General features: G+C 35.6%; 4 protein-coding genes, 3 long non-coding RNA genes and 1 pseudogene across 12 annotated transcripts in view; 5 read left to right on the forward strand and 3 right to left on the reverse strand.

Moving 5' to 3' along the window:
• Positions 1 to 3,797: 3,797 nt before the first annotated feature.
• Positions 3,798 to 7,696, reverse strand: LOC117207308 (annotated as a pseudogene).
• A 1,966-nt stretch (positions 7,697 to 9,662) lies between these two features.
• LOC117207307 lies at positions 9,663 to 10,185 on the forward strand. Its single transcript, XR_004487497.1, has 2 exons — positions 9,663 to 9,919; positions 10,116 to 10,185. It is a non-coding gene; the product is annotated as an uncharacterized LOC117207307 (long non-coding RNA).
• Positions 10,186 to 10,657: 472 nt separating this feature from the next.
• LOC117207278 (zinc finger CCCH domain-containing protein 5-like) lies at positions 10,658 to 18,035 on the forward strand. The gene is made up of 9 exons (XM_033447325.1): positions 10,658 to 11,291; positions 11,637 to 11,842; positions 14,222 to 14,332; positions 14,449 to 14,530; positions 17,128 to 17,175; positions 17,260 to 17,430; positions 17,502 to 17,646; positions 17,709 to 17,865; positions 17,937 to 18,035. The coding sequence occupies exons 1-9, from the start codon at positions 10,954 to 10,956 to the stop codon at positions 17,990 to 17,992; spliced, it is 1,314 nt and encodes a 437-aa protein (XP_033303216.1). The 5' UTR covers positions 10,658 to 10,953; the 3' UTR covers positions 17,993 to 18,035.
• LOC117207280 lies at positions 17,183 to 19,978 on the reverse strand. Its single transcript, XR_004487491.1, has 2 exons — positions 19,451 to 19,978; positions 17,183 to 17,347 (listed from the first exon to the last, which is right to left on the reverse strand). It is a non-coding gene; the product is annotated as an uncharacterized LOC117207280 (long non-coding RNA).
• A 4,862-nt stretch (positions 19,979 to 24,840) lies between these two features.
• On the forward strand, positions 24,841 to 26,888 carry LOC117207226 (CD2 antigen cytoplasmic tail-binding protein 2 homolog). The gene is made up of 6 exons (XM_033447206.1): positions 24,841 to 25,350; positions 25,412 to 25,575; positions 25,851 to 26,034; positions 26,100 to 26,281; positions 26,355 to 26,463; positions 26,536 to 26,888. Exons 1-6 carry the CDS (start codon positions 25,206 to 25,208, stop codon positions 26,763 to 26,765), a joined length of 1,014 nt encoding a protein of 337 aa, XP_033303097.1. The 5' UTR covers positions 24,841 to 25,205; the 3' UTR covers positions 26,766 to 26,888.
• A 7,582-nt stretch (positions 26,889 to 34,470) lies between these two features.
• LOC117207225 (carboxypeptidase N subunit 2-like) lies at positions 34,471 to 64,624 on the reverse strand. Its single transcript, XM_033447205.1, has 2 exons — positions 63,536 to 64,624; positions 34,471 to 37,613 (listed from the first exon to the last, which is right to left on the reverse strand). Exon 2 carries the CDS (start codon positions 37,579 to 37,581, stop codon positions 35,716 to 35,718), a length of 1,866 nt encoding a protein of 621 aa, XP_033303096.1. The 5' UTR covers positions 37,582 to 37,613; positions 63,536 to 64,624; the 3' UTR covers positions 34,471 to 35,715.
• A 3,096-nt stretch (positions 64,625 to 67,720) lies between these two features.
• LOC117207229 (protein artichoke-like) overlaps positions 67,721 to 72,089 on the forward strand; it is a 10,181-nt gene continuing 5,812 nt past the window's right edge. The window contains exons 1-2 of one of the 6 annotated variants that reach the window (XM_033447214.1): positions 67,876 to 68,019; positions 68,656 to 69,066. In XM_033447214.1, coding sequence (XP_033303105.1) covers positions 69,038 to 69,066 — 29 coding nt within the window. In that variant the 5' untranslated portion in view covers positions 67,876 to 68,019; positions 68,656 to 69,037. Of the gene's footprint in view, positions 67,740 to 67,875; positions 68,020 to 68,241; positions 69,067 to 70,697; positions 71,441 to 72,089 lie in introns of those variants that run through there. The other 5 variants (XM_033447216.1, XM_033447215.1, XM_033447219.1 and 2 more) reach the window with 5 other exon arrangements.
• Positions 71,447 to 71,888, forward strand: LOC117207236. Its single transcript, XR_004487482.1, has 2 exons — positions 71,447 to 71,670; positions 71,745 to 71,888. It is a non-coding gene; the product is annotated as an uncharacterized LOC117207236 (long non-coding RNA).

Consider the following 72,089-nt stretch of genomic DNA (forward strand, 5'->3'; position numbering starts at 1 on the left):
AATTTCTGATTTAGCTATGATTCGTACCGGTGATAAACAAGAAATATACACCTCTTATATTTTTTATTTCACTAATGTAAGATGATTTTAATTGGATCGATTAGATTCTTACGAACAAGGAATACTTATTATAAACAAATATGAAAATAACAAAATCGCGCAATAATTAAACTTAGTTGCTTAGTTGATTATATCATTTTTTTAGAGAAGAAAAGAAAATCTTTCCTTTCAAACGATAATGGATCAGTGGAATGATACAATAATTTTAATATATTCTCCATACACAATAGTTTTTAGATTTAACATTAAATTTACTTTTCTTGTAGCAATGCTTTTGTTATAATAAATCATAAACTTCATTTTAATCATAATTTTAGCAGTTGATAAGCTGCGAATATTTCTGACGCGATGTACCTATTTTACATGGTAAGAAAATATGACGTCCGGACGCCTGGGACGGCCGCCTGGCCTTCATCACCCTTGGCTGTGGAAAGAGCATGGAAAGCGTCAACACTATAAATTGCTGTTATAAATTATTCCCTTATCCGCATGATGTGTGGGCCAGCAGGTCTCTATGTTTTGTAATTGTGACATTGAAAACGTGAGAATTTGAATGCTCGTAGCGATTGCCTTCGTTCCGTCGTGCCTGTGTCTAAGAAGAGATTGGCGCTGCCAACTGCCTGATTGGGAAACCAGGTAACCTTGCACGGCAACCCCAAGAACGGGGTTAAGCCGCGCATCGAACTATAGCCCGTGGGGCTGGGACGGGAAAGGGTACCCACTCTCCTATTTAATTATTATTTACTGAGTAAGCAAATTTGCTCCAAATTATATCGTGTTTGGTGCCACTTTAATTAGAAACATGTAAGAAACATGTTGGTAAAAGTTTCATTGATCAGAAATTAAAAATAAGAAAGTATGAGTTTTGAGTTAAAAGTCTTAACTTGTCGCGAGCTTTCATATGTTGCTGAACGCTTCGATTCTCAGTTCTCTTTCTCTTTCATTCTCGTTTCTAAGTTTCTTTTTCTAAGATCGGCACGTTTAAAAACTCAGTTCCCAGAAATAATATCGTTTCCACATCTGCATAATTGCAAAATTTGCATCTCAAACTTCTTGTAATTATTACAAATTTCCGTATCTCGAAATTATTTTATACCATTTTATACCAACAAAACCACAAACATATGTGTCCTAACCGAATAGTATGAAAAAGTAAAGGATAAATATGTAAGTGAATTTTAAAAAAATATAATCTACATATTATAAATGCAGTTCGATTTATTCGAAATGCTACGTTTAACCAGAATAGTAGAATACACGTAAGATAGTCTGTTCCGTTCGCTCGTTTTAATGATACCACAAGGAATGTCCAGATACGCTAGTCATCACGGTCGCCAAACACCGGAATCAGCTAGTCCATAGTACCGTAAAAAAGAGAACATAATTTACGGTACCCTCAAGTGTTTTCCCCATCTCTTTTTAGAACTCGGGATGATGAAATCCAGGCAACTGTTCCAAGCGTTCGAAGATTCGTGTTTTCTTACAAATACATCATATTTTCAGTCAGAAAATATGTTTTTACGGTAGTTAGGTCGCAAGGAGATCACAGTCATATAAAAGTATTTACTATTAACTGAAACAAAATTTAATATACTTGGACTTATTTAGTATGTAAATGCCATGAACAAAAACATTTTGAAAACTAACTGGCAAATAATATTTCGTTTCTTTAACTCGTTGAATGCCACGCCAGTTTTACAAGGTTTGGCCGTGGCTCCACGATGAATTTTTTATTATGCACATCTTAACATCTCTTAAACATCTCTCAAGTCGAAACTTTTCTTAAGATTATTATTCATTAAGATCTATATTTATCACATAATAGACCACACAATAGATCTATATTTCATGTATAAATAAAACTATTTATATATGTATTTTTATATGTACTGCATTAATTATTATAAATATTGTTATAAAATTCGATTGTTGATTGTGCTTATGAATCTTATTTGTCGTGTCTTATGAATCATTGTATTTGTCGCTAAAGAATAACAAAACTGACAAAACATAGGCCGAGAGCCTAAGTCTTACACTCATTTAATGGGCAATATAAATAGATACGAACATAACATACCATAGCACAATAGCACATTGTCCTTTCTCCTTTTTTTTTCTCTCGTGCCATTACGCGTCATTATTTTTATTGTTAAGTATGTAAACAAAAAAGTCACTGGGTACGTCGGAAGGAGAAGTATCGTTCGTGAGCAATCTACAATGCACATCAGAAATATACCAACCCTACCACATTGAGATATTTTGTCAGTTTAGGAAAAAATTGTACCTATGTTCTGTTTTAAAGTAATATATAGGATAGTTTAAATAAGTTTTAAACAACAATCGATGTATATAATAGACTTAGAAAAAAAGTACTACAGAAGAGAAAGAATTAAATCTCGAGCATTTCATTAATATACTAATCTTTGCCGTTTTTATTGTCCATATTGCAGTCGTTTATTTGTTTGCTTGACATCTTTTTTGACATTTGGTGTTCGTTGCAACATTTATAAATTAGAATCCCTTATGAAAAACAACTTTCCGATAAAGGAAAGACAATGATAGATAGATATGGTTATATCGTAAACTTCCGAATCGATTGAAGAGTGTAATTGCAAATTATGTTACGAAAAGATGTAATCATGGAGAAAAGAAAAGGTCAGGCCAGCCGAAACAATTATCTCCATGAGATGAACGAGAAGTACTGAAAATAACATCTGATCATCAAAGTCACTGTTGGATATTAAAAATAAAAGTAATATAAATGCATCAAGAAACACCATTGGTCACACTTACTACAAAATTATCCAACATTGTGATCCTGAAAATGAAATCGGCATCAAAATTATAGATTATCGATAATGAAAAAAAATTTGCATTTGCAAAGGAAAATGTGAACAGATATTGGAAAACAATAAATATGATTTTTTTTCTTTCAAAATTATAATAAAATTCTCCTAAAATTGTAAAAAAATCCCTCAAAGTTTTGTAATAAAAATTTTTCTTGTATGTAAGTAGTATTCAGCGAAGAAAAAATATTTAGTCCAGATGGCCCGATGGCTATAATTATTATTGGCACGACCTCAGAAAAGAAAAGAAAAGTTGTGTTTTTCAAAACACAACTTTGTAGGAGATTCTGTTATGACTTTTGTGTGCTTTTCAGCTTCCGGCAAAAGCTCTGTTCAAATAGAATAAGTAGAATTAGCTATATAGATGTGCTACAAGATTAGTTATAATCCTTTAGAACTTATCAAAATTTAATTTTTATGCAAGACAATGCACCCATTCATAAGTCGGCTTGTACTGGTAGAGGACAGTTATCTGAGCTGTTATTTAAAAGACGAGATATTTTGCTTTTGAAACCCGTTAAATATATTTTAACGACGGTACGCGGAGCGGTGTGCTCACCGCATTTACTCGATCTTACTCGATCGACACACAGTCGGATCCGCTTGTACTCGTCATATCGATTGTAACAGGTTCACTTTGAAATCGCTTTTCGCACGTCGGGGTTACCAATTGTAGAGGATGGTTATCTGAGTTGTTATTTAAATGACGAGATATCTTGCTTTTGAAATCCGTCAAATATATTTTAAAATAATATATACATACTTTACACTAGTTTGTGAAAAGCAATATACCTCTTCTGGAACGGCCTGCACGTTCTCCCCACGTAAATCAGATTGGAAACACATGGAAAATACTAGTTTTTCAGATTTATTCGAAAAATCAAAAATATAATAAAGTTACAAAATTAAAAGATGTAATTATTGAAGCATGAAATACTATCTATACTACTATACTACTATCTACTACTATCAGTGAAAAAATAATATAAAATCTCGTTTTCAAGATATATCACGTCAGATATGTCATTCACAGCCTACTAACTGCTGAAATTATTATTAAAATAAAATTTAGGTTTAGCTATAAAAAAAACATTATCCTGAGAAAAGTAGGTTTAATGTTAAATCTAAAAAGCTATTGTCTACTGGGGATATATTAAAATTATTGCATTATCCCACGAATCCATTATTGTTTGAAAGGAAAGAGTTCCTTTATTTTACTAAAAAAAAAAATATATATATATATATATAATAAAGGATTGATTTCTCTTTCTGTGTCATCTAAGATTAATTCTCTTGTAACGTGGAACTATACAAGTATACCTCGTTTGTGGTGGAACTAAATTGTTTCTTTTGTCTGTAACGTGAAACCAAACATTGCAGATTCCTAACTTATAGATTCTTGCATATGATGGCGTGGATCATCTTCGACACTCCAGACTTATGTATACGACTGCAGTTCATGATCATTGTTCTAATTGTTCTCCTCGCACTCATCTTGTTCTTCGGTTGTATATTTTATGCTTTCACTTTCCAGCTGCGACTTAATAAGTGCTCTTGTGGCGCCATTTTTGCATTCATATCTGTCTAAAAATCCATCGACAGTTTCTGCTTTAAGTAACAGTGTACGGAATCGATCTCTGGATTTCTTGATTCTTATGAATTTTTGTCTGAGATATCTTATTTGTGCTCTCAAATTTTTATTTTTTTTCAACAGCTGAGCACATTCGTTGTCCAATTTCATTTCTTGGAAAGTTCTGCTTGTCGGATTCTCATGTTGTACTTCGCAAATCATCTGTGGTTCAACTGCTGCCCATTCCATTGAATCCTCATTGTCAAAGAATTTTAACGGCCCCTTTGTATAGTCCAGTGTTGGTTTATTAATAAATAATTCATTTTCTCCTTCTTCTTCTACCTCTTCTGCCTCTTGCTGTTGTTGATAGTAGTAGGGGTGATGTTGATATCGTTCTTCTTCCTCTTCCCCTTCTTTCAGCTGTTCTTCGATCACGAGCTGACTTGCTTGTACATCTTCTTCTTCTTTATTTATTAATAAATTTTCTGGTGGTTCGGGTATGGCATTTATCTTCAACCTTCTTATTTTATTCGTATTTTTTCTAGGATTTGATTTGAACATTTCGGGTGAAAAATGATCGGCACAAACGCCCATGTTTCTCAAAGTGGAGCTGGCATAATATCTTAGATTTGGATTTCCTGTTAAAAGAGTAGTACGTACAGATAGTAATAGAAAATAATATAGATGAAAAGAGTAAAACATATTGATGTCGGGAAACAAGGTATTTCGTTTTATATCAAAATTGTCTGGCTGGCGGGAAACAAGGTACATATCGCGTTTAGTGCTTCATTTGACATTTATTTCCGTTTGAGATATACACGTGTATATGTTACAGGCGCAATCAATAAGATATACAGAGTGCTTATAGGTATGCCATGCATTCAGCCTTAGACACCCGTGTAATGCAAGCCTAAATTTTATTTTTCCTCTCACATATATGTATAATACATAAACGAGAATTACATTGTTGTTATATGAATCTTATCAAGTTCTCATATCTATACATTGTATACTTATATCTGTGCATTGTAACATAAATTATGATTGATTCAAATAAATTTTATCAGTCTTCGTTTTCCGTTTACGAAGAAACCTACACTAGTTCGCTAATTTTAACCAATTATATCGTGTTTCGTGACGTTTTAATGAGAAAAATATTACGAACATGATGAAAATTTCATAAAAATAGGCCAGTAATATAGAAGTTTTATTTTTGGATTCATTATCGATATTCGATCTCGGATCGAGTAATATTGCTCGCCACTATCTCTGTGGTCGGTAGTGAACGTTCAATAAAGAAAATCTATGTAACACTTTTATTGTAAATCCTAAGATATCATCAATAAATTCCACTACCGTGAATATATTTTAATTGAAGAAATGACTGAACTTCGTCTCCAGGCACAACATTTTCCCAACTATTATTGCGCTTTTTTATAATATAGGAAACATTCGATAATTACATAAGAATCGGGATTTGAGTGTTGCAATTATGCAGATGTGGAAACGATACTATTTTTGGAAACTGACATATTAGATGTGCCGAACTTAAAAAAAGAAAACTTAAAAACTAGAGTGAAAGAGAAAGAGGAACGAAGAGTCAAAGTCGGCAACATATAAATACCTGCGATAAGTCAAACCTTTTAACTCAAGACTCAAATCTGCTTGTTTTCTATCTTTCAATATTTTCAATTTATGACTAATGAAACTTTTATCAATATGTTTCTTACATCTTTCTGATTAAAGTGGCACCAAACACGGTATAATTTGGAACATATTTAATTACTCAATTTAATCGAAAAAATCTCGCAAATACATTAGTAAAAGATTAATTTTTAAAAAGTCAAAGATAAGAAAAGTTTCACTTTTAAATTAACATTTAGATACATTATCTCAGCGATATCATGGTTATTTGATCTTGTTACACTACTCGATCGCAGCGAGCCGTTAAGCTTATCCGTGTGTCAGGGGAACCACCCCTCCGTAGAGGGAATGACGAGTGTGCAATTATTCAGAGGATCGTTTTGTGCAATTATCGCATGTTTCCTGTATTCGATAAATGGAGGCAAGATATAACGAGTTTGAGTCTCGAAATTACGGTTTGATTGTCCAAGAATCTATTGCATCGTTCCAGAAATGCATTGTTAAAGTTATTTCGTATGCCATTTTTGTTTTATGCATTGTTCGCCTTTGTTAATATTATGAGCGTAATTGGATACTGTCATATGGAGACAGAAAAATACAAGCAGTATTGTGGGAATTGTTTCGAAGTTTCGGGAGTGCGCAGGGACATGAAATCATCGAGTGTAAACGCGTGACTCGCTTTTTCAGCGGTCGTCTTCCCCTTATTGTGACAGCAAATTAAAGTCCTTCGGCTCCAACCAAACCGCTCTGTGTTCTAATTATAGCAACAGCTCATAGATGGCGAGCAATATTTAACCGCAATAGTAAGCATATACGTTACACTGTTGCCATTCTCATATTTTCTCGCGAGTTCCGAATTAAATGAATAACCCTGTATAAATTTTATTTAAATGTTATTTGACAAGTCGAGTCATATACATAATATTGATAATAGAGCGGTGTACTGTTATTCTGAACACAATATATGCTTAAATAAATAATACAATTTACCCTCTAAATGGTCATCACGTTAAAGTAAACCATACAGTAGGTTGAAAGTACCAAACTTTAAAAACGCAAAATATTTGAACCAATGGATTCCTAGATTAAAAACTGCTATATATCGCCTTTGTTCATCGATTACTATCAGATAACGGAAAGATAGTTTTTAAAGATGATGCCCAGAAATGAGATATAACCGAAAAAATACCCAGCATCAATGTGTTAATATAGCAAATTGACAAATACGAAACATATATATGCACAGTACGAACACCTTGTATTTACCAATTATTGAAATCCATTCTTTAAGAAGGGGATTGTTTTCTTTCGGGAAGTGATACAGATGATGTCCTTTATGTCGGCCGTTGTTGCAATTGACGTAAGCGCAAACATCTATTGATTTACTGTTCTGCAAATTCATAATGTAAAATACACGCTATAAAATACAACACACAAATCCGCGAAAACGTAGCTACAAGAATGAAATAAAGAAAACAAAATACAATGAAATGAATAAAAGAACGCAAATAAACAAACAAATAAGAAAACGGTTGCAGTCAAGAATAATTCTTTATATGTATATGCCATATGTTAGATTGAGTTGGCTGCGATAGACGATAACTGATAAATCTCCCTAAAATTTGTTTTTTCGGAGATTCGTTATAAACTTAGGGATAAGAGTGGGGTTTACGATCAGAATGTTTGCAAGTTCATTGGTAGAGACAGCATTAGTGGAAACAGAAGGTAAACGCTCTCGCCTATTGGTTATCCTAAGACAGCGATTGACCTATCCAATTAGCCTTCAAAATAGCTAACATTGGGAAAAAATTGAAAGTGGCAGTATTTTCGCACAAAAAATGGCTATAAAGTTATATTAAAAAAGTTAAAAATTGTATATTTTTTTATTTTAATACTAAGACTTATTTTATAACATTGTCTCCCGGAAGATAAGCATCGTCCCCACCATCATCACTGTTGTTACTATGATACAGAAATATTGGTGGTTGTAGAGTATACCATACACTCCGATTGTCGATTCCTCTAAATAACGTCGTCTGTCTACTGTGTTTCTTTGACGACAAAGGAACATGCTATGCGGCGAACGCCTCGGGAAACAGGCGCATGAGGGGTCCCTACACTGCACGTTGAACAGCAGACAGCCGTATAAAATGTGTCTATCTTCACCTTCGCTAGTAAACAATTCATGAACAGTTCGTAAATACATATAATCGCTAGATGACGTTTTTAACCAACTCCTAAAAGGAGCAGGTTATCAATTCAATGTTTATTCTTCTTATATATATCAAACGATTATTCTGCAATGGACAGATTTATCGAAATGAAACCTTTTATATTTTATAGGGATGTTCCGTCATTGGTGGCGTCTGAAAAAAGTTTCTTCACGGTACCGAAAATAAATCTTCAGTAAAAGTCGAATTTTTCACGAGCCTTGTAAAAACAAATTTTACGGAAATTTATCAGTCTGTTGTGTCCACACAACAATCAAATATGTATCTAACACAAATAAACACATCTCGACCAAAATCATCCTTCTTAGTTGAAAATTTCCCCGTAAAAATATCTTTAGCCAATTCCAATTTTTATTCATTTTTATTTAATTAACTACTTTACATTATTTGCTTATTAATTTGATTTTTATTTTTGTATATACGTTTTCACGGACATGTGCGTTGTTTTTTGTAGTTTATTTCAAGTTTTTATGTCATGCATTCGCAAAGGAAGGTTAAATCAGTGAATATATGTGCCTATGTCTAATGCAACAACGGTTAACGTCAAAGACATTATTTGTATCACTCTTCGAAAGAAAATGATCTTCGTAAAGAATAGATTTTAAAAGTTGGTACGTACAAGATGTTCGTACAATTCGTGTGTTTCGTATTTGTTAATTTGCTGTCACAGTATACCGCTTTATTATCAATATATAAACCGATTTGACAAATAATATGGTAATGTATGTTATAATAACATAACATAATAACATGGATAAGGGTTGGATAAGGGTTATATATGTGGCCCAAGCAATATTATTCGTCCTTTTTCATTCCTATAAGACAGAATTCAATTTTGCTCATACGAACTGACTGACATTGTCTGCATACATTATCCGCAGATTGTTGATTAAAGGTGTATGTAGACTGCCTGCAGACAATAGGAGACGTTCTTCCACTAAGAGTGTGAGAGGGTGCTGGGTATCCGATCTTGGATGAGCGTCGATGAGTTGAGAATATGCTGTAGATGGAACACATGTGTTGTAAGGTAACAATACGATTGTAGAACCACCGAGTCTTTAGAAATAATTTAAGGGAACGACAACTATTTATAATCAAGAATAATTCAGCGACGCGGAATTTTTTGGAATTAACATAGTCTTTTCCTTAAACTCTATGCTTTTTATTATTTTATTGCCTGCGAACCATTAATCGAACTCTCGGACGCCCTCACTTCAGGACCTCTTGCTACCTAATGTAATGTATGTGTATAGAGGTTGGACTTTCTCCTTCTTTGAAACCTGTATTCATCAATCATACTGAACCAAAAATGAGTAATAAAATTAATAAAGTCAAAGTATGTCCGCGAAATAATAAATTTTTCAGATGTAATATTATACATATGGTGTGACATGTAGTATATCATAGTTTCCATTCATCGAGTATTACCAGAAGATGCAAAACAAATTAAAAAAAATAGGTATTCGAAAACAAAGTTTAGTTTAAAAATTTAAATACCAAAGAACAAAATGAAACTGTGATACATATGTTTACTACTCCAATTCTTCGACTAAAGTACGTTGATTAAAGTGAGTTTTCACGATTCAGTAATGTTTGGTAATTAGATAAGCATCATGGAAGATAAGAAATTCAATATTTGGTTACGGCAACCAATTTCGTTTGCAGCAACCTAATAGCCAGTAGCTAGCGACTTTGGGCCATTTGATTCCTTAGGAACTGATGAATTTTTAACATTTTGCAGCAGTAAAATAACTTGATGTGCAGGTTATTGGATTCGTTTTAAGAAACGCCACTTACCTACCAAGGAAAAAAATATGTGGTTCCACGTGACGATGAAAAAATATTCATGCCTGTACAATAAACATGCTAATTGCCAAGGGTTAATGTTACATCTAAATGATATATGGAAAATACATTAAAATTATTGCATCATTCCACTGATCCATTATCGTTTGAATGGGAATATTCTCTCTTCTCCAAAAAATATAGTAAACAATTAATTTCTCTTTCTTAGACAACTTACAATTAGTTTAATTATTGCGTCATTTTGCTATTTTCATACTTGTTTATCTCGGATCGAAAAGTAGATATGAACTTTTCCGCAAAACCATACAATTAAATAGGTTCTCGTCTATGCTAGTGTGCAACTAAGGAAAGAAGGAATTTCTTCTCTGGCGCAACTAAACAGGGCAGATCCCTAACTTTATAGGATATTATATATACTAGTGTGGGTCACTTTCTACCATGGTCCGCGTGGTGCAGCACAAGTTCGAGAATAACCCAAATCATACATGTGAACCCTCTCATTTCTTCTATATTCTGTATATAGCATTTATTCGTCAAATTTTTGCGGTTTGTGAGATATTATATTAGTGTATGTGAAATTTATTTCTTCGCGTTTAACACGATAACTTTACTATTCACATAATTTTTATAATTTTATTTGCTGTACTTATCTTCTATTTTGGAAATTTTTCTATATAATAACTAGATATTTGTATATTGTTTGGATCTAACGTACATATTTGAATCTTAAGTTACCTTACCTTAAAAAAGACTGCAGACTAGTCTAATTGCATATGAAACTTTTCTTCTTTGGGAAATGAAACGAAACGTGTCGAATCATTCTTATCGTGATGAAAAATTGAGATCATCACACAGTGAAAATTATGAGACTGGTTTACGAAGAACAGAAGAAGAAAGATTACGGCGTAGGCGCCAATGGATTGTAGAACAACAAATGCTACGAGAACATGAAAGGTTGAAGGAGAAGAAGATCTTAGAATATGAAATACGTCGTGCTCTCGAGAAAGGTTTACCACTGCCCAAAGAAAGATTTTCACATCACAGTAGCAATACGAGTGAAAGTAAATCCCCGGAAAGTCAGCACAGAACTGTTGCTACATTAAGTACATCTAATAGATCTATATTATCTAAAAAGTAAGTATGGATAATACAAAGCATTTTATTTTAAACAGTTAAATGAAATTGTTTTATATATAAATAAAAATTAATTTCAAGGCAAATGTTTAGAGGATATATTATGACATATATATATATATATATATATATATATATATATATATATATATATATATATATATATATATATATTTTAAGTATTTAAATTAGATTTAAATTACTTCACAAATTGTGTAGCAGCTAGGTACATAATTATATGATACTGAAAGGTATAATTTGGTTCTTAATTTATGAAGAAGATTATAGCTTGATAAATTCAAGTATATTAAATTATGGAAGACGAAACGTTCATTTGCATTATAGATTAGAGCCATCAGATGGTACAACACCTTTATTTAAAGGACCAGAAGGCATACAAGTTACTGCTGCAGAACTACGAAGAATCAAAGTATATATTCACAGAAATTCATTCACAGAAGATATTCACAGAAATGTATCAGACGAAGCAACCGATGATCTACAACGAGATATTATCAATTTTGAAGATGTTTTGGTCAAAAGAAGAGAGGGTAAATAAATATTGTTTTTTTCTATAATTACCTAACAACTTTCAGTCATCCAATGAAGAAATACTAAAGGAGTATATAAATTCAACTCGGAAGATAATTCCTTTCGGAATTTTCCAACAACCGTAATTTATAAATTCATATTCCAGCATATTGTATGCTTTGTATTGTAAGGTTGATAATCATATGTTCTATTTTTTTTTTCTTTTTTTCTTTTTCCTATATGTTTGAAATTTAATTATGGATAGCAAAATCTTCACTTTACTTATTGCAACATCTGAAGAATGATGACATTATATAGAAATTTTTATGGACATGAAAATGATGGATTTGTGATCGTATTGTGTTCTATAATATTCAATGCAAGTTATGTGTAACTTTAAATTTAATGATATGTATTTGATTCACCAAGGATGAAGAAAATTTGGAATACAACGTTGGATTTGGATAACTGGATATTGAACATTTAATGTGCAATATGTAAGCACAATGTTTTTATATTTTCAGTGTCCTAAGAGTAATTTTATTCTTGTTTGCTGCTTTACATTTTCTTTTTTGTCATCGAGTTTGTACAAAAAAATTATGTTTTGGAATAATGGTATAATAGAACTAATGTTACATATAAAAAAATGATCTATTGCGAACTGTACTTCAAATTCTTACTCCATTTTGTGGATTCTCCATATGCTTTACTTTTGGAATGTCTGCATGTCTAGAAACGCAAAAGTTTAATTAGAAAATTTCATGTTTTATGGTGATATATTAAATATATATTTAATTTAACAATGGAGGAAGGATAAAGTTATGGAATCTTTTCATTGAAATTTCATTCCTAAGGCTCGTGATTCTACAACTGAAGAATGAAAATTATATTCAAAAGTAACTAATTAATCCCTTGCCTTACGATTGAAGTTACAATAGTACATGCCATAAGCAACAACATGCTCGGTTACACGTCAAGCCATTTGACGGTTTGGCTGGGCGTTCGAAGTTGTGCAAATCGCACATGTCTTTTGATGTATAAATGCATGTGTAAGGTACAACTAATTTTATTTTGCAAGATATTTGATAAATAATTACTATCAATTGATCATTGAACAAAAAAGACTTAGTATCTTGAAATAATAAGTCAATAACAGCCACGTACTACATCTCTCATACGTGTTGTCTATGTTTGGCTCGATCGACGTACCACGTCTCCAACGCGACGTTGCGGGTTAAGAGATTAAAATTACCACATCTAAGAATTCTATAATGAAACAGGAGCATTTTTCACTTAATCTATTTGAATTAATTGGCTTCTGTATAAATAGGTAGCTTTATTTTAGCCTGGTGGCATTGAAATAGAACTTGATTTGCAAATTTTATAAACTTTCAGTATTATACGTAACTCATTACTACAAATATCTCCAGGTTTCTACTTTCTTGTATATAAAGTTTTAAATAATATAACAAGAATGTTACAAAATATTATTCTGTAAACAATAGAAAATTGAAAAAGTAATTAATATTAAATTTTTACTTAAAGATACTTTTTTGATTGCAAAATGTAATGTGTTACAATATAATAGTTAGTTATAATGAAATATATTTGAAGAAAATAATAAACTATGCAGTTATACATATATCAACAAAATGGAAGATTTTCTAATCATCATAGAAGACATATAGCATATAAAACATCTCGACAATTCTTCAATTTACCAAAATTTTCTTGTAAGAAAACTGTTATTATTTTTTAGCTAAAATTTTAATAGAAGTTTGAGTTTCTTGAAATTCATAAAGTCTGAAAGAAATCGTTGGTTCTGAGTAATTATTACTAGTTAAAAATATATATCGTATATATAACAAAGTATATATATAAATAAGTAAAGTATATATATACAGAATAACATAAAGTAAAGATTGTATTTTCATAACTAATTTCTCTTATAATTATGGATTCACGTATATAAAATTGTTTTATGATTTATGGCGCCAAAAAAAATTGTATGCCGTATATGTTCATTTGTGCAATTAATCTAAAGAATTTATATATGTAGCAACCATAAATTAGCAATCATTTAATGTGATTTATATTTTTAATAGTAAATATATATCTTTTTTACATTATTGATATATACAATACTATTATAGAATCAGCAATTTAAAGTGAAAGATAATTATATTTCTATTTCTTTTATACCATTTTTACCGTTTCATTCACTTCATACATCTGTTATAAAATGTCCTGGCTTACAATTTTTTAGAAGCGGTCAGTTTATTTACATATCAACCTTAAGATTTCTAAGGTCTGTCACAGCTGCTAATACTGCTTCATTGCTTTCTTCATATACATGTACTTCACATTTTCTATTTATAAATAAATTTATTTAACCATAGGAGAGGGATCCAAATCTATATTTGAGAGAGAAGAAATAAAAAGTGAAACAGCTAAAACAGAAGAAATTGTGGAACATCGTACAGTTGTTGCTATAAATAATGAAAATTTGGGTTTGTTCATTATTAAAAATTTAAACCTGTTGTCGTTATTTTGTTTAAATTGATAAGATATTTTTTATGTGTATCAAAATTGTATTTCATTGTAAAAAATGACGTTTAATTTTTAGAAAACAAGCCGGAAGCAAATAAAAAATATACTACTTCTTCAAGAAGTCGAAGTCCTCCATATAGATCGTCCCATCATACCAGGTTTGATATATAAATGCATGTATTTATGTATTGGTTATTAAACGAACTGGATATAGTAATTTTACCATGGATATGATAAAAGTATTGCTACATAGTGCTTACAGAAGGTATCTTTTGTACACACTCTGTACGTCGTGTACATCATTGTGCTTATTATGAAATTTATGGATTAATTAATTAAATAAAAGTATATTATGTTTTATATCATTTGACAGTCCTTTTATATGACAAAAATCTAATACCATGACAATGAAATATAGACTATAATAAAAAAGATGCATCATAGGAAAATGGAGATTTGTACAGGGGGTAAAGAAAGTAAGTTTAAAGAAGATCGTTGCGCGATTCTATACCTTCGCATCGGTGAAAATTTGTAAACATAGTTCATGTATAACGACCTTGACCTCGAATTCACGGTCACATTTTTTATTGCAACGAATTCTACTTTTACAAGAAAGAAAAGCGTCAAATGAACTATGTCTTGTAAAAAGCTTGACTCCTGCCAGGAAAAGAATATTAAAACTTTAGTAATTCTTAAACCGGCTTTATCTACAATATCAACTTTTTTTTTTATAAATCTCCTTTGATTCGAAGGTGTAAAATCACGCTACGATCCTCTTTACACTTACTTTTTTTACATCTTGCACAAACACTTTAGTAATCACTACATGGTTACTTAGTACCGTTATTTGCATTTTAAGCTCATAGCCTATTACAAAAAAAAGGTTATTGATACTTATTACATATATCTTACATATATATGAACATTTACATATTTCACACATATATACCCAGTATACACACATACTGCAATATACTAACTTAATTTTTATTATGATTCGAGTAATATTAATTTGTTTATTGTCATGACTTCTTGCACAAAATGGAATATATATATATATATATATATTTATAAAAATAATGGATATAATTATTTACTTATATAAAATTTTTATATAATAATAATATTTTATTATTAATGGTAATATTTTCATTTAATATTATATATTTTGTTGAAATACTATACTTCACAAATTTAGATTAGTAAGTACGTAATAAATCATTATCATATATATATAACATATAGGAATACAGGAATAATGTATGTAACATTTATAAGTATTATTAGAACATTTATGATCATAATGAACATGTATTACTAAATTCGTACCTTATATTTAATTGTGCTATGTGACGTTTATTTTAGGTATATGCTTTGTGTTACTATAGTCTGTTTTGTTCTAGCTTATACTTGTTTCTTTTTTTTTTGGATGTATCAGAAGTGGAAACTGGGTGAAAAAGGTAACTCTAAGCTGCTAAAAGCCCGACTTCTCTTTCATCTCCACTAAGTGGAGGGATATGATGTAATTGTTACTTTAATGAAGTTTTGGTATAAAAAGATTAAAAGGAATTTGATTCGCAATATATCTGTATGCATATGCTTGGTAATGTCATTACCAATGCTTATGTTTTCTTTTTTGATTTGACTATATATAATCTATTTAACGAGACGAGGTAGTAAACGTATTCAAGTTTTGTTTGCTGCCTCGTCTCGTTAGACAGAGTATATGTTTCGTTTCTTTCTTCTTCCTCAAGAAAAATGTAATAATATAATAGAATACTTTCTATCATATGAATAAAGAATGAATTAGAACAAGTTACATGACAATATTGCTATTCAAATTCATACGTTCATTTCATAGGTATTCTTCTCACAAACTTCAGTTAAAATATCTTATAAATAATCAGTCATCTTCATGCCAATAAATACAAAGTAATTATCTCTTCATGAAATCCAAAAACCATTTAGTTAGTAAAAACAATTTAGTTCATAAAATTTTCACAACTCATTTCTAGTATATGTTATTTTATAATATAGGTTTTTTGATTAACATGTTAATATAAATGGAATCTATTAGTAATATTTTTTGTCTATGCTAACATTAACATATCATATCCGACTTTTATATGTTTTTTGTTCAGGTAAAGTATTATGGATGTAATGATTAATAACAATCATGAAAAGGTAAGTAATTGAAGTTCTAAAAGTAAATTTAATGTCTATATGTACCAATTACCATTTGTCTTGGCCATTTAATCCCTAATTCATTATTAAGGATTATGCAAAGCAATCAATTAAATGTATAACAAATAGAATATAAAATTGTTATTTTTTATAATATTGTGCACATCTGTTTATTTTTTCATTTAAGTCCAATATTATTTTGAGAATTATTCTACTTGCTTTTACTTACATTTTATAATAAATTTCAGCACTTATATTTTCTAACTTGCTATAATGTATGATTATTCATCATGCTACTATTAACTATTTTTTCTTTTTGGTAATTTATACCATTTTTATATAATTTATATATAAATAAATTCAATATTTAGTGAAATATAGATATAAGTTACAGAGTATTGCCGTATTAAAACGTAAAAATTATATAATATCAATCCGTTAATGTATTATGTTAATATATTAATAATAATAGTATTTATATTTTATGTTTTAATACGATAATGTTTAGTTTAAAGTTAATTTAATGTAAAGTTTAAAACTAAACTTTTGTTACTTAAGTATTCTTTTTTAGGTATAAAGATTCAAAACATAATAACAGGGATAGTTACAGAAATGATAGGTACCAATTATTCGTTATAATTTTGTATATTTGGTTAATATGTTTATTTTTCAGTTTTATTGTAGTGTTGTATAATTTATTTAGAGACAGAGATCATAGTAGAGGTGGAAGTGGAAAGTATAAAGAAAAAGTCAGGCCACATAGTCAATTGCACACTGCAGAGGAAAAACACCTGCGAGAAAGAAAAAGTAATAGAGATAATTCACATTCAAAGGGAGGAGAACAAAGAGCATGGGTCAAAGATTCTCATAATAGGTACATAATAAAATATGAAATAATGTAAAATGATGTTTCTTGAAAACTAAATGTTATAAATATTATTGAAGCAACAAGTCATCTAAACACGAAAGACCTTATCGAGAAAAATCGAGAGAGCGATTCCGAGAAAGAAGAGAAAGAGATAAGTCTAGAGAACGTAGGCTACCTCCATCACATTATATTGAACCCATTCCTGTTCCTGTTTATTATGGAGTAAGTATTCAATTTATACGTGGAATATAATTCTTCTGACATTAAATTTCATTGGTCATTAGGGTTTTCCTCCGAGACCAATAATGGTTGGACCATTGGTTCCAATTCCAAGGCAAGTTCCTTTAAAAGGAACTAGGCATATGATGAGTCCATTAAGACCATATCCACCACGATTTATTCAGCCAGATATATATAGATTTTGTCCATTTCCAAATCCTAGTATGTATTTTTTTAATTCATAATGAAGTACATGAAGAGTTACTGTGTTAATTATTTGTATTTTATATAGGATTTAGGCCAATGTATTAATGGAGGATTTATGATGAATGGAAAATTGCTGCATTAAATATCAGACATTTTACAAAAATTAAAAATTTTTCGAAGTATCATAGTGAAGTAGATTATCTTTAATTCAAAATATTGTTATGATTATATGAGATATATACATGTTTTATATTTTTTTAGCAGCCATAAGAATTTTTTATGATTTAGATTAAAAACTATAAATTAGTTCATTCAGACACTGACATGCATATAAGAATTGATGTTTCATCGATTTTACGATCTCGCTATATTATAAACATTATTATATTAATACAATCGCGTTTTAACCCTTTGAGTCCCAAGCAGCGCGATCACGCTGTTTGAATTTTTTGTTGAAAAGTTCCAATACATTTGAACGCTACGGATGTTTGACGGTATTTTATATTTCATTGATATCTTCTCAATAATTTTTATTGAACAAAACTTGAAATATTTATAAACTAATAGTACGCATATATAATAATATAGATGTATTTCATAAAGTAGCAAATATGACGAGCTCTGTTACGCCGCTTGTTTCTCTTCGCAATCGATTAAGAAAAGCACTATCACGCTGTTCGGGATTTTTCTACTGTTTTTTCAATGACCCCTGGAACTCAAACAGTTAAGCTAAAAATCGTGAAGACAAAGAAATCATGTTTTTGACCATTGATTTTTTAAATACCGATTATCTTGTAATATGTGCATTTTTAAGCATATTTAATAATATTTCCAAAATCTTTTAAAATTTGTTTATATTTGATGTATTTTTGTGAAACTTGCTTGTATGTTTTTAGATGGTAATAATAATATTGTGTTCAAATTGTATTAATTGATAATGGATTGTGTATTATTAAATTTAAAAAATATGTTTATGTAGTTTGTAGTATGTAGTTTGTTTGTATAGTTTTTATATATAATAATTTGTCGTATATCAGACTTTACGTTTACATATTTCAAGGAGGTTGTTTGGCAAAAAGGATTGGTTTCCTTAGTATACACTTTTTTTATTTTTGGCATTTATAATAGTAGTAAAGTTAAAAATTTATTTAGGTAATGGACTTCATGTAAATTTGATATATTAAAAAATGATGTATTAATAAAACTATACAAAGCAAACTATTTATTATAATATTTAGAAGATAAAATCACTTTCTATTTAGGTTTTATTTGCGTAATTGTGTTTGTGAAAATGCATGTTTATATAAGTGATCTCAATCTAAAATTACAAGAGTTTCTATCAGATACGTAATTATTTTTCGTTTTATAAGAATATCGTTTATTTATGTTAAATCAGTTTCATTTAATTCTCATAGCACAAAAAATCAGAGAAAATTGAAATTTTCAAAATTGCAAGTTCAGGTATCAAATTGATAAAATCAGGTTACTAATTTAGTTATTCTTCACTCCTTTTTGGAGTTATTTAATAATATATAGAACATACAGATATTTTAAATAAAATAAATTATCACTGGGATTAATAATGTATAGTACGACGAACGAGGTACGTAATAGCCGTGACATTCAATGCCTTTTCGTGTTCCACATTTGGGGTCTGGACTCCTGATCTCGGTCATATATAGGTCTGTATATAGGATTGGAAACTTGTGGTAGGTTAGTGATCAAATGATGTTGATCAATTTGTCTGCAGGAAAGCGCTTCAATTAAGAAATTATGATTGCAGCGGACTTCAGAGCCACTTTACGCTAACTTTGGATTAAGGTACGCTGTACCAACTTTGCCAACTGTACCAACAAATTAAAGAAACTCGCTACTTTATCAACCGAAAAAGAAAATTTAATTATCAAAATTATTAATACCTTGTTATATTTATACTTTACTATATGTTATTTTATCACATCGTACATGTATTTTAACTATTCTATTTTATTATTAACGTAATTCTTTTTGTAAGTAGTCAGTTAGCGACGAGAATCTGAAGTATCGAGACGTGTCAAACATAATAATATTTGATCGGAATTTATTGTAAGTTCAGTTCAGCGTTAAAGTGTTAAATAAATAAGTTAAGTTATAAAATAAAGAGTTTACTACATTATAAGAGTTATTGAATCATTAGAATTAACTGTCAAGACCACCACAAATTGGTGACCTCGACATGATCTCTTCGAAATGCCATTACACCATTCTCCGACAAGAAGTAAAACATTTCCTCAAAGAGTTTTAACAAACGCAATGTATGAAACGCAGTTGACGCATTGTCGATGGTTAAACAATCTCTCTTTTGAAGAGAGAACCTTAATTTTGTGATTTACAGAAATTGAGGCGGCCTTCGCAATCAAAAAGATAACACACCTTTTGTCCTTTGTCACGAAAATCTTTAGAAACTCATTGACTAGAGATAAATATGAGACTCTGAAAGCGCGTATTATTTCTTCGTTTGATGAGTTTAGCGAATTCAAATTGAGGGATCTTCTTCGCAATAATGAACTTGTAGACGAAAAACCATTTTCTATAACGCTTAAGAAATCTAGCGGATGGGTTATGTAATGAGAGCGTTTTTAGGACTTTTATCCTTCAAAAACCTCCAAATAACGATCGAGGGATTCTTGCAATCAGTGATGTCCAAGATTTGTCACGACTAACATAACAAACGGACGAAATCGCTGGGGTCTTAAAATCATTGATATCCGCATGTTACGTCGCGTGAAATGGTCCGTGCGACGTCCTTGATTGTATGACCGTCAAGGCTCAAACCTCCTTAGACAGACCCTCAATAAACCTAAGGCCCCAACACAAACCGAATCTTATTAGCTTGCAGGAACCTTTAATTATGCAAGTATTTTCAGTTTATAGCTGGTATTTAAAACAGTCCTTAGGTCTATTGCACGCTCTTACAAACACGGAGAAAACGGGTAGTCATCTATTGGGAAAAACCGAATATTTGTCTAACAAAAAGGCTGATTTTTCCCATGAACAAGGCCACCCATGAGCCACGTTGGTAGGAGGCTTCCTCCTCATACCTTCAGGCATTAAAGTGGGTCATAACCAATTGATATCGCGGATCGTTACCCTCACTTTTCCTAACGAAAAGTGTGAACAACGAATCCGCGTTCTTCGTGCAAAGGGCACACCCACACCGAGTTTTCTTCCGTAATAACATGGTGTAAAACTGACTTGTCGCTCTTATTTTTAGTTCTTAGTTTTACAGCCAGTTTCACATCCAGTTTCACATCCAGTTTCACATCCAGTTTCACATCCAGTTTCACATCCAGTTTACATCCAGTCTAGATCGAGTCTATATCATCAGGAGGGTCAACTCTACTTCCTCTCCTTGCGCTCTAGTCTATATTCAGTCAAATCTCAGTCAGTCTAAGTCAAGAACCAGTTAAAGGCTGGTGCAAGGAACATCAAGAGTCAGAAGTCCAGCAAGAAACTACAAGTTGAACACATACATCATCATCGTCATCACGAAAGGAGTCTCAGGTCGTACTCGTTCGTAGTTGTCATATCACATACTCATTCTTGTATCACACTGAAGTTGTTGGAGCATTCAAATATATAATAACCTGTTAATATCAGTGTTATCTACAGTCAACTACCTTTATTATCCCACAAGAAATAAAGGATCGGACTATCGGAAACTATCACAACTGATAGGGTTTTCAAGGATAAGGTCCTCCATCGTCGGATGTCAACGGATACCAACCATTGTCTACCACCTAGCGTCAAACGGATTGGTCGAACGGTAGCGTCGCTCATTGAAAACCGCATTAGGATGTCATAATAATGAAAATTGGGTGGGGATTACCAGTCGTTTTACTTAGAATACAAATCGCGTACAAAGACGAACGAAGAAATTCAAAGAAGATGTTGGAGCCTCACCAGCCGAATTACTATACGAAACAATATTACATTAAATATTACATTAAATATATGTGTATATACTTGATTTAGGGGTCGCAATTTTGTTACCTTTTTTTATTAAAGATAATAATACATATTTAATAATGATTTACAATTAATATTTACTTAAACAGCAGTTTTCTGTACCAAATGAAACCCTGTATACATACTTATTTTAAATAAATTGTGAAAAATTATGAATAATTTAGTTTAGTCATTGAGTAAGCTCGATGGTTTAGTTTATATTCTTTAGTTTATATAACGATGATGTTGAATACAAAATCGTAACTTCACAATTGCAGTGTTCCATGATGGCCGATATGTACAGCGTAGCTTCCGATATTTAGAGCCTTACCTCCTCCACTGGAGTCCAGACTTGTGTATACGACCATAGCTCGCGCCCATTATTTTAGTTATTTCACAATACAAGTGCTGCACCAAGCGACCAAGTGCTGAAGGCGTTCCACGTTAGTATATACAAGAACCGATAAAGTTAGTGATTTGCACTGTTTGGTTTCACGCTAGCATATACAAGAACCTGTTTAGTTCCACCACAAACGAGGTATACTCGCTGTGGTTCCACACTACAAGAGCTTATTTCACTGTGTGGTTCTACAGAAAAGTTCATGCTATTCTATACAAGATAGACAAGTACGAGAATAACAAAATTGCACAATAATTAAACTTAACTTAGCTTATTATATTTTTTTGGAGAAGAAAAGAAAATCTTTCCCCTGAAACGGTAATGGATCAATGGAATGGTGCAGTAATTTTAATATATTTTCCATACATAATAGTTTTTAGATTTAACATTAAAGTTACTTTCCTCGTAGAGATATTTTTGTTATAAAAAATTCAAATATTATTTCAATGTAGTTTATTAATTTAATATTTAATTCAATATTTATAGTAATTTCAGTAGTTGATAGGTTGCGAATAATATTTCTGACGTGATTTATTTATTTTGTATGATTTTATGCAGACAAGATTTAATGTTATAACTAATTTGTGATCCACGATTTTTACCTTTTATTTTCATTACTGATACGCCTACGAGATGTCGTCGCCGCAGCTTTGCTCACTCATCTATTTCCTTATATGTATATATCTCTAATTCAATACACACATATACATACATATTACTGAAGTACCTAAGCAATTGTCTATCATCTCCACTGGACACACATTTGCCATGTGTGCTATTAGGCTCTACTAATTCTTTTTTAGTAAATACTTTATCAAATGGTCATCGTTTATGAGTAAAGGATGCTTAAATCAATGTCGAGTTTCTAAGTCGGTACGGCAGTTACGTTTGCCCACGAAGGCCCACAAGGTGATTTGTCTATTCTTATATTTATTAAAATATACGACTTTAAGAAAATGTGAAATTCGAACGCCTGGGACGGGCACCTGGCCTTCGCCATTCTCGGGAAAAGAGAAGCATTAACATTTGAGGGTGTCATAAATTAAGCCCTCCCCGTACGATAATGTAAACCAGAGGGTCCCGACATTTTGCAACTGCGATGCCTGGTATATTCGAGTATCCTTCGTACAATCGTCGACGTGGACGAACGTCAAAATAAAACCACGCGAGTTCGACATTTCCGAATTTATAAAGCGTGCTGTAAACGTGACTCCCTTGAATTCGCTTTTGGTATTTTCTTACATGAGTCCATAGTCATATGAAAGTACTACTAAATGACAGAAAATTTAATATACCTAATTAATTAATATGTAAATGCAACAGACAAAAACATTTTGAAAACCAGTCGCAAATATTATTCGACAGCCATCGCACGTCCTGCGTTCCAGGGCTAGGATCGTCGATAGCTTCATGGCGTGCTCTAAACATTGACTAAATCCTAGACACTCAAGAAGGTCGCACAGTAAGATCGCTTTCGCATCAGTGAGGCAATACTAATACAACGACGAAAAATTTTTATTTTTAATTTTTTGCTAATAAAAATTTCATTAACATATTGGTAAAATTTTCCTGATTAAAATGAAGCATTGAATGGGCTTATTAAACTTTCTCTTTTGACTGCTGGTCGGTTGGTCGAACTTGTCTTAATGCGATAGAGCGAGCTAGATCCTAACTGTTAGGACAAAACCTTAGATGTTAAGGGGTATAGAAACACGAACATGATACACCATAGCACACTAACACAGTGTCCTTTCTCGTCTTCCTTCTTTGCCTTGTGCCGTTACATTTGAATTCATATAAAATTCATGGAATTAATAAATTTTACTCAGTAATATAAGTAACATGGGTAAAAGTCGTGGATAACAAATCAATCGTTACGTGTGAAATCTTTCTACAGTTAATTGGTTCTGCAAACAGATTCGTCAGAAATATGTATTATTCGCTGGCCATCAACTAGTGAGATTACTATTAAAATGAAATTAGGTTTTATTATAACAAAAACATCGACGCGATGCGATATAGATTAAAAAATTGCGATAGATTAAAAAATTAATTTTTCTTTCTTAGGCCAACTCATCTTGATTACTATGTGATTCTGTTATTCTTATACTTGTATATTTCGGATAGAAAAATATGAATTTTTACGTACGACCATAGAATTAAATAGGCTTTTGTTATACATACGTTACATACTAGCGTGGAAATAAATAGGTTTTTGTCTATACTAGAGTTCAATCAGTACAATACTTAGCCGCTTGGTGCAATACTTCTTCTCGAGGGCCAACTGGACCTTATAGGCATGAACACTATCGTTTCCCCTCTGCTTGTATATTCGTTCCGAAAACAGAAAAACTCGTTTGAAAGTTGTGTCGTAAAAAATGTTGTGTCCGAAACGCCGAAAATAAGAAGGATTTTGTTCTGCGCATGCTTGACATGCTATGAATGTGTCAGACAGAGACAGAGGTATTCTACTCATTTCTGTCTGTCTCGCATAACGAAACCTTCTCTTACCCTCCATCTTGACATCTTTTAATTCAAAAAATGGACGGTTTTCCCTAGCATGTGTCCAAACTTGTTTATTTGATTGTGCTCAAGAGTTTTACCCGTACCACGGAAATTGCCAGATCTGTGTATACGACCGTGGATCGTGGTTACCAGCTTACTACTCTGCCCAAAAGTTAACCTAACTTGAACGTAGTTAAATACTTTATACATAATTAGTACTGTTTAAATTGTACTGTTACCGTTTGTATTTAGATATGTTTTCCTGAAATTTGTTTGTTACACATTCTAGAAATACAGTGTAATTATTATTATATAGAATTAAATAATATTTTTCTTGAAAATAGTGAAGAAACGTCCAATAAAAGATTATATTTCACTGTACGTGCTGGAAGAGTCAATAATAAGTTATTACGATAAAGTGAAAGACAGATATCTTTTATTATCGATTTGATACTCACAATATATGAAAATGTATAAACGTAAATTTGATGAATTAGAAGATAATAATGTTAGAAAAACACCAGTAAAAAACTCGTTAGATTCGGATGAAGAAGATGATGATGCTAACGAGGATAATTATAATATAATGAGTGATGATGAAATTGAAGGTACGTAAAAATATGAAAAATTTGTTTAACATGATGTTAAATATCTGTATATAATTATTAGGTGCCGAAGATGGACCAAGTGCTCCAGAAACAAATGTGGGGTTTACAGCATTTAATATGAAAGAGGAATTAGAAGAAGGACATTTTGACAAACAAGGCCATTATCTTTGGAACAAAGAAAAAGAAATTAGAGATAATTGGTTAGACAACATTGATTGGATGCAGGTTTGTAAAACTAGTTGGTCAAATGATTTTAATCTTAGAATATGTGACAGAACTAATCCACTAAATTTGCATAATTGTATAATACGAATTGAAGTCCTGGTAGTTTAAAATAAAATGTAAATTTGTTTTCATGTTTCTAATTTTTTTCTTGCTCTTGGACTTTTGCATATTGAAATATCAGAATATGTTTCCATACAGCAAACAAATAAAATTATCTGTAAACCTGCCTTGTTTACTCAGTAATGCAAAACATTACTAAGGCGTAATCTTGATAGATCAAAGCGAGTTCTACAGCAAGTGTAAAGAAGGAAAGCCAAAGCAGTAAAACACTTGGACTGGCACATAGCGATAGTGAAGATGAAGATCCAGATATAATGTTCAATCCAACTCAGGTTTATAAACAAATATTGGAATACTTACAACCTGGAGAAACTGTTTCTAAGGCTTTGTGCAGGCTTGGTAGCTATTTTTAGTTGATTAAGTTACATTTGAAAGAATGTGTTCATCATTACAATTATTTAAAGGAAAAGGAAAAAAAAGATTAACTACTGCAGAGAGATGGAAAAGAAAACAGGAAAAGAAACCGATAGAAGATGATCAAAATTCTATTAGTATAACAAAATTAACAGAGTTGGCAAATGAATTGTTAACTCGTACTGGAAATATGGATATATATCAAGAAAGTTACGAGCAAATCAAAAAGAAGGTAATTGCATATGATAAAATATGATAGATATTAAAAACTTTTAATAACCTAACTATAATATGATTTTCATAAGGTCGAGCTAGGAGATAAACATGCTCATCCTTCAAAACAGGAAGCAGAATTGGATATGTATGCTGATGATTTTGACGTAAAAGAGAAAGCAAAATTGGATGAGAATGAAAGTAATTATTTTTTCTGAGAATGTTTTCCTATATAATTTTCTGATATTATATATTATGTTTATTTTCTTTTAGGTAATAATAAAGGAATTGATAATTCTGAAGCAGAAGAAGCTAAAGAAGTAACATGGGAATTAAAATGGTCACAAGATGAAAATGCAGAAGTTTATGGTCCTCATACAAGTGAGCAAATGAATGCATGGGCAAGGGAAGGTTATTTTAAAAGTGGAGCTTGGGTGCGAAGAACGGGACAAAATAATCAATTTTATGATGCTGCAAGAGTGGATTTTGAACTTTATCTGTGATGTTTTGTTCTTGTTTGATACCTTATTTGATAAAAGAACTAGTATGTAACTGTAATTTTTTGATGATAAATACAATGAGAAACAATGTTTCATGTAATAAAATATAGGCTAACTAACTGTCAATATGTACAGTATAATTACAAACTTTGATGAACACATACTCTGGCATTTTGAAACTATAATATAACAAATATCAAATTTAAAAACTGTGTTTCTCTGTATTTGAAAAAAAAGAGTATTATTAGAATAATACCGAGTAATAATTCATTCCATATGGCAAAATTGTATAATAACAATTGTCCATTCTTGATACATATCGCATAAATAAAACTATCGTGGAAACCTATTTACTTTTTTCTATGTATTTGTTATTCTGCTCTTTTAAATTTTAAAGACATCTACCTTTATTGATGTATTTCAGATGTTTTTATTAATGCCTGACTAAAGACCATCCGGTATGCTACTTAAATCGAGAGAAAAAAGAAGAACTTACACTTGGGAACTTCCTGTGCACACCCAATAGTAAGATAGGGGTGGCAGAATTTATGGACCACACGACGTGGTATTTTTAAATAGGATTTTATCCCTAAAGTAAATCTATTTGTACCGCGCATAAAAACCTTGCGACTACCCTTGTTTATTCAACAGAGTGCAACTCGATGTTCTTTACATTCGAGCTTCTAGATCTTTGAGAAAATAAGTTCTGAAAAATCTTTGATTCTTGGCTTTTATTTTAGTACGTTCAACATAAAATCAGAATAAGTAAACATTCGATAAAACGTAAAAATATCGTAATTAAACGTTACAAGATAAGCACATAGAGATATATAAAACACAGGATTGAGATATCTACACGTAATATTCCATACGTATACATACGTAATAAAACAACGCAAAATAAAAGGGAGTTAACAGGCATTTCATCTACATACCGGACAAATAGCACACATATTACTGAATATACAATATAACTTTATTAGATATCTTAAACATTTTTATTAGCAATGTATGAAATTTCTATATGGTTACTTAAAATATTTCGTGTATGTAAGTAAATCGTACATACATATTTACCCGTGAGTATGCATGTATATACGTACTACTATAATGGTAGTAGTATGTATATATTTTGTAATTTATATTATAATTAATTTATATATAATTATTAAGTGTATAAATTCGTAGCTCCACCGCGAAATTTAATGGAAATTTCGCGGAGAGTATTGAAACGGTACACAAGACGAGGGTTCGTTCTAGTAATGTTAGCTTTGTGATAAAAGTTGACTGGTCGTTAATCAAAAATTGAAAAAATCTTACGCACGGTCGTTTGTAGAAAATACGAATGTGCACGTATGCGATGCAGTATGTGTAAGTTATATTAAACGTCGGAAAAAATCAGTCGGTCGATTTAGTTTGTGTTCGAGATTTGCCATTTCTCGCTATACACCGCTCGACCTAAGAAAAACGTGGCAGAAAGTTTTCGAAAGGACTATTAAATTCGGAGATCTACCGCGTCAAGGAAGAATAATAGTTCAACGCGATATTCTCGCGGAAATGACCAATTCCATGCTCAGCGATTTTACGGAAAAATTCTGCGAATCAGCGAAATGCAAAAATCACCGACTTCGTGTCGATATTTTCAATTTTCGTCTCTATGTTTGACGAGAAAGAAAAGAAAAGGAGAGAACAGAATAACAGACGAAAGGGAACAAGAATAACGGAAGCGAGTAGAAAACGCGAAGCTAGAGGCTGTACATAAAGAACAGCTATGAACTCTATGAACACACGAAACTATTATACTAATATTTACAGGAAAAATTCACGTAGGTACAGGCGGTACATTCACGACGAAACAAGTTACACTAGTTTTCTTTTTGATTTTTGCAGCACAATCAGGATACAAACGATCACGGCCCTCGTGCACAATTAAATTAATATTATTCGTGATATTTTACAAGTTGCAAATTATAAGTTATCAGCATTAATAAATTGCCCTGTAATAGGAACGAGTTTAGTAATGAGCGAGAAAAAATGTGGGCCGCGGATATTTATGCAAATTCATATTTTTATTAACACAACTAAAGAATTACTAAATATGATAACGAGTGTTGCACCTTGAATATTTCATTTACTTTCGCATATTATGCGCATTCCGTGTCTCTTTGCACTTTTAATTTTCCCATATATACATAAAAATCCGCAGTCTACTAATGAGATAAATAAAATTCTGCAAGTAAGTTTAGCAATTAACAAGTAAAATTATAAAACAAACGTCTATATCCTACAACTTGTAACTTGTTAATTCATTAATATTATTAGTTGGTAAATAATTGTGCAAGGAGGCCCAGGAAACAGATCAGATAGGGGACGAAGAAAAGGTAAAAATGGCACAAACAGTGGACGCAGTCGTAAGCCGGTTTCATAAACGTACGTAATATACCCAAATTGCATGTAACGAAGTAATTATATATACGAACTGTGTCTTAGACGCTCGAGGAAAATGAAACGTCCGCGTCGATATTGTCTTAACTCTAATCTTAAGTAGTCTACAGGTTACTATAGCTCCATTAAACGTCAGATACATGAATACGCGGCTGAACTAGACAGGTGTCCTAGTGTTTGAGAAAGTATCGTTCGAATATACTGTTGGAATCTCGAGTGTAAATAGAGAATCGTTGTAATCGGGATAAATTGCTTTTGCGTTGTTATTCGGGGATTAATATAATAAATCAGCATTAATTTGCTCGGAATCGCGAGGTATCTCGTACTTCATAAACTGACAGCAGATTACGATACAGTTATCTCAAATTCACACTTATTCTCTGGGGAATGTTGGAAATTTAATCGCATGCGATATCGTCATTTGTAGAGCGGCGATCTACTTATTTTTTTGAAAGCTGAATACGTTAACGAGTGAAAAGAATTTCAAATATACAAACATACTTCAATAATATTTATAGAAGAATGCGGTGATCTTCATTTTCAATATCTATAATCGCAAATTTCCCAAAGATAACATTTTTCAAAATTTCTATAATTCGTCTAGCTGGCAATGTTTCAAGTCCAAGTACGTATTTGTATAATTAAGTTAATATCGCAATATAGGCAATATTCTGAACGAAGTATAAAATATTGCACGTCACTGATATATTCGACAGACTTTTCTCAAACACAGCAAGAAACCCAGGCGACACCGCCGCATTAGCATCGATGAAGACTCGAGTGAACGAGGGACCAGCACTCGAGCGATCGAGCGACGACGCCCGGTCATCATCATCTTCATCGTGATATGCGGCACGCTGTCGCGCTTTGGTTCGTTACGAAGCAGCGGAAGCTGCGTTCGAGAGAATCCCGAAATCGTTTAACAACTGTATTTTCTCGCATCGTTGTTATGAAACCGGCGGAGATATTATCGTAGACAGACAGATGGACAAAGTTCAAGAGACAGACAAGATAAAAGGAGCCGGGAGTAATGAACAGCAAAAAACAACGGACACTGAAGACGGACGTTTACGCGTCTGAGGAACGTGATGTGCATTCGACGTTGCGCAGCTCTTGTCTCTATGTACATACAAAAATAGCCGTCGATGGGGCGCGCCTCGAACGCATCGAGATCCCCGTGACACGAAACCGGAAAAGAAAAAAGGTAAGGGAGAAGAGAGGGAGAGAGAGAGGAAAAAACAGAGAAAGGAACACCGTGAAGAACGAAGAAGGAACAGAGGTAGGCCGTTTTTTGGTTTCTTCTCGCGCGACCTACCGGCTCTCCGTCTGCTCGAGCACAGCTTCCCTCTTTTTCATCTTTCTCTTCTTCGTTCCTTGGGCGAAATCCGTGTAACATGACTAACTACCATGACTAACGAGTCGGGCGAAATGCCACCGTGGAATCTTGGCTAACCGACCGGGAAAGTGGGTCCAATGAAATGCTCTCAAATCTAATATTTTGGCCTGTCAGAGGGTGGTCCGGTGACTCGCTTTTTCTTTTCTCCCAGTTCGTTCTTTTCATTTTCAGTTCCCCTTCTCTTCGTTTTTTTCTCTGATTGCTCTTTAATCTAGGTTTCCTCCGGTCGAAACTTCCCTTCTACTGGGCTCATTTTCTTTGCCCTGCTTTAGAGTCGTGCCTTCGAACGCTCGCTTAATCCGAATCGAATTAATCTGGGTGTAGCAGACTGGTCGAAATGGGACTAAGTTATGTATCACGTGGTGTAATCGGTTTAGGCGTATGCATGAAATTTATTCTCAGGTCATCAAGAACGTGGAAATATTACTTGTATCAGGATTGTTTGATTTAGGGAATATTACAATATTAGATATCTTTGTTAAATATTCTCATTTTTCTTACATTATTCTTATAACATTTCGATTAAATGTAAATTAACTATGTTTATAACCGCACGATATTGATCGAATTTCCTCGTTAAAACAACAATTTAATGCAAACATTTAAATCACCCAATCTGTATGTTCAACTTCCAACTTAAATTCCCTTGAAGTACTTTTACACGGTCATACACAATGAACTTGGCAATGTCAGACGTCTATAATTTTACATGCAGATTAATAGAACTCCGGACAGCTCGGGAAGTTTGACTCTATTGTCGTTGATCGGCGGAAAATGAAACGGGAATTGAAAAATCGCCGCGTTATCAAATCGTCTCTATACCTGGCGGATCTATTCTTGCGAGTAAGTTTCCGGCCTGGTCGTGACAATCGGTTGCGAACTTCGCTGTCGAAACTTGGAAAGTTTTCTGAAAGTGATGGACGGTCGGACGATAGTCCATGAACGGGAGAACCACGGCTTCTGGGTCAGTGGGACCGTAGCTGTTTTCTGTTTTCACTGTTTTCACCCTCGATTCGAGTCGACTGCCGAGGGATCGGCTGCTTCGGGGAAAATTAATTTTTCACAGCTGTCTGCCAGCCGATCACCGAGGGGCGCGGAAGTAATACGCGAAAGGGATCGTCGGATGTATTCTGACCGCTTTCACCAGCGCGTCAGGATCGCGTTCTTACAGGTGGCACGAATATTTCATTTGGCTGTGCTTAGCCATTTCCGATTCTTTATGTAGCCTGCTAGCTATCGGGACGATTCGATCGCGGCGTAAATTAAGCGGTCGAGCGTCGGGGGAACTGTTCAAATTCGGCCGCCCCGGTTGGATTCGCTCCGTAAATTCTATTTGAGCCCCTTTTCCGGATTGCGTTTCGTTCATTTGTGCATCTTTGACATTGTGGGATGTCCCAGTATGTGTGTTTTTTTTTCTTTTTTTGCAAACCGATATTCATTGTGTGAGTAGAAATAAGAAAAAGTTCTGTATAAACGTAGCTTCTCGTAATAAACGTTCAATTTGGATTTTTGTATTCTTAAAATTTATCAACTGGAATTTTATTAAAACTTCTATTTAATACGGAAGATAACTGCGAGTGAAAATAAGAAAAAAATCGTTGTACAAATGGCCTTATAAATCATTTATCGGCAAGTTTGATTAGAATTTATAGATTTTGAAAATTTATTTATTAGAATTTCATTGAAATTTCTTCTTACTTTTACTCACAGAATATACTAATACCATTTTACGGGAGAAACCTAGAACACACGGTATAAATACATAGTATAGAGTCAAAGCTTTGTAGTGAACTTCAATGGAATACGGTTATTATTTATCGTTGGCAGTTCTTTTGCTTTTGGATTCCGTTTCGTATCCTGGTGTGTCAGGGTTTTCAAGTTTTATGCGAGTTTATTTCATACGGAGGTTATTCCATCGAGAATTTAACTCTCGATCGATGGACTCTATACGGGTCTGATAAAAATCGTTTTTACTACTTACGGACCCCTTGAAATCAGGTTTTAAGGAAAGCGTGAGATATTGGTTTACATTGCGCCCTGAGAGGTTTAAGGATAAATGTATCGCGAAAAAGGAGAATGACGATCGTAGATATTTTTCACAAAATAATAAGCCTATGGTAAATTGTTATTACCAAAATAACTTTTGTATCGATCCTATAAACGTAAATATGGCTTAACCGCTATAGCCTTCCACGAAATGATACACACACGCGATTTTAAATAATAAATTCATATATTTACGTTTGCATACTAATACTTGGATTATTTCACTAAATTATTGTAAAGCTATAGTTTTGATAAGAAGGTGTAATTAAATATAAAACGAATTAACTTTTAAGTTTCAACAATCGAATTTTATCTATTTTGTTAAAATCGAATGACTTTTCATTTTTCTCACAAGGCATCTTAAATTCTTAAGTAATTGAATTTATGTATGTATTATTAAAATAAAGTTATTCTTAAATAAAACTTAATTAACTCGAAACAATCGATTTAATCTACCATCCATTTAATCCTGATATTTAGATAGAAGATAAACATAATAAAAAATCGCCTAAGCCAATCGGACGTGACATTCTAAGAGAATAATACCGTTCGCTCTGACCTCGTTCCGCGAATCGAGGCGCTATTATTCCGATGGAATTGTTATTCCCGAAATCTTACAGCAATCCGAGGTTTTCGAGCGAGCGAACGAAGGCTCGGGCGAAGGTTTACCGTGGCGAATTGAATATTTAACTTTCAACCTTCTCCTTCGAGGAGCCATCGCGCTTGGAGACTTTAATCAGCAGGAATTCGATATTCCATTAAATTTCTAGACGCGTTGCGTTTCGAGGACGCGCACAACGACGGCAATACGCATACGGCCGAGTTATCCAGATCATCGTACTAACGGAGTCCGCGTAATAATCCTTGCGACACATTACGTGTCACGAATTACGATTTTCTGGGTGCACAATGTACATTTATGTAAATAAAAAATATATTTCCCTCCATAAGTCGCTGGACACTTAATAAGTTTAGGATAATTTCAATAGTTTAAACGAATTTACATTCCAAAATGGATTGCTTCTTAACTTAGATATCTTCTGCCAATTTCTTTTCTGTTTTATATATTTTATATTTTTTAGGTTTAAATTAAATATAGCAATTAACCTGTGATAATAAACGATGCAGGACGAATAAATAAAATCTATTACGATTATTATTATAGGTCCAGTTACTTACGATTGAAAGCATACTCGTACACATTGATACACGAATTCGAAAGTTCGATCGATGCTTCGTGATGGATACGTACGCATGTTCTTGTTGATGCATCAAGTATATTTTTTTTCTCGTATTCAAAACGTAACATCTTTTCCAAACTTAACATCATAAATTAATAAATAAATATATATATATCATTTATATATATCATCACTATATATATATATATATATATATATATATATATATATATATATATATAGTACGCTTAAGTCTGTATAAACGTGAAATTCTCGTGTCTAAATATACCTCGGTGCGATCGTAATGTGTTTCCTAACGGTAAAGGTCGCGTCTATTATTGCTTCAATTTACAATGTTCATCTGAAAACGGCCCTCTTCACTCGACTTCAGCGGGTTCAAGCGGAAAGGAAAAAGGAACCGTCCAGTTTTTACGAATTCTAACATTGTGTCTTTTGCTCCCTTCGGTGTATGTTTTAACGTGTGGTTATGCTTCGCGTGTGTGTTCGTTAATACACGTATCTGTAAGTGTGTGTATACGCCTTATACAAAGATATAAAGACAGATAAGAGAAAGATAAAGAAACAGCGAACGAAAGGATGAAGGAACGCGGATTTAACGACGCCCAGCGATCCTTCATTCTTTCAACTCGTTTCTTGCTTATGTAAATCGCTTGTGCTTGAGGTAGCCGACCGTCTCGCAAAAATCTTGTCAATGTTCCTCTAAAGGACGCGGACAGTTGTTCGAACGGGAAACGTGGACGAAGATAGACAGACAGTTGAAGGAATGACGAACGAACAAAGAGGGGAAAAGCGAAATTAGGGTTAAGAAAGGGACAGACAGATACACGTTTGGTGAAGACGCGAGTGAGAGAGGAAGAGTAATCTTGGGATGCTAGTCTAGGGAGGGTTTAAACGGACTAACGAGACGCTGCTTTGATTTGATTTGTCACTACGTTTAAATGCGAAATGAACGCCCGCCTCGGAACACGGCGCCCAGCATTTGCACTGAACCAACGGAATCCGACGCAATCCGTGAAAATAAATACGTTCCCGTAGCCTCCCTATTCCCAGTCCCTGTGTAATACAACGGTGGCCACGTTTATGCGCCGTACAATTTACATTCCGAGTCAGATTGCGTTCCCCCAGCCAAAATGCATTCTGCTGTTCTCCAGCGGCGCGACTATCTCTCGGAAGACATTTCATTTTCAGCTCGTCCACCACGAGTCTAGTCCACCATCTGTCCCCGTTTCTGCGCGATGGACGATGGAATGCTATTCTCTTGATGATGCTGAAGATCCTATGGTGGGTATAGTATATCCGTAGTCGAATGATTTCAACCGATCTACCATCCGCGAGCAACGCGTTAAATTTCATCGGACAGAGAGAAGGATCAGACAGAGAGAAAGAGAGAGAGAGAGAGAGAGAGAGAGAGAGAAAGAGAGAGTATGCCACGACTCCATGCATACCTCTTACGGACGACAGAATCGATACTTTCGGTGAAGGAAGGATTACCGTATCACGTTTGATCTTGGCCAATCAGTCAGAATAGATCCAGCCCTATTAAGGTCTTGTCCAAAGTACCCTCCTCCCTCCCTCTGTTCTCTGCTAGCTCGCAACAACGATAGATCTAGCGCGCGAGACTGTCGCTACTGGAATTTCTTCCGTAATCCCCGGACGTGACCGAAGTACAAGACGAAACTAGCACGCGTCACTAGGTAATCCATTTCCTCTATGAATCTTCTCCGTGGGATTCGGAAAGTATCTTCTCCCTGAACGAAGAGCTAGCGGCTCGGTTTCTTCGTGTTACGGATCTCGGTAATCTCCAGAGGGTTGAGAACCATCTCTGTTCTCACAGATCGGGCAGCGTTAAGACGCTGCCGTTCTCTCAAACGAACACCACGTGAGGTTTTTGAGGAAGCGGCGGTTCGTAATCGTAATCGTACTCGTAGTCATAACCATAGTCCAGTCGGTGAACGTTCGATCTGGGAGCCGCGGGGCTCTGCATGCGATAAAGCGACAGCACTTCCGGTGGTTCGTCGCGAAGATCGGTAACGTCAGCCACCGCGTATACACCCTCTTCCGCCTGCCTGGTAAACGTCGGATCGGTGCCAGTATCGCGACGATTAGTCGTCGGTCTGGTGTACCTAGGCGTCTCGTAGATGTTCGTATCCTGCGGTTGCGGGCTTCTTTGTCCCGGCTTCCCGCGTGGAGTATCGTACGGGGTGTCCTCGTTCCGAGCCAACAGCCGTCTACTGTACGATTCCGCATTCTTGTCCAGTTCGTCGTTGTTCCTGCCCACGTAGACAAGGAATTCCGGTCGATTGGGCGCCGCGTACGCCAGACGTTTCTTCCTCTTGGACCGCGTCACATGCGCTATCAGCGCCATAATAGTCGCCGTCGCGGCTACACAACCGACTACTGACAACGACAGATAGAGAGGATTGAGCCGACACCGCAACGAACCCTCCGACAGAGCGATTAGGGCTTTCCCGGCGAATTCCTCGTCGGTACAGACGATATCGTGGGTATCTAACTCGAGCCTCGACTCGTTCCGCCGCTCTTCCGCTCTGATAACGTTCCACAGCCAGTGCACAGAGCAATTGCAGACCAGGGGATTGCCACCGACGCGAAGAGACGACAGGCCGTCCACAGGGAATTGCGTGGGCTGCAGGGTCGACAGGCTGCATCGACGTAGAGAGACCCATTTCAGATATCTGGCGCTATAGAGAACCCTTGCTGGCAGCTCTTTCAAACCTCGATTACCATCCAACGAGATTCGTTCCAGGTTCACGTTGTCAGCGAACGCTCGCGCGTGCACGCTAATGATCGTGCAATCGTTCAGCTCCAGACTTCTTAGCTCAAATAGATTGCGAAATCCACCGGCTTCTAAAGTACCTAGTGGATTACGACTAAGAATCAGGTTCGATAAAACGTTCAGCCTAGCCAGTGCGGACGTGGGTACGGATGTCAGATTGTTTCCGGACAGATCTAGGTGCAGTAGGTCAGGTAGTCGATCGAACGCGTCGTCAGCGATATTCCTGATAACGTTGTTCGCCAGGTTTAACGATACTAATAAGGGCAACGACGGCAACGAGTCCCTGTCAAGCTCCTGGATCAAATTGTCGGATAGGTCGACGTTCTCCAAGCTCGGAGCCAGAGCTAAATTGTCGGTGGGGATTTCTAACAGAAAGTTGCCGTGCAAGATCAACGTGCGGATTTTGTGCAGATTCTTTAATAATCCTTCTGGCAAACTGGTGATCGAGTTGTCGCTTAGATTCAAGATTTCTAGTTCACTGGTGGTTTTGAACGCTTGCTCGTCCATGTCGGAGATATTGTTGCTGGCTAAGTTTAATTCCTTTAAAGAATCTAAACCTTGCAAGGAATTCTTGGCCAAGGCTCTGACGGCGTTACCGCTTACGTTCAATGTGACCAGATTCTTTTGGAAGACGAAATTGTCCGAGCCCAACGTGTGGATAGCGTTCGACGTGAGATCAAGCGTTTCCAGGTTACCGTAGAAACCGAACGACAGGTGAATATTGCCGACACGATTGTTGGACAGATCCAAGTGTCTGATCTCCGGGTTCAATTGGATCGGAACGACCTCGAGGCTCGCGTAAGCACAGGACGCGTGCAAGCTCTCGTCGTCGCAGTGGCATTGCGTTGGACAAAGACCGTTTGCCATCACTGACATCGCGACGGCCAACGCTATCGCGGTTGGCAGCGTCGTCGTCGACGGTCCACGTGATGCCATTCCATATGAACTCCTCCTCGACTGGAACTGCCCTGTAACATTGTAATAAAACAATAATATAGTAAATAAATCAACAAAATAAAATTCAAGTAGACGTAGGTAATAAATTCAAAGTAAATTTTTTAGTAAAAGTAAAGTCGTTTCTACTACTACATAGTAGTAATTTATTTCGACGTTTTTGCAAAAAAAGTGGCCTTGTTTTTACACTTATCTTCTGTATCTTACATTCCCCCTGTTTTCTACCGAACCTAAAATTTAAACTGCTAATTAATGTATAAAATATAAATTCTATATAGTCGCGGTAACGTCAGATTGCTAATAAAAAAAAAAAAAAAAAAATTCACTTTAAAATATCTCTGGCTCAATCAAGCTCTAACATGTTTGTATGTAATTGAAACGAGTGTTTGTCGAGGCTGCCATTGTCCGCTGGCAAAGCACAGAGACGTAAAACTCGGCTGAACTTGTAATCACGGTAGACATCGTAAATTCGAAACAAGTCATTATTTTTCTTTCATGGTTGCCGGGGAAACAACCCAACTCGAAGGACTTTCCCATTCAATAATTTCCACGTAATTTCATTAAGTAGTTACTAAAAAGGGCTATATTTTCAACCAATTAATAAGATAAAATCAATCTGAATATAAATATTTTTGAAAGACCCCTTAAAGGAGATATAAAGCGAATGACTGATAGAAAATTATTAGCAAATTTTAAACATTAAAGATATTAAACATTTACAAATTTCTATAATTTTGTTATTCAGTTATTTTGTAAGAAATAATTCAGCAGAATTTTAGTCGTTGACCCTATTTTAGACGCGTTATCTGCAACAGCTTTCATTAATAATCAGGAGAGAGTCTTGTAACGAATTAAACAAGGCTGCCAGCAAATTCTAGTAACAGCTGGATATGTTAAAAGAATAAGACTTGTTAAAATACATGGTGGTCATTTGGAACACCTGCTGCCACAGATAAGCGAACGCAAGTTACTGGAAAGCAAAAATGATAGTTTTCAATTGCCAGATACAATTTCCAAATGAGTCTCACATATTATGTTGCAGCTTGTAGACTGTAACGTAACTACCCCATTTGAAATGAATATTCAGAGAAACATGGCAAAAAATCTCATACAAATGGTAATATCAAAATAAACGCCTGCAATTTATGAAACAATGAAGGTTTAATTAGGGAATGTTATCGTATAATGTATCTATATAGGTGTGAAATGAAAAAGGAAAAGAGAATAGTGCAAAAAATGTTATTCTTGCCAAAGATCGTGTTAAAAGCTTTGTGAATTTTTCTTTTATTTATAATATCATTTTATTAAAAACATCTACATTAACAGAGTGTTTATATATAGAAAACAGTTCATGACACTGCGTGGGATTGACAACGCGTGTAGCCGACAGTTTTGCAGATTTGATGCCGGAGAACATTTTACACAAAACTGACTGAGTTTAATACAGAAAAAAATACACAAATAAATGAAAATAAAAAAGGAACTGAATAATTTCTTGTATTTTTAATCATTTTAAATCGGTGTTTTAAATATATCTAACGTTGTTTTGTCATTACTTTCAGCGATATGCTGCGCGAGAGAAAATTATGCTCTTTGTAAGATGAAGAGATCGTGCTTCGTTCCAGCGCTGATTCAAATTACCCGAGATACGGTTCACAAATTACAGGCGCAAATTCTAAGAAAAGTAATAGAAATCCAGCTTATGTATATACAGAGAGAAAGAGAGATGGAGTGAGAGTGTGTATGTGTGTGTGTGTGTGAGAGAGAGAGCGTATAAACGGAGTCATGGTACTGTAATAAAATAGGTAGTACCGTAACGTAAACGAAGGAAAATGGGATCGGCACAACGGTATCTTAATATTGATTACCATCAGCAAATCAATATCATGGTATGCACGTTTATAGAGTTATTAAATTATATATAAGTACACATTCGACTTTTGCTCATAAATTTCTCATTCTCATTGCCATTCCGTGTATTTCCCCCCACTGCGCTGCCATCAACGAGATAATAGCGTCCAGAGACACTTAAACAGCTTGACCAACTACATGAAAAAAAGGGAAAAAATAGCACGAGTACTACAGGCCGGTTATAACCAACGCCTCCGCCATTTTATCCATTCGAAGCACGTCGAGCATTCTCAATATGCTAAACATCGAATCAATTTTCCTTTTTTTTTTTTATCCACCGACGATCGAATCGCGCCTATTGGAAACAGTCCACGTAGAAACTGGCTGGCCTGTCTCTCCCTTTATAAAATGAATTCAACAACATGTCATTGGTCCAATGCCAGAAGGCCAGCTCACCACACGTATACATAGTCGCATACGAGAACTAAAAGAACCTTAGAATCGTACCCTAAGTCCGCGAAAGTTTCGAGTTACGCGACCACTCAACTTTCTATAGCCATAGTCGCCGTTTTCCTATACTTTCCCTCGGATAAAGACGTTTTCCCACGATTGCTTATGTTTGAATCGCAACTCGCTAACTTCCGTCCCATCCCCAGCAACGTCCACCTTCCAACGTGATTGTCGTTCTTTGCTATTGTGTAATAGGAACGTTGTCTACCATACCACGAGAGCCAGTGCTTTAATATTGAATAGAGACCTATAACCTTTAATGGTTGCGCGTAAGTTGTTGCACTTAAAATAACCTTTCCTCCTTTCGTTATTGCATACTGGTCCGCAATATAATACATACACGCAGGCTGTGGAAGAGCGGCTCTTCCGGTTGGCGCGCTCGCTGGTTGGCCGTTGTAATTATGTAAACGATATTCCCCGACCGGAGGCGTTGGGACCGGGCTAAACAGTTTCGCGAAATAAAAAGCCCCGGTCCACGGACGAGGCTTTGTAGCGGGCGAACAAGCCGCGAAAGCGTAACCACCCTTCACGTTCCAACGGTTCGCCGCAACAAACTCGATGCAACGAGTTTATTTACGGACACCTGCATGTTCAATTCGTGTTCAGATTTTGCCCGTCCAGCGTTGCGTCCGGCTACTCCGTCGTGTATAATACATCGTACACGTGTGTGTATGTATGTACATATGTATGTTGGTATTTACGCAGAATAGCGAAGCATTTGTGTGTTAACTTTTTTCCATGCACTGCAGAATAAATAACATTAGTCCCTCGTGGGGAATACGGCGCGAAAGGAACAATGATAAGCAGCGAGGAATAGTTTCAAAAGCGAATCGCGTGAGCCTCGTTGCCGCGGCCGCTTCGAAAATTAACAAGCCGATAAAAACTTTATTCGACCGGTCGTTTTTATTATCTCGACGGTGTGTGAACGCGCGCGTGTACATGGCGAATACAGAGCTGTAAAGTTGTTCGTTCGAGTACTCATCATCGGGAATAACTGGGAAAACCGAACGCGAAATTTGCTCGAATTGCTCGGCCAGTTTTTTCTTTTTCTTTCTTTCAGAGGTAGCCTTTTAGCGATAGAACGGTTTGAGTTTCCTCGAGGACGCGCGGTTAAGCGGGTTCTTCTGACAGTGTCTCTGAATATTTCTTTAGTCGCGATTCGCTTTTGATCAAGTCAACCTGCGGTCACCGGCATTTACATTTACGTTGAAAACATTTTTAACGCTAGAATAAACATGCTCTAATGTGTACTTTAACCGAGGGAACTATAGAAAACACTTTGCGACTGAGAAGTTAGAAAGTCGAGGATTAAATTAAAAATGAAAAGCGTGGTGTATACGAAAACGAAAGAAGCACCAAAATTGTGGAAGCCTTGTGGTGGTAACGTGTTACGTGTTTGAATTTCGAGAAGTTATCGATGTAAGTTCGGCGTTGAGAAATAATGGCGATCAGCGGATGTCAGGGACGCCTGACGCCTAATCGAGCCAACGAGCAGCTTTTAATCTGAATTTTGCTGGTAGAACGCTTTTAATTTGATTACGAACGCTTGAGAGTGATAAATAGTTATGGAACGAGATAACTACGGAAATTGCACGAGAATTATTGAATATTTACTTTCCAAGACCGAATTCGCTGGATGCTGGGGAACAACGATGATCTAAAACTAATTATGCGAGTTTAATTAAATCAATGAACGTCTATTTGAACATTTATATCTTTATTATTATACTTGCGGTTAAACAGTAAATCGAAATAAATAGAAATATTTATTTATTCCGATCAATTTTCTTTTATAGAATGAGATATTTATTGTTCGTATAATTATAACAAATTTTTTAACTTTTTAAATCAATCTTCTAAACTAGGAAAATGCTTAATCTTTTTTCCACGATGTCTATTTTAAAGATACTTGGAAATATAGACAAACTGGTTGTTTTGCATCCATTGTAAATCTTCTTATTGTTAGTAATATCGCAAAGGTTTCTAACTTTGAAAGTTACTTCAACCCAGCCTACAACTTCAAGTCCAGAGCCATTTCATTGATTCGATGAATATTTTCTGACTAGTCTTCTACCGACTCTTCAGAAGTAGAGAATTGCCGTTATTTTTAACCTACAATGTAGAGTCGCATAACAAACTACAATAATGATGGAATAATGGAACCAAGTACTCTGAAAACAAAGTTTAGTAGAGTATGTGAAATATTGAATTATCATCATAAATATATGGATATATTTTGAACTTATTAATGCATCAAACGAATTCTGTGTATATTTTATCTACAGTTTCGAAACATTATCGTTTATTTCAGTAAAATACGATTTCAGTAAAATAAAATTATACTCTTCCCAAGTAGACCATATGCATTAATGCAATTTGCGATTAAACATTTTCTTTCATCATCGTGAAAATGTATCAAAATCATAATACTTGAATACGTCAGAATCACAGTGCGACAAAGTAAAAGTTGTCAGTACAGTGTCTAGATACTAAAGTTATTAAAATTACGAATTATAATATCATTACCATAATATCGAATCCCAAAACCTCGAAAGCTGATCGAGGCGTTTAAAATGGACCAAAGAAATCCATTCCTACGGAATCTGATTCAACGTTTACATCGAAACGATCAGCCCCCCAGCATTGACCCATTGAATAAATAAAAAAAGAAAAGAAAAAAGACTAGAGAGGCCAACACAAAGATCTAACCACGGGCGTTCAAACACTTTGATTCACTCGGCGTTGCAGGATGTCGCGGACAAAAGGAATCGCGTTTCACAAAAGGAGCATTTCGTAGGAACGCGGTCGCGAGGTCATCGTCGGCGACCACCACCACGAAACATTAACGCGTGGCCATCGTCGATAATTTCAATTCCGTAACTAGTCCCCTGGCAAGTGGTTCAACCGGCGAATCCGAAAACGTCTCGTTTCGGTAAGTGCTGGCCGTGCCAATAATTTTTCACGTCCCCTTTTCTGCGCCCTGCACCCCCTTTCTCTCTAGCCCGGAATAACAAATGGCGCTGATCTCGCTGTCATGTATAATGCACAGATTTACAGCATTCCGCTATCTGACAGAGCTATATATCCCCCGTTCTCTGTTTCTGCTCCCTCTCCCAGCACCCGCGACCTCGCGGCAGCAAAAAAAAAGAAAAAGAAAGAAAAAAACAAAAGAGAAAGAAAGAAAAAAGAATGGGGAAAAAAGAAGAGAGAACAAAAATATAACAGGGGTGAACGTTAACATCCGCAGTATGTAATATCCCGTATGGCAGGTCGAGCGTTATTTTCTCCGGAAAATCAGTCGCTGGTTTTTTCTCTTTCTCCTCTTTTTCGTTCTCGTCCTAGCTATCGAGTCGTAGCTGGACCAGACAGCGGATTTTCCACGAAGCGAGGATATCTTCGCAGGGTATGGAGGAAGACGACGAAAGTCGTGAAGACGAGGGTGAAACCGATGGGTGCCCGCGAAGCCCGGATCAAGGGGAGCGTGATTACCTCGAAATTCGGGCTTTCTGGCCATCGCTATAAGTGACATCAGTCTGATAAACAACACTTGTCTACGAGCAGAGGACGATAAGGGTGAAGGGCTGCTGTATTAGCCGAAACGATCCTTGCCTGGGGAAAATATTTGTGTTGGTCGCTTCCGTGAAATTAGGTCCGTATTACATGGCTTTCAACGACGGGCTAGGTACCTCCTTATAGCGTTTTATTGCTTCGTTCGATTAGTTTATTTTAGTTGTTGCTCTCTGAGATACCTTTAAACGCGTTCTGTTGTGTTCTATGAGATCTAATTACTGCGTTTAGATTAATTTACTAGACTAAGGATGTTTATGCATTTATGGAAAATTCATGGAAAAGTACGAGAATGCATCGAATGTACATAACATGCAAAAATATATAACACGTGTAGAATAAAGAAGTTGTTATAATATCGAGTGAGTGCACTAAATCTCTATTGAAGTTACGCTTATTTAGTTACGTTCATAAAAATATGATATTGCATAAACATCCACAGTACGAATATAATTGATATACTTAAAACGTTATCTTATATCACGCTACATCATTATGAATTTCAATTTCTTATTTGTAAATCAAGCTATGTATATCAAGTCGAACGTCACACTTATTTTAGGGGAATAAGCGAAGTATTTCTTTCCATTAATGTTGCTACAGGAGTACGTTAATAACAAGTTTAATTACAACGACTCTACTGGGCGCGCTATTTGCCAAAGATAAGACCTTTCTTGAGCAAGTTTTGCAAAAAGACTGGACCGTTACTGTACCGAGACCTGAGTGGCGAAACTTAGCTGTTACAGTTGTCGAGTTCGCATGATACAATTCGTAACTTCGGGCAAACATCAGATTGCTTAGAATAGCTTATAAAACTTGGCTCCGCCGTGGAGATGTACGATAGTTTTGGCACATTTACGTGGTTTAACAACATCTTGAGACTGTATCTTAATAAGATCCTCCTACATTTAAAAACACAACTGCCAGTCTCTATTTTACAATTTAAAAAGTGGTTCATATTATTTAATTCGATTTGACCAAGTTTTGTTTTCAATACGTTTAGTATTGCGTGAGGTGTACATATATAGGCCACGCTGAACTTTCGATTCAAACCACCGATGTTTTCAGCGCATGTAAACCAAGTGATAGAGTGATAGATTACCATTAGCGGTGCAGGTAGCTTGAGCTAAAAATCGGATGAAAATAGCGCGGCACTCAACTTGTTAATCAGAAATTTTCTATCTTTCTATTGGAAAAGTACAGATCAAATTTCCATTCTGTGTACGTTAATGCTTTCAGTATCGAATACGATAAATATTATTAGCGTTATATATTTGGATGATTCTATTATTAATTCGAAACCAATACCACAGACATGCGATAGCAAATTAACTTTGTTGACGATGAAAACGTTTTTAAGGTAAAAATCCTTTTTAAGGATTTTTGTCTTTTATAAATCAAAAGGGCAATGAAAGAATACATTCAACCTGAAAATCAAACAGGAAATGGATTTTGATAATACATGTTTGATTGACAATATATCGAATATAAAAATTTCTCTCCTATAAAACACAAAAAAATGCTCATCGTACTTTCCCTTTGTGATCTTTAAATACACCAAAAATTTGCCATTTTTCGTATCAAAGCGACTTTCCATCCCCTTTTAATTCTCGGCGTTAAAATTTCAATTAAAAACGAATAAAATTGCCGGGAAATCGTTCGTCTAAATCGCGCTTAAAGAGCGATCAATTTCGAGCGGTTGATTTCAGCGAACTGATATAACGAAACCGGTTAAAAGTGTCATAAGCCCTCGGGACAAAAGGTCTCGTTTTCAATATTCAATCGACGCATTAAGAACGTATCCACGATCGAACGGTAAATGGCTTTTCACATAATCAAAGCTTCTAGATACGTCTAATAATTTGCATTTCGTGTTATGGTTGTCCTCTTTAGTTCCCATTTTTCCCCGTGAAAAGCACCTTAAAATATTCAGTAGTCGCGACCGGATCGGGGATTTTTCCCGTTTACCGATAGAGGGGAAATAAATAATAAATGACGGCGTTTTCTTATCTGCCCACGGATAACGAAATTTGTCTGGGCCATGCATAATACATACGGAAATGGCATCGAACGAGCTGGCTAGGTTGTGCGTTGACTTCTTGTCTATAATGGAATCTGAGCGCGGGTTCTGGCCAATTTCTGAGAATGGTATAAAGCAAAGAAAACCGGTGAGGGCAACATATAACGGGGCAAGTCATTCAATTTACAGGGATCCCCTCCACTCTTTTCCGTTTCCAACTCATCTCGTTCCAGCCTTGGTGGCTCCGAAACTGAACTGAAGATGAGCCAAACTCATACCAGCTCTTGGCTAACCGCAGGGTGGTGCAGGCTACACCCCGCAGCGATGGCTATGAGCTACACGAGCTACAGGCTTTTCGCGCTCTGAACACTATATCCAACTTTCCTTTATCGTTGGTGCATATACCAATTTCGATACCGATTTCAAGAGACCGACTGGCTTCTCGTTGGAACGATAACAAGTTTTCTGTCCTGTTGAGCTTGGTTTTTACGATAGGGTGGTCCCGAGATACAATCAGAAACGTGGATTCAAGATAAAATAAATGGTAAATAATATTTTTTATAAAGTGAATAGTGGAAGAAAAAATTGTCAGAAGAATTATTTTTCAGTGTTTTGTAGAACTTTTAGAGTTAATTCACTTTTTACTTCTAATACACCTTGGATCTCTGTGAGCGTATTATTTTCGCTTTATCGACGTTTCATTAATAGATCGACGTGTTCCTTGTTCGAGCGACAAGAATTTTTTTATTCGGATTAGTTTCTGGGACACGATGATCATACGATGTATTAACAAATTTGTTCAAAGAATAGAAGCTAAAATATAACACCATTTTCATTATGTAGGTAACAAGGATGGAGATTAAGACACGGAGAATTTATTTTCTTTATTTTATGAAATTTTTTTGGATAATGTGAAAAGTTTCTGTTTTTAATTGTAAGAAAATTTGGACATCTTCCAGCAGATTATTCCATTAACTTGTCCTAGATACAGTATCGTTTACCTATCACTGCGATGTCAATCTAAAGTAAAGAAATCGATGTTTAACATTTTGTCAAAGCGGAAGCATTGCCCCGATGAGCTCTCGATGTAAACAGAATATCTCCATAAATTGAAGAATTAGTTTAGATATGAAATTATAAGAACGTAGAGTATTTTGCAACGTACAATAATCAAGATCTGGTTTGGCAACATGTGTACAAATCCTGTTCTATTTAGATTTCATCTCCTTCATTGTTATAATTCGCAAAGATATTAATTTATACAAATATTCGCAGTTTATTAATCACACGGTACAATCGTAACGTTCTAGAAAATTTTTCATTTTTTTTGTCCTCATAAGTTTCTTTCTCTCTCGTCCTAAAAAAAAAACTTCCAGTTTCAGCTCCACAAATATAAAAGAAACGCAGTCGGCTCAATTTACCAAATTGGAGGAATCATTATGCTCCATGACCGCATTTCACGCCTCTTCTAGTGACAAATAAGCATCTGTCTATGTGAGCAATGAATGGTTCTAATTTTTGTAGACAGCAATCTCAATTTATATAAAATCCCTATTCATCCTACACGTCTCGAGTGTCATCGAATGCTCTTTAACACGTTCACTGCGTATATCACATACATTCACCGCAAAAAATCTTTGTATACTCTATGAAAATGTTATTTTTAGTCAACTAAAATCCTACGGAAGATCATCGCAAACTTGGTGTACTTTATCAGAAATGTATTGCATGAGATCAGCAGGAATCCTAATACTTATAAAAGAAGGGTGTTTCTTACGTATATAACGCTTTTTACGTGAGTTTTACGTATATAAAGTCTCGCAGTATAAAAAATATGTATTGTATGTAAAATTATTCTTTGGTATATAACATCGTAAAAATGAAAATCTTTGACCAGCAGCGAATATAAAGGAGGTAATAGACGTTTTGGGCTCGTATTCGGGCATCTCCGTCGCCACAGAGGCGGCGGTAAAAGTCATTAAGCGCAATTTTTGGCGGAACGAGAGTGATAATCCACAACACGCTCCATTTTCTTGCCGCGTCAAAAGAAAAGTCATTAAGCGACGACTAACTTCGAACTAGGTTGTCGGGATGGGTAAAATTCTACGTATACGCGATACGACGCGCTTTGTACGTAAAATTCATTTGCTCGCTTAATGGTCCGTGAACTTGTAACATTGTTGTTCGGAAGTTGATCGTTCCGTTGGAATAATAACGGGATGCAAATTGATGCGACACGCGAGGCACTCGTGAGTTATTTAATTTACTCGAAGATTATGCTTTCTCAGCGTCTTCTGTTGTCACATGTGTACATAGTCTTTGAATTTCTTTCGAATTAATATGACAAAATTTACAAAGATGAGGCAGATTCTGTTCAAAGATTTTTATATTTACTTTTTTTAACTATTTTTACGTAAATTTCGATGGTTTATCTTTGCTATATGTAATATTTACTTTTTAATATTTTTTTAATATTTATTCTATTATATGTAAAGAAATTTTGCTTCTTAGAACGCTTTTGCAAGTTAAATACGAATCTCCAAGCCGTTTTTTCTTAGAACCTATAGCTTTCGAAAAAATCAATTTAAAAGAAAAGATTGCAAATTTTCAATTTTGCAAGCATTATGTGCTTTTGCATTATAAACATTTGAATATGTTTAAATAATGATAAAAGTGAAAATAACACATAAAATGCATCGTTTCTTGCTTACATTTTTCAGTTTATTTCAAAAATTAAAGGTTCAGCACAAAATCTAGCTATAACACGCGATAGAACAGGCATTTTTGCTAAGGAGAGCATCAAGAAAAACTAGAAAATTATGTTCCGATTCCAATAAAAAAACGAAACAGTTTGACAACACACGCTGCGGTGGCAGTGGTATTCAACATTAGCGGTTGCCTTGCTTGCCATTCGGTCTAACAAAACCGCTAAATGCGCGCGATCATTACACGCCGGCATTGAGTAACATTGAAGAAAAAACGGTTTGCAGGATCCTGTATAGTTCAAAAAATTGTAGGAAAAAGTGCGCGTCTCCGAAGTTTGCAAAATCGGAAAAAAATAAAAATTTGTTGAACAGTGTAATTTGTCTAACGTATTTCTTTGTATTTAAAAGAAAGAAAAGTTGTAAAGTTTTGAGTTGATAATCATGTACAGAATTGCTGTAGCAAAATGCAAAATTTTCACAAAATTTCAAACTGGAAAATTACAATTTGATGTAGGTATAATGGATGAGTGATGTGCTATGAGTTTCTTGATTTTTCACATTTGAACAGATAGAAGATTATTTAGAGATATGAATTATAATGGACTATGAAATCCATTTAAATTATATAAAGTGTGTCGCGCATTGCGAGCACGAATTAAGTTAAAAGTATTTTATTTCGATTTAAAGATTAATAAATGTTTTAGCAGATATACAAGAGTTATTGATTTGAATTTATAATTTATGCAAGATTTTAGATATTCATTTAATCACTTTAATTTAAAATCTGTTACCTCACGATGACATCACAATATGAAGTGGAACAAAACGTGAAAGAAAGAAATTAAATTCCCTTTAAATTCACGAGATCTCCATCGGGAGAGCAGCAACTCGTACTGCACTCGTAACATAATTGCAATTTAGAAACTAATTATTACTCTTACAACGTAACAGAACGATGCAAATGAAAACACAGTCGTTATGAATTGAAAATACCTTTCTATCTCGCTTTATTCGAATCCATAGCGAAATTAAAGGTGCTCGTTATTGCTTATCGCTAAAACGCGAATATGCATGAGCCACGTACGTTGTGTACACGAAACCGAAAGAACGCGATGTTATAAATGCTCCAGTATAGCAATTACCCTAGATCTAGCGTATACACTAACTGATTAAACGTTAATATCATTGGACACTTTGCACGAAATCGGGATTGTTTGTTATTCGTGTAAAACTAACAACGGATCGGTATCCGTTATTGATATTTCCTGGCTAAACAGATCGCACGTTTCATCCATTTGAAATATTCGCTCTATTACACCCTTCCCTAGTTAAGCCTTTGTGGTTGGAATTTCTTTTCTTTGCGAGAAAAAAAAAAAACGAAAATTAGGTCTAACTGTCTGTCACAATTTTTCTAATATTTTTTTGTTCACCTTTTCCCCCACTCTAAATAAATAGGGGCAATTATTATAAATAGATTGCTTGTTGGTACAAAAATGGCATATTATGGTAAAATATTACGACGCGGCAATAATAAGTATTAAAAAGTTAAAAGGTATAGCTTTAAAAACGGTCATGCCAAGTTCTAAAGACACTTAGTATACATGAAGGTAAATAAAAATATTGAATAACAACATACTTAACTAAGAATAATTCTTAATAAAAATACTCAATATAAAAATTGTTCGGAACAAGAGGTTCCATTTAGTTAGTCGGACATTACAAAACTTCGTTCTACAATAAATGTTCGAAATATCCACCGTTCATTTTTAGAAACAGCTGAACTCGTCTCCTTAGACCTAATCTCTAAAGGTAGGCTACATAGATTATCTCATAGCATTCTTTCATCTTTAGACAACCTTTCTGTTTATCGTTTTGACACCGATAGATACATCGTATGATTGATACGATGAATTCCTCTTTCTTTGTAGAGACCCATAAATGATCATAGATAGACCACAATGCCTTATACCTTGAAGATAAATGGTCTTTGCACGCATATTTCATCAAACATATGTATGTATTTCTTTATTTCAATTGATCAAGTAAAAAAAAGAAAAAAAAACGAATTAATTTGTCACATGGATTATTATCGATATTTTAGACGTAATAATTCTCAGAGCCTGTTTGCTTTATAATACACTGTTACGTTTGTATCAGAAACAGATTTTGCATTTACTAGAATTAACCCTTATAATCCCATAGGCCGATTTGATTCATATGCTTTCTGGCCAATATGTAATTATTTCGTACTAATTTTTAAATTAAGATACATTGCTGATAGTCAATGTGAAGTGAATTATACGATTGGTATATGGAGCTAGCTATTATGAGTGTTCCATCTAAATATCTCGAAAAATATATGGTTTTTTAACTATTGTTTAGTACAAATTTCAGTAAATTTATGGTAACGGTATATGATTTTATCAAAATGTACAAATTAATAGGCAATTAATGATTAGTAGCAAATACTGTTAATAAACAGCACTTTCTTCTTTCATTGTAGACTATAAATTCTAAATTTAATTGTCAAAATCAAAATTGTTAAAGTCAAATCAAAAGAGCTAACTAAAATTAATCGCATTTCATAAATTTTTAATTCCGCACTGAAGCAGTTTCTGACCATCGAATGAGCCAACAGGTTCGTAAGTATGATATATATATATCTCTGAAAGTTTAGCAACAGTTTATTTTGCCTAACCCAATTCAGACACAGGAATCGTATAACTTCCAAGTCAAACGAAATTATCGAGAGTTAAAAAACTTAGGGAGCCAAGGAAAAGAAACAAAAAAAAAGAAAAAACTAGCCCCAAATCGAGAGCCGCGAAATCGGTAAAACCAAGATGAGAACGGTTCTCGCTTTAAGCAGACGCTGGCTCGTCTTAATGAATAGTCCTCTTAGCCTCGTTGAACGACGACGTAGTCGTCGAGAATAAATTACAGGTTCTCAGCCAGGGAAGTGGACCCTTTAGCGCGCGCCCCTACTTTAATTTATGCATTTCTTGACCCGCACCGATGGACCCGGATTCCTACCTGTTGGTCCCTGGTCTATCACCTGTTCGTAAGGGGTTTTCCTTCTTCGACTTGACAGCTGGAGAATAGAATGCACTCCATGACCATCGAATTAAACTCGATCCAGTTAAATTGAAGCTTTTAATATTTTTCATATTTTTTTCGTGAAATTGAGAGACGGGAGAGAATTCTAATAATGAAAATAATTAATTACTAATGTTGTCTTAATTACGACGCATATCCTTTCGACAGGGGCAGTTCTTATTTTTAATGAACAAAAATAACGAAGGGAGAGAGTTTTCAGAGGAAAGGAAAATTTCTGCATGTGGTCTCTCTTCGATGGTCACGAACGAAAAAAGAAGAAGAAGAAGAAGAAGAAGGCGGGGAAGAAGAAAAAGGGAGTGGAAACAATAAATACCAGGCACATTTACATTTTCGAGAGACAGCTGCTCGATTCGAAATGGGCCCCGATAACTCGTTACAAGGTTCGAATAAGAGGTTCGACAGCGAACACCCTCGGATTTAACGCCGTTTAACGAACCGAACGGCTATTAATTTACCGGTCCTACCGAGTGGTCATGGGAGAAGGGCAATATTTTTGAGGGAACGGAAGGCGGCTGGAATTTCTACGCCGGAGGACAGATGTTTCCCGCGCGATTTATACCTTACACAGGCCCATCCTATATCGATATAATCGAAAAGGCGCGCACGATTGCGGCAATCGCCCTCGGCGATTTTCGTAATGAACCCTCTCTAACTCAGATCGAATATTATAACGCGTACAGAGCGAAGAGGTATTACGAGGAGGTCGAACGACCCATCCCGTCACGATGGCCGTGTCATGAAATTTTCATAAAACGATCAACAGGCGCGCTGAGGGAGAACGAGGAGGTCCGTCGAAAACGTTATTCAGCCCCGTCGTCCAAGTCATCCGCGCTCCCGTTCGAAGATGCTTCCCAGTGGTTGCCAGAAAATTATGCAAATCACGAGACTCGACATCAGCCCTGCGTGCAACTCGAGCGAAATTGGTATCCTGATAGAGCCAGGGGATGCGAATGGTCTCGAAAGAAAAGGACTGGATGCGCAATGTTCGCGACTCATTCCCTCTAACACGCGCTTGTATCTATATGTATATAGAATGTCTTTTAACTAGTGATACAAATGGAAGAGGTAATTTAAAAAATAAGCAGAAAACGTGGAAGACATCTTTTCTTTACACGTGATTTTGTTTTAGAGAAAATTAAGTTTGAATATTTGTCTGAGTATTAAGGGATTCCTTTGTAGATTAGTATCTTTATCTACGTATGTGTTTATTATATTAAATAAGAGAGAACGCATGATATTATATATTTTATAAGCGTATTATTCATCCCTCTCCTGTTTACAGAACACCCTGTATATACGTAGACTCAGACAAAAAACCAAGCAGATAGCTACCTCTATTCGGTTCGTATTTCAAGAAAGGATGCCGCCGCTTGATCGGTCATCGAGCATCTCGAAACGATTTTACCGCAGTATCGTAAACTCGTGGTTGGACTTCGCGTCCATTCTCTGTGAAATATTGCTTTACGCGGAGATCGAGACGATGCCAGAGGAAGGAAAACGTCGCGTAAAACCGAGGAGAGAGTGGTGTTGGAGGTAGCAAAGAAGGACACCGAAAAAGAACAGGGGAAATAGGCGAGAGCATTAGAAGAACGACCGAAGAAAGCAAAGGCGGAGAAGCGTGGTGTCCCACGAGGGGGTGGAAAACGAGTAGGAAAAAGCCCCGTGCAATTGCAATCCGGACAAATATCCGGAGCCGAGACGAACGGTGGACGAACAAAGAGAAGAGAGAGGAGGATCCTGCACGGCCAGAGAAATTGTTCGGGTTACTGCGAAACGAAACGAAACGAAACGAAACGAAACGCTTTTCTCGCTCTTTTCTCTCTTTCTCTCTGCTTCCGTGTATATATATGCGGCAGTCGATAAACCGCGCCTGCGTAGCTCAAACACAGAGGAGCTCACCCCCCGTGAGCATGTCTACGAGCTCTCTGTACGATGTATAGCACGGGGTGCTCCCTGTGCACATGCATACTTCCTCCTTCAGCGTTCCCGCGTAGGGGTGTGGATTAAAGATATTAAAGATACCCGTAGAGAATCCGCGCGAGTTCCCGGTTCGTTCATCCTCTCTCGAGCCAGCTGCATGCTCGTACTACGACCACCACCTCCGTCGTCCAGCAGTCACACCCTTTGCTTTTCATACTGTGCGCGATATCATTTTTATTGTCGACGCGCGAGTGCCTCTTTCAGTGGTCGCCTCTATCCTTTTCCTCGTTTGCCCCCCCCTGTTTTCCCTTTTATTGTATTTCCCTCCTTTGTCTTTTTCCCCCCATTTCTAATGAATATTAATCACGACCCCCATTCCACGAAAGAATCGTTGCCCTTTTATTCTTCTTCTCTTTTTTCCATCGAACAACAAATATTTACAACATCCTGCTGCCTTAAAAGATCGAAAATGCCACCGCACAGACAGAGTGCTAAGTTGGTTTGCATGGTAACGCGATCGCGACGCGTCTTTCCGGCGTAATCCGCTCCGCGTGTCGTCGTACGCGCGTTTCAAGACGCAATCGATAGTCTCGCGGCCGGCTTCCCGCTGAAAAAATCACCTTTTTCCACCCGTTCCGTGATTTTCAACTCTTTATCAGCCAGCGTGCGCTAGCTCGGTAACGCTGCAACTATATTGTTGAATTATTTAGCAGCGTTTCGATCGCAACAGGCCACGAAGCCTGAACGAAAAACAGTACTAATACAACCGCGATATAATTGGTACGGTACGCACCCCATTCCGAGACACGGCTAATTAACATTGCATTAATCGCCGATGATATCGTTAGTTGTGCATTCAAACTTCTTTATTTGCTCTTCTGGACAACATGTATACTGTATACACTATATTATGGGTCTCAACTGATCGTGTAAATTAGGGAAATTTTATGGCGTGAATTTGTCTAATTCTTAACTATACTTAACTAGTAATAGACGATCCATAGGAGGTTATTCTGTATGCAAAAGTAAATCAGAGATGTAGAAGAGAATTTATTCGTTCAAACTCGTTCCCGAGAAAATTCATTTTTAAAAAAATTTTTAGTACGTGTAAACGTATTCAAACGCTATTTTCTTCACCTTAAACGAAACAATTTTACTTTTAACTTGTTTTGCATATAGGACAACATTCTATCAATTGTTTATTTTTGGTTAATTGGCAATTATACAAATTCACGTACACGTGGAATTATTTTCGTCTCACTTTCACATATAGAATCTGTCTGATTTCATTTGTACCACGAATTTAGATCCACGGTGTATGCAATCCGAGTGGTCTAGAAGTCACGGATTTATCGTGTTTCATCGTCCAGCCATTTTTTCCATGTATCGCCCGAACGTTTCAAGGGAGGAGTTTTTAACGGCCCCTAATTTTACGCCGTATGATTTACTTTACGACCCGAATGTTAATTCCCTGGGTGATTTTCTCTCGTTTCCTTTTTCCCCTTTCTTCGTTTTTATTCTACGCTCGATAAGTCCAGTTTTTATCGGCGATGAAATATAGGAACGTTCACGCGTACGACGTTCCACGCTGTGATTTACAGCGGGGAACGGAAGCGTTTGTATGACGAAAAAATTACGATGAGGGAAGCTATGGGTGTTAGAGAGCCGGTTTAATTCGGTAAATGTTACAATGTCGTTACTTCGTGCTTCGATGTAAGCCGATGTATAAAAATGAAGCTATAACGTTTGAGTTATGTACAATTGGGTGATGGTAAATCCTTTCGGCGAACAGCTTTTCTGCCCGGTTCTTTCTGCGAATTAATATGACGTGTTGTTTTCCTGATATATTACCGTAATAAATTTTTCCTGAATTTCTTCTTTAATAGATTACCTGTCATGTGAAAAGTTAAGATTCATTTCCATGTAAATTTCATGTTTCATTTCATGTTTCATGTACATTTCAGAATGGGATTGTAACTGTAAAAAAGCGTAGCAAATTGATTATCACTTTAAGGATGCAAATATAATTCCTCTTTGGTATTCATGTTGGATAAATTTCATTTCTTTATTTAATTCGTTAAAATTGAATAACAGTATCAAAGTCATAACAAATTAACTACCAAACAAATATTCCTCCCCTTATTCAACTCAGTAATTTCGGATAAAAATATGAAAAGTTACAACTAAATTAGAAAGTAGTTAGCTAATTACAATTTCTTTCATTAGAATAAAATTCATATCATACCAGTTATAAATATAAAAATCATGACTCTAAACCTTCTTTTATTCATACTATTACTAAACCCGTCCAAGTGAACAGTCTTAAACATCTAATAAGACAAGTTCCATGACTGAAGCAGCAGAAAATCTTGGTGTGCCTTCGTCTTAAAAGTGTAACTACAAACTTTCTCCCTCTGTTGCCATCTTCACCGCACTTTGTTTCCTGTCTTCCTGAGAACTTCCTGTCTCTCGCCTTCAGAACCTTTCATTCTTCTCTTCTTTTCCCTTTCTTTTTTTGCTACCTATTTTCATACGAAACAGGGAATACCCTCCATCTGTCAGTCAGGATGCAGTGGATCCAATTACAGGTGTATTTTGTGGGCTGTTCGATTAGTTTGTTGCGGTTACGGGAAACCGGAGATTAAACACGTTGCTTCTTCCTCTTTTAATGCTGTCGCGCAAACGACACATCGTAGACAGATAGTCGATGGATATCGTCGATTATTATCAAATAATTACTATCTTTCATTGTTGTCCCGCTTTTAAACGTTAATGCCCCATTGTTGCGTTTGACGTTTCGCAATACGAGCGAAACAAGCGACTTCTATTTTCCGTTATCTGACAACGGTGGCGCGTCTTAGTTTTTTTGCGGCCCAAAGCCGGAATACCGGCGGGCTTTTTACCGCTTCGGTTTTTACTATCGCGTTAAATATGAATTTATGACTTTGCGAATACAATGTATGTTGCTTTTACGTATATAGTCGCTGGATTTTAATGGGATTTTTAACTGAATTTTACGTTTCAATGTTTTTTATGTAAATTGTTTACTGAAAATTTTTGTTCAGAACTCCCTAATTCTATTTAAATACGAAGAAATTCCCAGTGTCATAAAGTCACAAAGTACTAGTTTCGATAATACCAATTTTCTACGATATGCTGAAATGCATAGTTTACGCATAGAATATGCATAGCTTGCTTATTTACTTTGAACAATTGATACTCGTATAATCAGCATTTCGGTTATCGACCCTCCAACTATCAACCAATTCTACTACGCCCTGAAACGATACTTCAATCCCACCATTTCTCCATCACTAATGTACGAACATTCAATATGACGAATTTTATCAGCTACATACCTTTAAAGATTCACGTTCTGGTTGAACAATCGTCTACAATGTACAAAGCACCATCTTGAAGCCCCAAGAAAACAAGAGAAGAAAGCACCCTTCTCTCCAAAAAAGATCGTATTAGAGCGAACGATTAATTTACAAAACCGTAAGATGTACGTTGCTCGCAGCTATTTTATTGGCTATCAGGGCGTATGTTCCCATGAGATTCTTTCCGATTCCTTTGTTCGATTCCACAATGTTGTTGGTCGTGTGGTAAGTAATCGCATTGTTCCACGGGGGTAGAATACGCGGAGACTCGTTTGTTGTGGGCCCCCGAGTCAATTAATGGCGCAGTTGCCGTAGACAAAAGAAATCTTTCTCAAGTGGATTTCCTGAGCCGTGACCTACCACCTAGAGGGCTGTAAACAAAGCCAGTCGGCAAACAAAGTTGGTAACAAAGGCAAACACGATATCCGCCCTTCAAAGTGTCGTGCATAAAGTTGAAGTGCAAGGTACAAGTTCACCAACGGGAGAACCTATCCTCGTCCGCCTCTCCCGTTCTCCTGAAACTTAAATCGTAGGACACCAGCCGCGAAAAGTGGCTGCGAACTGCCGTAACAGTTAAAACGTATGTGTACGTTCTCTATATACGGCAAGTTCGCCAATAAATCTTCCCTTATCGAGCTTCTCACGTGTATTTACGTGTGCCTGTGTGCACGCGTGAATGAACGAGCTACCTGTGTGTACATGTGTGTGTGTAGATGTATGTATGTGTACGTGTGTATGTACATGTGTAACATGGACGTAAAGACAAGTGAAAACAGCGAAATCTGTTACGGAACGAGATCTCACCCACAACACCGACGTGGAAATAATTTCAATTATGAAGTCGTTCGTTCTGTCCCTGTTGATAAAGACTTCCTTCTATATAGGAGACTACCAGCTATTTGAAGACATTCCATGAACAACAGGTAGCGCCGCGACTCTGAGAGATCGTGCGGTATTTTAGGTGCTAAGAAATCCTTTTCTCTTCTTACGTGTCTATATATGTTCATTTGCTTCAAAATATTACACAAAGAAGCAAGCTTACCAAAGCATGATTTGATGAAATGATCACAAGCTTCTCCTCTAGTCATTAATTCCTCGTTAATTCGTATGCTTTAACAAAATTCACGTTACGAGCGTCGATTTGTAGCTCGCTCCGAAGAATTCGATGCCCGTACGCACGAACGAAAATACTCACGTCCATGAAAAACGGAAACGAATCACGTGGCGTGCACTGAAAGGCATTAAGAGCGATTGAACGGGTGTCTCGGGGACGGAAACGACGATTTCGGCATCCTTGATCGCGTACTCTACATTTCTAATGTTCCCGGGGATCGGATGTTGAAGTCAGAGAAAGATGGACTTTAAAGAAGCGTCGAGACAGCTGCAGCCACCTCGAAGAAACGATTCGACGCGGGGATAAAGCGGTTATGTCCCTATCCATCCTCTATTTCTTCGTGTCCTCTATTCGCACTCTCTCTCTCTCTCTTTCCAAGTTCCCCGCTCTCATTTCTGTCTCGCGCTTTTTCTCTCCGTTCGAATGGAGGGAGAGATGTGTATCTCTGAAAATAGGATTGGTGCGGCACGCATTGTGCCGAGGACACTGTCTCTCCACCTCCGTTTCACCTACCCTCCCCTATCCTTGTATTTATAGCCCTCCGGCTTTTCCACCGTGCTTCGCGCCCTACGACCGCTTAATTCGACCGCTCGCGAGAATACAATCTCCTCTCCGGTCGAGAGGCGAGGCGGCGTCAATAGCCACAAGCAAATGCCTTCCAACGAGGATGCATCAAGGGACACCAGGTGGACTTCCTTGCTACTTACGTCCCTTACCGCCGCCGCCGGTATTTCTTTTTTCCACGCCCCTCTTGTTCTTCGATCAAGTCGACAAAGGAACGAATAATTGAGTTTACGAACGGACACGTGCAAAAAAGATGCAATCAGATTTTCTCTGAAGACCGGTCCTTTTTATTGCTATTCTGCTTTTTTATAGCGAGTTAGAAAATTACGTATCTTTGTTATCTGTCAAAAGTTGCCCGTATTTCAGTATATAAGTACCTTGAACTAGTTTTTTATGAGAACAGTATAAGTTCAATCAATGTTATTTTTCGCACTCGGAATTTTTTACAAAAGTCGTCGAATGTACTAGAAAAGAGTATCATAGATGGCAAATCCTATGACACTTTAAATACCCTTGGTGCCCTATACCGTTATATTTACCAATAAATCTTGAACAATCAACTACAAATTTCCGATACCTTTCCAACAAATCTTCCTGATCCTGTATCAAACACCATTGAAATCCTATTCTCTTTTTTCGTTTTCATTCTCGTAATACTAGACAACGGCTAAATACATCCATCAAAACCTCTTTCATTTCCAACAGCGCAAACAAAGAAGATTTATATCTTGAATAAAAAACAAGTAATAGCATTCACCTTGCGACCTTTTCGACAAACTAAAATCCTTTCAACAAAGCCGATTTCTAATCGATTCACAAAATGGAAGAGAACTTTCGCCCCCTAAAGCGTTTACACCAAAATTCTTGTAAATACTGTATAGTAGATACATGAAATATTTTTTCATAAATTTCGAAAACTGTATATGAATCTACACGCAGTGTTCATAAGAAAATCATAGAGTGGTCATTGAATGTTGACAATCGTCTCATTGTTTACGAACAACGTTGAATACACGGCGTAAGAAGAAGCCACGATACATCTATTCCGTCCTACGTTTATAACTACAGTGAAAACGCTTCTTCCTTTCATCCCTCTCTGCCGGATGCAACTCGGTTGGAAGCTGCGAAAATTCCTACACGGACATAAACTGTCTCGGTGCACTTTCATCTCGCCCCCTTCGGGCCTTTTTGCCCGGCGCATTTGTGGCCCATTTTCACAGGCCACGGTTTTTAAATGCGATCGCTCTCAGGAATACCTTTTCTCCAACCAGGAGGAAACTAATCAGAGTGTATAGCGTGCACGAGGCGAATGCGTTCATCCATGAGCGAAGAACACACAGAGGCCAGGTGTTAGAGTTGTGTGATTTACCACGAGTGAGTTGGAAGTCGATCGACCATTCCGGGTTCGAAAAAGTAGCCAGCGCCGATATCCCTGGCGGTTATTAAAATTTCTCGGGGGGCTCTTACCCTGCCTGTTTCGCAATTTTTATCTCATTCCTCCTTTCCCGTATTTTCATCGTATTTTACCTCTAACGATAAAAACATCAACGACGAAACAAGCGCGAGATTCCAGATAATCATACCTTGAATCCGTTTCTTTAGTCTTACTGCAAGACTAGAGAGCTCGTTCTGGACTCTTCCAATTCTCGGAGATCGATTCGAAAGCAATCGTATCGGACGCTGCATTCAAACCTCCGCTTTAATTGTGTGAAATCTGCTGGCTTTGTTTGCAACGAGAGCTTACTGTTTTTAATTGGACAGAATGGATTCCCGGTAGATTTGCAGATTGGAAGAATTATTTGATTTCATAAGTTTACGATCGAATATTTTTTACATTTACATTTAGTAATATTTTTTTTCGAATATTTTTACATTTAGTGCATTTTTTGTAAATCTCGTTTGATCAGTACGATCCATAACTTTCGTATATTTTTCATTACTTTTAAGGTGATTAAGCTTTGTGGAGTTTTTACATTGGTTTTACATTGTGGATAGCAAAGTTGTTTCTCAATTTAAAAAAGCGATTATTCACCATAGCTTATTCTTCTACGATAATAAATTAAGAGATAAAATTCAAAATATCTCTTACAATTTGTTGGGGGTGTTCTTAAATAAATGCATCAGTTTTATCCTTATGTTTGCAGTATAAAGAAAATTAATCGAGCGTTAGATATAAAGATGTAGAATGTAAAATTATCGATGATATAAAAAACGATTTTAAAGGAAAGTTGAAGTGCTTCGCGAGAGCTGTTCTCAATAAATGCATTTTTATGTATTTCATTTCTGTTTTTTTATTTTTTCAAGTATCAAATTCATATTTTTCCTTTTAATTGTTCGACGGTCGTTATTGCAATGGACGATGAATTTAATGCGATTCCATGAATAAAAATCGAACGATATCAAACCCAGAAATCCCAACAAAATCTCCTTAAAACGATTACACTGTTGAACTAATAAAACGAATTGCAAAAGTGAATCACTTGATACCTTGCCAATTATCAAACGTAGGAAATATAAAAAATAATACAAATATACAGAGAAATTAATTCGCGATATCATCGAACCTGACAAAATTTTATTCTACCTTGTGGATTTATTTTTTTTCGCGTAGAAAAAAATGTGTCTAGTCATACGGTAGCGACCGTGTATTAAAAATCAAATATTTACGTATCCACAAATCGTTTCATTTCCCGTAAAAATCTTAGAAAAATATAGGAAAGATAGAAACCTTTAAAGATACTATAACAAAATGTTTTATTTTTATCTGGCATTTCCACTATAATATTTTTACATATTAACGTACTTAGAATATACTTTCATTTAGTATTACTATCATCAAATGAGGTTTAATTGGACGTACTATTATTCCAATACTGTACCGTTATTGGCAACATAGTATTCGATATTTAATTTAACAATAGTACTAAACCAGCACGTTCAATTAAACACGAAATCATTTCTAAACTATTATTTAATTAAACATTACGTCTCGTTGTTTTCAAGTAAAGAACGAGGTCCAAATAGACGGTGAGCAAGAAAGGCAAACAATAGGACGAGCATGTTCGACGATGAAGATCGGTGGCCGGAAGGGGAGAACCTTCCCGTCGCGATATTAAACGCAATTCTGCGAGACCAAGGCAATTTGCTTCGCATAGAGTACACATCGGACATTATTAATCAGACATTCGAACCAGAAGTGGCACGGGTGCAAGTATTTGTCGATGAAGAACAAGTGGACGCACGCATGATTTATGAACTTCGCTGAGACTACTTGGAGGAGTATCGTCTCAGGGAGTCACAGCGCCGAAGTCCTTTAATTTCACCGATTTTCCCGTTAACCACCATGTAACACGGGCAACAATTTAATTCTATGGAGGGATTAATGAAAAAGGGGAAGAGACAACGCGAAGGACGGAAGAAAGGGAAGGTCGAAAACGCGCATTCCGTCGCGTATTTAATACCTGGCAGCGCGATATAAGCCGATGTTAATAATCGCCAAGAATATTTTCGGTCGGCTTTTCCATGGAAAAATAGTAATATCCAGAGAACGGGGTAAGGGTGCATTTCATTAACGGGTTCCACCCCTGTGAAAGAGAGTTATCAGGATTAGAAGTATATCTCCATCCCCCTGTACGGTCGACCATTCCCTCTTCCACTCTCTCGATATCGGAGCTCTCTTGCACAATAATTTACTGACTAGTAAATTTAGTGAGTCGACAAGTGTCAGGTTTTAGATTATAGACATATGCTGCATAAATAATTTTTATAATTTTTCATTCGCTTTCGTTATCAATTATCACTGATCAATTATCTTGATAAAATTAACTATTGCAGAACTTTATTTGTAGTTACCGTTATGTAATGGTATTTATTAGAACTTGTAACTTACAGAATTTCGCTAACAATATCAGTTCGATCTATGCGCAAAACGGATTAGGAAATTATAATAATTATGAAGTTCGAGCTTATATGTTTTCTCGCGATAGAAGCGATGTAATATATTTAACAGTCCACGGAATCGGTGACTGGCTGGCTCGATTCACCCGTTGCCTGCAGTTATATTCACGTTTAACGATAAACCATTGAACCGTGCCGGCTTTTGTGACCACGGATTTTTGCGAAATCATATTAACCTTTGCCTGGTAATAATATTCGTTCCCGCGCCTGTTTGATCGTTCATCGAAAATTGCCGCCGGTTAAGGAGATCTTAATCGCGTCGTCGATGCAGCGAGGGTTTGTTGCTCGAATAAAATATCGACGTCCTGCACCGGCAGGTGTTGCTGAATCGAATTTTGCCGTTGGTTATCATGTAGGGGATGAAACGTCCTATTTGTGGACACTATCATATGAAAATTAATTTTATAAATCATTCTGCCATCATATAATGTATATTACATGATTATTAATCTTTTAATAAGTTAATGGCTCTGAAAGGTCGTTACGAACGGATAGAGCTACGTATGTAGCCGATACATTAAAATACGCTCGGTAAACGAGATAAAGTATAATTAATCTCTTATAACAATTAATTCAAATCTTCAATAGAAAGAATGAATAATTTATAATGTGATAATACGTTGTTAACTCTTTTACTACGGTACTATTTGATGCAAGTTGAAATTATTTTGGTTAATATAATAAAAATATATTCGTATAATTAATTATAGTATAATAGATGTAAATGTAAATAAAGATGATTCTATACTAAAGAAAATGTATATCTACGCTTTTGGCAAATGATTTTCCTTTGAGACAAATAAATACTAACTGTTCTTTAGTAAATAGTTATTGATGATTACCTTTGAGGCCGTATAAATACGCCCTTTGCAACGAGAGGAATAAATAGTTACTTATAATTACATTCAACTCAACAATCGTTTCCAACATGTACAAAAATATCGTAGTTCGATTTTCTATAAATTAGTCTTTAGCTTTGAACTATTCTTTGGCAAACGATTGCTTTGAGGTCTTTTGGAACCATATAAATACACTCTTAGTAACAAAAGAAGCCAACGAAATAGAATTACAATTACATTTAACTAAACAGAACACGTACAAATTTATTTTATATGATTACGTGAGAAAAGAAAAACAATCGTTTCATTTGGCGTACAGCTGACTCGCCGCCAGAGGCGGATACGTCCGTGACTCATTGTCAGCGTGAAAGAAAAGGGTGGTTAGGTATACTTACACCGACAGACGTGGAGTTTCAGTACGTCTCTCCAGAGTTGTGCACATCGACCTGCGGTCCACCGTCGATTTTGCACACACGTCCTCGGGACTTCGATTCCGAGCTGTAAGAGCCGAGTCGAACGGTCGAACGAGCGTTGATCAACTGGCACACGCACCTTTCATCCGGAACGCACCGTTCGTACGGTATCCCGAAACGAAGCCAACCAGATTTCCTCGAATCACTGGCCAGCCACGTGACTAACCATGGGGAACAGTCGGAATTTGCGCGAGACACGAGCCCCGCTCGCTCGTGTAGTACATCGGTCCGCGAACAGCAATCTAGCGTGTACCAGAATGGCTTCGAAAAAGAATCGAAACAGTAGTTCGTGCCACGAACTTCGTGTCAAAGACAGACAGACAGTCGGTCAAACGGAAAAAGTTAAGCACGTACTTTGCCGCGGTGAGAGGAACTAACAACAAAAGACGCGAGAGAAGAGAGTGGATGGCTAGAGTAGGATGGTACAGACGGAAAACAAAGACAGAGTGGATAGGAAGATAGGAAGACAGAGACAGAAAGAGAAAGAGAAGGAAAAAGAGAGGACGAAAGACCGCGGTTTCTCCCTGAGATTTCGAGCTGCACTGCAAACGGGAACAGTCAGTCCTTACTGAATCGGAGTTTGCCTACGTACTCGCGGCTGAAAGACTTTGGGATCTGCGCAGTTGCTCTCTCACCACCACCATTTCCACCACCACTACCATACCACACCACCACCATCACCACCACCACCACCGTCGTCGCCAGTACCACCATACCGTTAACCCCAAACCTCCATGGCTCCTCTCTCGACTCCAGCCAACCCTAACCTCCAGCCTAGGCAGCGCCCTAACTTCGACTGACGAAAGCTCCAAGCGACGTGTGAACGCGAAATTATTCTTACTCGGCGAAAATTACTTCCAACAAAGTTACCAGTCCACGGATTACATCTATGTAGATGCACCGGGATGCGGCATGTATGTTGCCGTTGCAGCGTGCTTAAGCGTGCTACGTGCTACGCGAGATGAATGCGGTAATTACAATTCAAAATCGACCGCTGCGTCGCGGGAAATCGATGCAATCGGTCCTGCCCGAAGAACGATGCACGTCGCGGCTTGAATTACAGCCACAGCCGCCTTACGATCATTCCATTGAAGAGTTTCAACGTCGCTTGATGATACTCGCATACGAGTAATTTCATTTTATCGCAACAATGCCGTTACACCGCTGATGGCACAAAAGCAACCACTTGCGTGGAATTAACTGAATACTCATGGCTACGGCTGCTCGCGTGCCATGTTAAGAATGTTTCCGAGCACACTACTGAGAATACTTTATCTCTTCACACATTCGTAACGTGTACACCGGGAATATTATGACCCGAGGCAGTTTCTCGCTTCCGTTGGAAGAACAATGCCTCTAATAACCGGTGGTTAAGCGAAATCTTTGGTTTCTTATCGAAAACCATGATAATCTCAAAAACAATTTTCATGATTGTTTCTTTGTAATCTAGTGATGTCTGCATAATTCTTAAGAAATTGATTATTAATTATTGTTACTGCAATAAGCAAGAAGGCAAGAAAATTATCTACACTATTTGCTTAACATAACCTACGATAATTAAAATTGGAAGAGGAAACAGGAAGCATCGTATTCTGCCAATAAGTTGTACGATTAAAAATCTGGACGACTAGAAAGAATCTTGTCCGAAGTGATGCTTCCTAAAGTTCGTTGCTCCGTACATGTTGTCTCCGCACAGTCCGCGGAACGTTGGCCGTTTGCCAAAGTCATTCTCACATAATTTCAGGGGAATATAAGCGCCAAAAAATATACGGAATTCACGATTATAATTCTGGCATAAATCTATAAGCAGAAGAATAATCGCCATTCTGGTTCTTGCAGTAGTAAAACGTTAACGTGACTCGGTTTAATTAAATTTGATACATTCATGCGATACCGGCTATCGTTTTAATTCACCGAGATCACCGAGGCGTGTACACGTCGAAAGGTTACCTCCTACTCATTTACTTTTGTTTCGCTGCAGATCGTATGATATGAAATCATACTTTTGCTAATTATCCTCTATGATAGCAAAGAATACATGTGTTTTGAAAAAAAGAGATAAATGATAGTTTATTCTTCTACCGTAACGCTTATATCTAATGCTAAACTGGTAAATGTCCACTTTTCCTCTGTGATTAAAATAATTAAAAAGAAGTTATTCTTTTCTGCCGATGAAAAAATGATTTGAATACATCTGATCGAGATAGTCAGCGCCACCTGGTGATCAGACATATCAAATGAATATGTATTTTCATTGCGTCGATAAAGTTACCGTTTGTCTCTTTTTCATGATTACATATGTACATATTAGGCATTATATACGTATTTTGTCTTTGAGTTGCAATTAACTTATATGTATTTGAGATCAGCAAATCTCAAATTCATCAATAATGAATCAAAAATATTAAAAATAATATTAATTACAGTAGATTTTTCAATTATATAAGAGGTTTAATAACAGAATACGATGCACAATTCGGAAATGTGTTATATTGTCAAATTGTTACGTACATAATATTAAAAATGACAAAATAAAGAAAGGAAACGTCAAAGGTATAAAATAAATGTTGGTCTCCGCAAAGATATTTATGCTAATTTTTAATTATTGAGTACATATAAATGAAAGTAGAAGTCAATGTAATGACCTTAAAGCTTTGATAATTATATTAGTGTATTATGAATAAACATGATAATATCAAGTGAAATATACGCAAAGATCTGTTTTTAAGCGCGTACGACAGGCTATATACTATGAAGAGTCAAATAGTATGAGATAAAATTATTGACCAAATATATATGTTACTGCTTAAACATTTTTAATTCATTAGTGTGAGTACATGAATACGTCAATACTGCGTTCGAAGTTATATTTAAATTTCTCTTAAGTAAGCTATATTTCTTGCATTCTCTTTTTTTTATAAAATAAATTGAATAAAATAAATTGAATAAAATAAAATAAAAGCTAAATAAAACAGCCATAAAAGATTTTAAATACGACATTTTTAAACATTGTAACAATATGTTATATTTACTGAAACTTTTAATAATTTCCCAATAAAATTTATTACTATAAATAAACATATATAAAAATAAAACTAATTATATAAAATACTAGCACAAACGATTGTAAAATATAAAATGCATACGAAGCACTTATTAGTTCTAGTAAAAAAGTTTAGACTTCGAACGCTGTACGTAACATTTCCAGTTATTAATTACGAAAGAAAGAAACATGTTACGTGCCATTAAATATATGTTCGATGTTTTCATAATCCTTTCGTTTGGGACTTGGAAAAATGAAGTCAACACCATGACGTGCTTGTTGTAAGGGCGAAATTAATCTTAGGCAATAATTCAAAGCCACGTTATCGAGAAACCTAATGTCAATTGCAAAGTTAATCAATGTTCTCTCTCTCATTTGCTGTAGAAATACGAGTGGGACTGGCAGGTCGTTGTTCCTAGTCAAGATCATGAGATCCCTATTCCCGACATTTCGCAATGCTGGCGTAATGCCTGACCTCCGCTTCCAATTCTACCGAATGCAATTCTTCAGAATTCGACGTGCTGCACTCATCACTCAATCACGCATTGACTACGTGAACAAACGCTTTCAGACGTACGAGTGACACGTACCACATCCAAGCCATATCGATTTCCCATTGTCCTCTACAGACATTCAATATATGCGCACCTTTGTTGTGTTACGACAATTGATGCAAAAATATTACACTAATGCAATTAGCATCATATATGTATTATATTATTGACAAAGGAAATTTATATGTAACTGTATTGATAAAATAACTTCTTCTATTAAAGAAAACAATTTCGGTTAATATTATTCGATATAGAAATAAAAACAGTATGATTTTGTATAATACATACATATCATTATCACAGAAAATTTTCAAATATTTTTTAGTCGGTATTCGAATAAGACAATTGGTTGCCCCATCTCTCGGTTTGACCCTAACCTAAGTTGTACACTGTACACCTTGAAAATGTGTATATCTATATGGATGTATGTCTTGTATGTACAATTCGTATAAACATGCGAAAAAGAAACGTGATACTCATTGTTGTTCGGAAGTTGCGTATATGTTCATCTCGTTAAAAAAAATATTTGGTAAGTGAATCTTACATGCGCAAACAAGGCTCGTGGATTAAAAATATCATGTAGGCTATTTATCTAGCATAGTTATGAAATCCAAGACATTAATCTTCAATTTAAATATGTATTACTAAGGACAATCGAGAGTGATAGAGAACGCATGCGCGTGTGTGTCACCGGTGTCTACTTCAGTGTTAACCATTATCCCTCCAGCATTCAGTATTAAAATTGTTATTGTACAAATAAGTAGTGTAAAATAACAGATATCAATAGAGAAGCAGAAATTATACACAAGGTATGAGTTTAATAAAAATATATTTTTACCTTTACTAGAAAACATGTAGGTATTTATCTCCATGTGACAAATATATACCAAATGTGAAATAAATACCAATTGATTCAATTATTATTCCACATTTATTATCGTATTTATGATACATTGAACACATCTAATCAGAACATGAGACATTGTTAATTATTTTACAGTATACAAAAAATTTATGTACACTGTAATTCATGTAGATAATGAATAATCAATAAACACGTGTCAAATGTGATTGCACAACAGAATATCATCATAGCGTCATGTCATGAAGATATTAAAAATTGCCTAATGATGAAACGTCCAGAAAGAAATTCACTAATGTTTGTGATAAATATATTACGTAAACGAGAAAGTACACGTCTTATATGCTAACCTCAAGATAATTGACAAATTGAATGAAACACGTTTTCGAAAAGGGTTAACTGAAATGCGCATGCGTTTCATGTGTATACAATTTCGAGATTCATGTTGTGAATCCCTCTCATTTAACAAGAGATTATTAACCGTGATTCGAGGACATAATCACATAAAATAACGTCGAATCATAAAGCTAGTGAACGAATTATATGTTCAAGAGTGTACGAGATATCAAATTTTCCTTAACAGGTAAACTTTGCCTTCTCATGACTAAGGAGGTTAGAATACCTTACAACCCAAAAGCGTAAGATTTTTGTTTGTTATTTACCGGCTAAATAATTCAATTAGTATTCAACAAGAGAGGATGAAATACAGTGCCTATGTGTGTATGTGATCATATGTGAAGGAGAAAAGAGGGGAGAGAGAAACATAACACCCTGAAAAGACGCGCGTCGCGAAACTTATACGACGCAGAAAGAACGAGAGTGCGCGTCAGTACGTTTTACCCTGACCTCGGTCAGGCAGACATGGTTTAATTTAACCGGATCCCTGCAAACTCACAGTTCAATCTATCTTTGTCCAGTGGCACGTTCAAATCCTGACGACGTTCGCGATTTAACCTCACTCTTCCATGGGAAGGAAGGATACGCTACTTTTCCGGTATGTAAAGTGCGTTTTCAGTTTGTATGTCGAATTCTAGATACGATGTCATCAGTATTTTCGAATCCGTTTGACTTGTGCGCGACGAAACGTTCTCTAGTAAATCGTTAGAATCTCGCATCATGACCCGGATTGTACCAGGTTTTCACGATGAATATTCATTTGATACTGGCTTTTTTTCATGAAAATGATAATCGATGTAAATATTCTTGCTTTCGTGCAATTGTAAGGAACGATTAATTAATTATTTGATTCGGTTCAACAACGATGGCATCGAAGTTAAGATGTACTGATAATGCACTCTTTTTTCGTTTAATTCATGTTCATAAAGTTATAATTTTAAAAAGAGTCTCGACTTATATCTCGTTTAGAATGATAGTAACGTAAAGTGTTTGCTTTTTATTTGCTATAGTGAAGTATGTAGCCTACGTGCGTTAGTTTCAGTTGATAATGACCGGAAGTTTACTCTCTTATCAAAAGCAGCACTACTTGTTTTTTTAGTTTAAATACTGCTATTGCCTCTATTATTTCAGTAAGAACGTAAAAATAATTTGTATTGTAATTTTCATAAAAATAGTACAAGTAAAAATAATAAAATTTATATTAAAAAAACAAGTAGCGTGCTACTTTTATACATATATAAAATTTCCAAAAAGATGCATGTTTTGGTATATAAATATATTAATATAATTTTGATGTATAAATATACATCAGTACCACGAAGTTAATATTTTATAATGTATAAAATTGAAAAACTACAACTTTTTATATCATTAAATGTCTCAAACATTATTATTTGACAATTATTAAACATTATTCTACGAGATCAAATAGATAAAACACGGCGAAAGAACAATTCAAATTGCAAGCTGCAGGAAATAAAGCATATCACAGGTTGCATAATCGTCTGTCTCGTCAAAACAGTTAAGAGAATGCAAGCACAAGGTTCGTAGCAATTTCAGTTTGAATATCATAGTCATGAGACATATCGTCGATACGTTACCGATTTAGATAGATAAGAAAGTTTCAGCGGAAAAAACCGACTGCTGAAACCGGTTGATATACTGTTGAAGAAAGAGAAAAACCGAATCACTCTAGCCAAAGAAAGCACTCGGATTTCCTTTGAATTCGGCTGGAAGTATTCCCTTCCACTCCAATATTTGACAATCTCGAGTGCGAAAGATAGAATAGATATATAAAGGAGATGATATTTGCAAAAAGTATGAATTGAATTGAAGCTCTTGCCGGAAGACTCAATGCAAATGACTCGATCCCCTCACGCATAGTCTCTATCGTCGCGTCAGTGAGACATGGACTCCTAGCTCGGATGAAATTTAAAAACGAAAGATCTATGGCGCCAAAGGCGAGGCAATAGCGAGAAACACAAGGAGGAATCGAAACGGGAAAATACACTTCCTCGTACACCATCGACTCCCTTTGGCTCTTTGGGGGATAGTAATGGTCTAGGCCGAAGGCAAACTATACGTAGAAAGCTGAAGGGGCAGTAGAGCGTGCAACGCGTAGCATTCTGGCGGAAAGCCTTCCTCTGGGCTTCGTTTGTGAAGTTGACTACTGGCCAGAAGCGTCGCCACCTTTCTTTGTACGTATGTAGCCGCTTCTCCGTAGCCAACATGAAAACTTACTCAAATGTTATTCATCGCCATAATCAAGATGATTGTGCTCGGAATTTAATACATACAAAATTACCTCTGTCAAGCGTGTATGTTTGACCAGCGAACCGACAGTAATGAATAGAAACGTACGTTTGATGGTACTGTAAATGGGATGTATTCCATAATAATATTTTCACTGTATTCCCATCGAATCAACGGCTTATATTTTACATTTACGTATAAAAAATGTTTTATCCTCGAAAATCTTACTTTTTCTTTCGACGATAATCGTTACCGATAGAAGAATGGCACGGCAATTAAACTCCAGTCTCGTAACGGATAACTACAATTACCAACGAATTTAAACGATAATAATTGTCCAGCGAACAAGGACTTTTTCAATGGCATACTTTTGTATTGTTAAAAAAGGAGGGAACAGGTATCTGAAAACATCAGAAAAGACCAGTGAAGAGCGCTTTACGGGAACGATTAACGATTCTGGCTCAACGACCTGTAGCGCCGTGCATTGTTGCTCGGAATTACCGACCGCCAATTGCAAAGTCCGTTCCTAACTGACAATTGCTCCACTTGCTTTAAACCATTAGTACTCGCCAGTTATCTTGTTGGCAATACACTACAATGAACATCGTCGTCGTCATAGTTGGCTAAAGTAAATCTCATCGTCTCTCGGTGGCGATGATTTCTCTCCCTTTCTCCAACAATGCATTCATTTGTAATTTGTATATACATGTATATAATAGGTACGTGACAAGATAACAAAAACCATTATTCGTTGATTTCTTTATTCATTAAATACATACCGGTATCATATAATATGTTTACAGCTGAATACTTAATCAAATAAGGAAATTGGTAATTTTACTAAGATTTCAGTATTATATGACTATGCTCGTGTTGCATCACAGATACGCGCATGCTGGAGATACGGTTATACAGATATAGAGTAACTATTGAAGTAGGTTACCGAACTGTAAGTTATCGAACTTTATTCAAATTTAAACGCCGAGCGTTTTGTTTGAAGACGACGAAATCCCGTATTTGCAGACAGGGGGAAGTTTCTTTTAGAATGTCGAGAAGGATGTTCCTGCTCGTGGTGAAATTTCGCGAGAATGCCTGCGGAAATAAGCTTACAAACTTACTTTGTATATTAAATATAAGGAATAAAAGAACCAACCGATCAGATTAGAATCCAAATCTGAATTCAAAATTCTTTTCTTGGTATTATACGACAATTTCTCTGCGAATAAATATCAGCTATGTTTGAATTAATAATTACATTAACTTTTAAAGAACACATTTTCTTCCTTTTGCATGTACAAAATAAATTGAGCTCTTGAGATTCTTATAATTACGAAACTTACGAAAATACTTATACAAATGACCTTTGCG

This window comes from Bombus bifarius, unplaced genomic scaffold, assembly GCF_011952205.1.
Source record: "Bombus bifarius isolate JDL3187 unplaced genomic scaffold, Bbif_JDL3187 scf7180000008026, whole genome shotgun sequence".
Classification (NCBI taxonomy): Eukaryota; Metazoa; Arthropoda; class Insecta; order Hymenoptera; family Apidae; genus Bombus; species Bombus bifarius.

Bases quoted from the DNA above. Each gene is read 5' to 3' on its own strand.
- LOC117207226 (XM_033447206.1), top strand. From the start codon at position 25,206: ATGAAAATGTATAAACGTAAATTTGATGAATTAGAAGATAATAATGTT. The intron at 26,035-26,099 runs GTAGCTATTTTT...AATTATTTAAAG, and splicing joins TAAGGCTTTGTGCAGGCTTG to GAAAAGGAAAAAAAAGATTA. The intron at 26,464-26,535 runs GTAATTATTTTT...ATTTTCTTTTAG, and splicing joins AAAATTGGATGAGAATGAAA to GTAATAATAAAGGAATTGAT.
- LOC117207225 (XM_033447205.1), bottom strand. From the start codon at position 37,581: ATGGCATCACGTGGACCGTCGACGACGACGCTGCCAACCGCGATAGCG.
- LOC117207278 (XM_033447325.1), top strand. From the start codon at position 10,954: ATGAAACGAAACGTGTCGAATCATTCTTATCGTGATGAAAAATTGAGA. The intron at 11,292-11,636 runs GTAAGTATGGAT...TTTGCATTATAG, and splicing joins AGATCTATATTATCTAAAAA to ATTAGAGCCATCAGATGGTA. The intron at 17,866-17,936 runs GTATGTATTTTT...ATTTTATATAGG, and splicing joins TTGTCCATTTCCAAATCCTA to ATTTAGGCCAATGTATTAAT.